The sequence below is a fragment of the Aotus nancymaae genome, unplaced genomic scaffold (genome assembly GCF_030222135.1).
Source record: "Aotus nancymaae isolate 86718 unplaced genomic scaffold, 86718_ANA_hifiasm-v0.15.2.pri h1tg000003l, whole genome shotgun sequence".
NCBI classification, from domain to species: Eukaryota; Metazoa; Chordata; class Mammalia; order Primates; family Aotidae; genus Aotus; species Aotus nancymaae.
In genome coordinates this window covers 23,796,251-23,868,339 of record NW_026988414.1, presented here as the reverse complement: position 1 = coordinate 23,868,339, position 72,089 = coordinate 23,796,251, and the positions used below count along the sequence as shown (strand labels likewise).

The following is a 72,089-nucleotide window of genomic DNA, read 5'->3' as shown; positions in this document are numbered from 1 at the left end:
CACTACACAATTTTCCTATTTGTAGATGGTCTAATCCTCCTGCTTTAATTTCTAGGTTGGTCAGTCAAAAGGGTACAATATTTAAAGTCATAGAGACAAGGTATAAGGTTTCAGGTACATTTACTGCATGTCTTGTTTGGGACAAGTTACTTAGACTGTCAGAGCCTTAGTTCACTTATAAAACGTAAAAAAATGCAAGCAATTCACATAGCTGTTGTAAGGATTGGATATGAGTAGACTCTCAATATATGTGACTGCATTTGAATCTGATATGTAGGTCATGTTCTGTGTGATGTTTTTGTGACAAAATTATACTTTGTATTAGGTCACCTTAGTGTATGAGTGACCCCAGAGAAAGGAAACACATGAGGGAGTGCACCCATGTCCCTACGTGGCTAATTGCGTGTGGCAACAAGAACTTTGGTAATTCTTAGGATGAAACATCTGGTGACTGTTGCAGGGATAATTACTGTCCGTTGTAATTGCAGGTATTCTGGTCATAATATTTCCTAGCATGCTTGAATTCGCATCAAGTGGCAATGGTTGGAATACCTTTTGTACATTTATATTTAGTGGTATACTTTTATGTAGCAAAGTGTCTTACAACGATATGTGTAGCTTCCTCCTACAAAAGAACCCTGGTAAATTCCCCTTCCTTTTAGGATTGTAAGCCTTAGATTCCCTTGAGAGGCTACACAGGGTTGAATGGTCCTGAATGTTGGAAACTGTGGTTCTGTCTGTATGGCTGCTGGTGTATGTGGGTTATTTAATTAACATGGTAGATTAGATTTTGTGGTAGAACAAAGTAAAGATTGTATTCAACATAAGAACTGGTGAATTATACAGAAGAATTTCACTTTACAGGGGGCCCTGTGTTCTGCTCTTTAAAGGGAATGATAGAAGATCAGGAACATGGAGCCTGGATCAGTTCAAAATGGGCTTTGTGTAGTGAAAGAGATTCTGGTGGTCACTGCTGGTCAAGGGGCATGCTGGGGTGGCCCAAGGGTAAAGATAAAGATGAAGAAATAAATATGGCATGGCACTGAGAGAAATGGGAAAATGGAAGAAAGAATAAGAAAGATGGAGAGTAGGAAATGATATCTAGAGAGAATTTTGTTTTTATTTGTTTGATTCTTCCAAATTCTTGAATTGATTCCTTTGTAAAAACATACAAACAAACTGAGAATACAGGTCCATATTAATTCTTAAGGACTTTAGAGTTCAAAGCTATTACTGAATACAACTCCATGTAGAAATTGGTTCATGTAAGGTCATATGTAATTTTCTGGTTACAAGAGAGTTAAGAATTTACTATATAGGGGTGTGTGTGTGTGTGTGTGTGTGTGTGTGTGTGTGTGTGTGTGTGTGTTTTGAGACCAGACTGACTTAATAATGCTGGTTAAATACATTATTGAAGCACCAAGCAAATTTGCTAGGTTTGGGGAGTAAGTAAAGAGAGTCTCAGAAGATAAGTCTCAATACTAAAATGGCATTTCCCTTTATGAACTATTAAAGTCAGAGTTGGCCATTTTTTTTGTTACTTTTTTTATTTTCAGAAAATAATTCACAACTATCTACTCTTTTTTTACATTTTTGGACACATTTGAATCTCTATGTCTTAAGAGAGATAACTCTCTGAAACCATTCAGAAACTTGAATAATAATCATAGCTACAATTTAGTGACCATCTTCAGGTGCCAATTAAAGGCTAGATACTTTATATCCATTATCTCTAATCTTTACAACTCCCTCACTCTATAATCTGTATCCCCTAACCCCTATTTTATGATTTTTTACTTTTTGTCTTTGTGGGGATGCATTCTGAGTGATCTCCTAGGTCCATTCTCCAGTTCACTAATTCTCTCTTCTGCTCTGTTAAATCTAATGTTTAGCCCATACATTGAGTATCTAATTTGAATGATGGTATTTTTTATTTCTATAAGTTCTATTTGGTTCTTTTAAAACTATCTAGCCAAATTTGGTAGTCTCTTATTATTTTATTATGCTTTTGATAGTCTCTTTTTTTCCAACAAAAATATACAGTACAAAATTAAATTATATGTTGCATGTAATTAAATACATAATATGTGTAATCTATATTACAGTCATATATTATATTATTATATTTTTTACTTCTAGAAGTTCGGCTTGGTTCTTTAAAAAATTGTCTCAATTTCAAATGTACACATTTTTGAGCCTGTTTTTAATTTAAATAATTAAACATTTAATTTGCTTATAATAAACATATATTCTGTCTACTGTTTCTAGTACTTAAAGTCTGATTCTGTCGTCTGCTATTACTGAAGACTCTCATTCATGGTGCCTGGAATTGCTTAAACATTTAGTGAATTTTTACTGTGATCTTATCATTTACTTTGGAACTTTATCTGTGTAAATTCTTAAGATTTGGAATGAATATAAGTTCTTGAAGAAAGGATTTGTATTTACATTTGCCAGGTGTCTGATGGCACTACTAGTCTTTAAAATAAATTTTAAAATAGGTGCTTAAAAATAAATTCTTACTTGTGGTTATTGAGACCACCAAGTAAGTATAAATTTAGGCCAAACAGCCATTTGTTGATTCTTGTCTTTCTCCCTAACTTCCCAAATTTGTTAAGATTGTAAATCTTATGGCAGATTCCCCCCACTTCACTCTGTACCAGTGTGTGAGACCTGCAGTTTTCCATGCAGTTCTTTCTGAGACAAGGGAGGTTAAGTTGACTTCCAGCTTATCTTTACAATGAGGGTATAAACTCAGAGGGCCCAGCTTTATGGATTCCTATTAGACTCCTCAGAACTGTAGGCTTCTGTCACTCACACACCACAAAGCAGCAAGATGATGGTCATATTCATCAGGCTTGGCGAATGTGAGAGCCTGCCCCAGGGCTTCACCAGCCTCTATGAGTTTTCACCTTTATTCAGTCCTTCATAAGAATATTCTATTATTTCTCAACAGCTTATATTAGAAGTACTAGCCAGCGCAATAAGGCAAGAAGAAGAAAAGAAAGAAAGGACACTCCAATTGTAAATGAAGAAGTAAAATAATCTTTGTTCTAAACAATAGAGAGAAAGGAGCCTGAAAAAAAATCACTGGGCCTGTGTGGTCACTCACACCTGTTATCACGACACTTTGAGAGGCCAAGGCAGGCAGATCACCTGAGTAGGCATTCAAGACCATTCTGGTCAACATGGTGAAACCCCATCTCTGTTAAAAATATAAAAATTAGCTCGGCGTGGTGGTGCATGCCTATAATCCCAGCTACTAGGGAGGCTGAGGCAGGAGAATCGCTTGAACCTGGGAAGCAGAGGTTGCAGTGAGCCAAGATCATGCCACTGCACTCCAGACTGGGCAACAGAGCAAGACTCTGCCTCAAAAAAAAAAAAAAAAATCACCAAAAGCCCAGGGAACTATAGGACTATAACAACAAAAATGAAGGAAATACGGATACATCCAGCAATGTAGATGAATCTCCAGAGAATCACACCGAGTGGAAAAGACAACCCCTAAAAGTTACATGCTGTTTGATTTTATTTGTTTAACATTCTTGAAATAACAAAATTATGGAAAGGGAGAGAAGATTGGTAGTTGGCAGAGCATAGGAGGGGGTGGGGGCAAGGAGGAAAAGGGGCATCATGAAGGATCCTTGTGTTGGAAATGTTCTGTATCTTGACTGTATTAATGTCAATATCCTAGTTGTGATACTGTACTATAGTTTTGCAAGATGTTACCACTGAGGGGACTCCTAAAAAGGTACATTGGATGTATCTATATTATTTTTCACAATTGCATATGAATCTACAATTATCTGGAAAAAAAAAAGTTGAATTAAAAAAAACAGATAGGATACTCAAGTATCCTATTGAGTATTTTGTTGCATGAACAAACAAAAAGGCTTGACTTCTGCTGCTTCGTAGCAAATAGACAGAATGATCTGGCAGTGCCAGCAGAAGCCACTTGTGCAGCCAGTTGGGTAATTATACCTCATGGATTCCATAGTAATTACAGTGGGACTCACACTATACTTCCCAAGCCGGAAATCATCACATTCCCTTAGTAATTACTCACAACCAAACACTTATGGCAGTGGATGGCTTGCAATTGATGGCTGACAAACTGTTAAGAAATAGAGAGATCAGCTTAATTTGCAGGCAGTGTTGGGCAGCAGTCTACAATCCCTTTTATGTTTATCATGACCATTAGCAAGATATCTGAGAAAATTATGAGGAATGTCCTAACAATAAGTTTGTGTAGTTTGTTTTCAAGAATAATGGCTCCAAAATAGTGCTTGATTTCCCTATTTATTACCAAAACAGCAATAACAACAAAAGCCAACTCAAGAATGATGTGCTGACAACTGCTTGGCATATGGTCATTTTCAATTTTCACTTATCTCCCAAAACGAATCCATGACAGGAGCACTTAGCATAAAGTTCCCAGGAGAAAGGCACTGCTCACTTGCATTGACTGCCCACTAAGTGTAGAAATATCATAGACTTTATTCCACTGGAGCCTCATAATACATAGATGTCAGTTTTCCAGAAGGAAAATCTAAGGTTTTAGGGAAGTAAAACAACTTCTCTGAGGTTGCAAGTGGGAGTTAAAGAGAGCTGGAAGTCGAACCTGAGTCACTCAGTCACAGAATTCTGTCTTCTTTTTGCCCCATAGCAGCAAGTGTTGCTCCAAGTTCTCCAGTACATTTATTTCAGAGCTAAGAATAACAGCAGGTCTATGAGCAATGTCAGCATTAAGTGGAAGGAGGGAGGACTCTGTATTGAGCAAAGAGCACTGGACTCGAAATCTAAATCCTGGACTCTTGTCTTTAGCTTTGAGGCTTTTGCATAAAGCCTTTCATTTCTATGAGCCTCAGTTCCTTCACTTGTGAAACAGTGGTTGTAGCAATTAAGTTAGGTGATAAGTGAAAAGTAATTGTCAAGGGCTTGACCCATGATCCAAGAGGTATGGATGTTGTTAGGGATCCTTTGAGCTTAGGATAGGGCAGAGTGGACACTTTGGCTCTAGTTAATCATTAGCTCCTAGTTTACAACAGGTACCTGAAGACCACTTGTTTCTCAAGGATCCATTTCAGGCATCTGCAGTGCAGGAGCCTCCCTATGTCCTTTTTAAAGCTTTCAGATTCGGGGATGAACATAGCGGTTCTTAAGACCTTCCAACCAATGTCCTCCTAAGGAAACCTTGCTAGATTAAATATCATCTTCTTCAGACGCCTTCTACAGCTGGGATCCATTAGCTGTTTGCTCCCCTCTCTTTCTCAAGACAAGTTTACCTGGTCTTTGTTGTGATTACTTATGTGTCTGTCTCCCTATTATAACATCAATTTACTGAAAGCAGTAATCTGCTTTGATACTGTGTTCTCAGGACCTAGTAAAGAGTAGGGCCTAGAAAACAGAAGACATACAATCATGCTTAAAAATAAATTAATAAACAGACAAGCACATGCATGACCTCTGGAGTCTGTGCTGATTTTTCAGTGCTCAGAACTCACTGTCCAGGCCGTGTTTGATGTCAGAGGGTGACGGCGAAGTACGACTGTCCCAACCATGGCCACTTTGCGTTGGGCAATCAGGAACTTTCTGGTAGAGCCGATTCTCCCTCATGACACCTGTTAGGTTTTGTATTTGGCATTAAGTACATATAAACATTTCACGTGAAAGACTCAAAACACTCTGATTTCTGGGCTTACCCCTATATTATTCTCATGTATCATTAACACTTCCTATTTATTTCTTTTCATAAAAACAGATTGCAGCCTGGTTCCCAGTTTAGACCCTAGAGACCAAAAGCAATGACAGAGGATGTCTCCACCCACTTACCCAAGGTTACTGCAGAAGACAAATGCCACACTGGTTGGGGTTGCTGGTGGGGACTGTGGAACAAGGAGTCCAGTATAACAGACGTTTCCCCTCCATTCTCCCCTTTCTTCTCTTCCTCCATGAGGAAACACTGTGGTTTTGAGTCCTAGCTCTGTCACTCTCTGGTTGTTGGCTTTGCACATAGAAGTTGGATCTCCTGAAGCTGTAAAATGGGAATAATAATTGTCATTCTTATGGGGTTGAGGAGAGAGTTTATTCAACAATTCAGCAAGTGTTTATTGACTATGTGCTATGTGCCAGACACTTCTCTAAGTGATGGAAATACATCAGTGAATAGATCAAAGGTGACAGGTGATCCTGGAGAAAAATTATGGCAGCTGGGGACACCCAGTGCTAAGTGGGGGTAAGTGGTGTTAAATGTAGTGGTTGGGGGGACCTTGCTGAGAAGATGACATTGGAGCAAAGACTTGAGTTTGGTAAGGAGGTGAGGCACTTGGATACCTGGGGGAAAGCTTCCAGCCAGAGGGCATAGCCAGCACGAAGCCTTGGGGCTGGAGCACGCCTGGTGTAACTGCATATGAATGTATAATTATACATTACAAAAGTTAACTAAAAATTTAAAAGTATGCCAATTAGGACACCCAAGTTCATGCAATGGAAGGGTCAGAGTCAAGGAGTGAGAGGAACAGCAGTAGGACCTGCGGTCAAGGAGGCGGGAGCAGGATATGTGAACCTGTAGGACACTATAAAGTCTTTGTATACATTCTGAGCAAAATTGAAAGCCACTTGAGCATTTTGAGCAGAGGAGGGAACTGATATGACTTAGATGAGAAGAAGGCTCCTGTAGTTGCTGCATTGCAGGAGGCTGTAGGAAGACAGGTGAGGAAGAAGCAAGGAGGTCACTTAGCCAGCGAGGTGGAAATGACCTACAGCAAGCGCCGTGGATCACTGGATAAGCGGCCTCCTTGCTTTTTCTTCACTTGGTATGGATGGCCCGGATGATAGACATGCTCAACCACCATTTCACCTTGGCCATATATACTTGATGTGCCATTTAGGGAAATAGTCTCCTTTGCAAACAGGGCAAAATAGTAAAATAAAGCCATGATTTCCATAGTTAGACAAGTCTGTACTCAGTCAACTCTTAGTTCTAAAACTTCACCCTTGACCTTGGGAAAATTCTTTTACTTCCCACTATGGTATAGTACCCTCACTGTTAACTGAATACTAATAATCTCCTCCATGTAGGGTTATGGGACACAGTTATTACAATAATACCTGTGAAGTATCTCATACATAGGAGGACTCCAAAATGCTAGTTCTAGTCACCATCCCTCATTTCTAGTCTGTATTTTTGTAACTCATGTTTATTTCTTTTCGGCATTTTCTGATTCGTGATTCTGAAATTAAAAAGTCTTTTGTGTTTACTAAACATTCATGTTTAATTAAATAGTCCTTTTAATTTTAAAAGGACTAATGTTGGAGGCATGTATTAACAGCTCTTGGCCAAATGCCTGAGGGAAGTTTGTTTGTTTAGTTTATAAGGCTGACCCAGCACCTGAGTGCTGGGCACATGTTACATGCTCAACAAGTGTTTGTTGAATGCGTATGTGTGCGGCTGTGATTAAGGATCCACTACCCATGTAACTAATGACATCTTGCCTTAGAGGAAATTAAGGGTTAATTTTACTAATATGTCTAATATTTTATATAACTAAAACTTTTCAATGGGCCAACCAGATTGATTCATGGACCATTTTATTTTATTTTTTATTTATTTATTTTTCGAGATGGAGTCTCACTCTGTTGCCCAGGCTGGAGTGCAGTGGTGTGATCTCGGCTCACTGCAACCTCTGCCTCCTGGGTTCAAGCGATTCTCCTGACTCAGCCTCCCAAGTAGTTGGGATTACAGGCACCTACCACCACACCCAACTAATTTTTAGTAGAGACGGGGTTTCATCATGTTGGCCAGGCTGGTCTTGAATACCTGACCTGAGGTGATCCACCTGCCTTGGCCTCCCAAAATGCTAGGATTACAGGCGTGAGCCACTACGTCCAACTAGCATTTTAAAAATGGATATTTTAAAAGGTGTTTCTACATGACACAATTTTACACTTTCAGCACAAGACCACTAGATTTGTAGTCCAAAGCTCTGGGCCACAATTTAGACTTCTCTCTTAGTGTCTGTAGTGTGGCCTTAGACATAAGCTCTGGAAAGTTAGAATTAAAAATATGAATGGTCTTATGTGCCAGTGAAACTGAGAATATGTCAGATGTGAATGGACTGTGAAGGTGCTCTATGAATTTCCAAACCATCTTGGGCAGTCCTGGGTGAAGGGGGATCACTAGAGCATAGACCATTCTCCTTTACTGTTCAGGGTGAAAAACACGTAACTTTGGGAAAAATATTTATTATAAATCATTCATTTCACTGAGTGGTTTAAAATTATGAAAGCAATATATGCTTGTCATAAGAAGACCAAATATGCAAACATGTATAACCCCAAAGCTCTCTTTTCCTACCCTATTCTCTCTCTCATTTCCCAGATATTGAAGTCAACAGATCAATGTGAATCCTTCCATCATTTTCTCCTATCTCATTTATGCATAATCAAATAAAAGAAACATACATAAGGTTCAATTTTTTCTGAATACAATCCTAGTATACATATTACTCTGTATAGTATGTACTTAAATATATACACATACATACAGATAAGAGGTTTATTAAGTTGGTAAACTAATGTGGGATCATATTTTATGTACTTATCTGAGTCTGGCTTTTCTCATTCAATATGACCTTAGAAAATTCTTTCTTAAGTCAGTTGGGATAGTTGGAATTTATTTTTTTTGAGGACCAGTTGCAAGGCAACATCTTAATTTTTCTTTTCTTTTTTGGTTTTAACCTTAAGGTATTTTCTGATTTTTTTTTTTTTTTTTTTTTTTTTTTTTTTTGAGATAAGGTCACTGTGTTGTCCAGACTAGAGTGCAGTAGTGCAATTACCCTGGGCTCAGGTGATCCTCTCACCTCAGTTTTCATATTTTTTAATTATGTCATGTTGCCTGGGCTCGTCTCTAACTCCTGGGCTCAAGCGATCTGCTAGCCTCGGCCTCCCAAAGTGCTAGGATTACAGGCATGAGCCACTGTGCCTGGTCACATCTTCATTTTTCTAAGCCATTTCTTCTTCTAAAAAAATAGGTTTCAAACAGAACCTGTTTCATAAGGCTGCCGTAAGATTAAATGAGAAAATTATCTAAAATAGAATTCCTGGCACATCCTAAATGTTCAATAAATATTAGATACTATAATTATTTTTCATAAAATGCTTCACTAATGTGGACAATCCTTTTTCAGATTTAAACGTGCAAAGACTTTGACATTTTTGCTCTCTTAAACTTTTCATACCAGTTACAGCTTCCTTCCCCTTTCCTTCAGATTAAACTCCATGGAAGTCTTTCTCTGGAGCTATTTTAATTACCCTCTTTTCCTGTCATCTTGGTTTCTCCCTGGGACATGACAAATCTTCAGTCTGAGCTGGGCATGGTGCCATGTGCCTGTGGTCCCAGCTACTCAGGAGACTGAGGTGGGAGAATCACTTGAGTCTGGGAGTTTGAGGCTGTAATGATCTCCAGTTGCACCTATGAAGCTACTGCACTCTGCCCAGAGCAACACAGTGAGACTCTGTCTCAAACACACACACACACACACACACAACTTCAGCTTGAACCTTTTGAACATTTTTATTTGTACTTGTTTAGTGAAGTTGCTGTGGGCAAGGCAGCTTCTTGGGCAGGGTGGAAGCCAAGGGGCAGTCAACCTTCCTAGGCGGAAGAAATATTATCTAAGAGTCTACGGACTAAAGAGGCATGCTACTCCAGGAGAAACGCCCAATTCAGGGTGGAGAAGGAGGGATGAGCACGCTCAAGTGTGATGCTTCTTTGAGTGCACCGTCAAAAGGGCCCTTGGAGCAGGCAATTACAACATTACCTGGGAGGCCGCTGATCCCCAACATATGGCAAGTGGAACCCCAGCCACCCCTAGGTCTACCTGGAAAAAGTCAAAAACTCACTTCTCCTCTCCCGTTGCAGTGAGAGTATGGCATGAGCAAGTAGATTGGAAAGATCTACCCAGCAAGTTAGAGTCCAGTGGCAGCAGGGTAATTGTGTGCTTGACAGAGAAACTGTGATAGAAACCCAATCATATGGTTTGCACTAACACACGATGGATGTGGGAAAGACTGATGGGTGATGGGCATGGGGGCGTGTGGCCTTCCCCAGGGCTCTGTGAGGCTGGATCTGAGGTAGCATACACTCCATGTCCTGGGCTGTACTTAGAGACAGAGGGCATGGGTAACTCTAGCTGGGAGCATCTGGAAAAGAGAGGAAATAGTGCCATTGTCTTAACGAAACATTCCACATGGCTGCTGCCTATCACCAGGCTGCACCTTGAAGACAGGTTAACACACAATACCCAGTGTGTCACTTGTTGTAATAGACAAATATGAAAAGGATCTTGGAAGCAGAATGCAGAATTTACACGAGGGCCCTAGACGAATGTCTGTGGATTGACTGTTGAATGAGGCCTCAGTGCTCTGGAAACAAACAGGAGAGAGCCTCTGCCTTTCCCTGAAGGAGTCAGGAAGTCTTCCAGAATAGTTGGAATTGAGTGAGTCAGACTGTGAAGAGGAAGGAAAGAGCATTTTACACAGAAGGAGCTGTGGCCATAGGTAGAGAGGTAAGAGTATGTGTACTTGACAAAAGCCAAAAGTTTGATGTGGTTGGAGGAGAAGACAAATGAGACTGGGAGGAAGCAGGAGACAGAGCAAGAGAAGCAGACATAAAAGGACTTCAGTGACATGCGAAGGAGTGTGAATCTTAAAGGAAATAGAGTCAAGAGAAGACAGTGAGAAGGCCAAGGACATGGTCAAATACAGCAAGACGTATTTCTGAGAAGTTTGTGTGTAAGTCAGATAGAAACATGTGAAGTTACCCCATGACACTGTGGTACAATGTTTTGACCTTTATAGCTACTTAGGTAACTTTGGCTCCTAAAACTTTAGCCTTCTATACCCAGTACCATCAAATACTACCAAAATATCAAGGTCATCATGATTATTAAATATTCTTACTTAAATATCAAATATTCTTATGATTATTAATAAGATGATCTGCTAATGAGGCCATCAGAAACTAAGAAAGGGCTATGCATCAAAAAGGCACAGAACTCGGAATCAGAAGAGTTGTATCACTATTCCTGGGGGGGTCCCTGAAGGGTCTAGCACAGGAGATATTGATTGGTTATTTACAGTCTATGGTAAATGAGTTCCTTGACGGTTAGATTTGACAAAGGAGAAGGAGAATGCTAAGGATGTGGGGGATTAGAGTTATCATCCTGCTCTAAATAACCCATAAGTAATATGGGACTTGGACCCCAGGTATTAAGAGACAGTCCTGAAAGTCTGCTGAATCCTAAGAGTTTCTGGAAAACGTGTGAAGAGTTCCCCTAGTTTCTGAACAGAGTGGTACCTGGAATACCATGACAGCATGAGTCAGTTGGAAGATGTCTAGCATCAGACTGGAGCTAGCCCATCACATGATATTGCAGGCTACTAATTAGAGCTCACTTCTGCACATCAGTTAATGTGGCTACTTAATGGAGAAGTTGCTGGACGTTTTCTTTTATATGCTAATCTCATAGAGCTTTCAACTTCACTTTATTCTTTGTTTGATTATTTATTTGTATCTAATTTTAGAAGTAGCACATGCTCACTATTGCGAAAGAACAAAAAAGTGGAAAGTAATAAAAGCAGAAAGAAATTTTAAAAAGTTGTTTATACTTTCACACACCAGAGACAACCATACTGACATTTCAGAGTATTTTTCTTTCTGCACTTTTTCTGTATTACTTTTATATAATTGAGCTTATAAAACTCTTACAAGAAACCAAAGGGCACCTAAGAAGAAAAAGCTCAATGTAGGAATAAAATAAATCAATAGTATGTCTTTTAAAAATTCTGAAAACATGAAAATCAGGGTAACAGTTGAGTCCGATCTAATAAAAATCAATACAAAAAATACAATAAGGTTTTTTTTTTTCTTGGCAGAAACCAAGATCTGTTTAACACTCATTATCTCAGTGCTGGAAATAATCCTGTGAAGTAGACTTTGGTGCTGTCATTTTCCAGGTGAGACTCAGTGACTTACGTGGATCTCATACCTGGCAGCCCTGGGATTCAAAGCCAGGTTTGGTGGGCTCTGAAGCCTCTTCTCTTCATACTCTATTTGGCTGCTTTTTTACTTCTAGAGTTAAAAAAAAAAAAGAATCCTCTTAGAGGAACTGTTAAAACTATCAAGTTCTACTAAGTTTTATTTTGAAGTTCTGTAACATATTCTACTAATAGATGTTTGCTTATCTATGGCTGCCTTTCTCCAGGGACATCCCCCTGATTCTGAGTGTAGTGATCAGAACTCAGATTTTCAGTCTTTTACGGTTAATTCACACAGTGCTTTCTAGATTTCATCACTGGGATGTGTCCACAAGGGACAAAAACTGAAAGTGAGAATTCTGAGAAAATGAGATTGCCTCAGACACCCCATGTGCTCACATGAGTGGTGGCAGAGATGTGAGGTTTACCTGGATGCCGGTGGTTGCTCAGCTGAGCGTCTGAGGCAGAGCTGGCATCAGGGATGTGATCGTGGAGGTTGCATTAAAGCTAAAATCCTGGCATTTTCTGTTTGATATTGGTAGCAGTGACAGTCATGACTCCCTTCCCAACAGCCTTCCATTGTGTGTGTGTGTGCTTTTTAAAGAAAAACGCTTATCGAGATACATTCACATTCTATACAATAAATCCATTTCAAGAAAAAAATCTGTTTTTTAGTCTAGTGATAGAACTGCATATTCATCATTACAATGGATTTTAGAATATTTTTATTACCCCCGGAGAAACCTCATACCTGTAGCTGCCAATTCCCAGCTTTCTATCCACTCTTTACCTCAGCTCTAAGTAACTATGAATCATCTTTCTGTCTATTTGCCTATTCTGGACATCGCATATAAATAAAATCATACAGTATGAGTCCTTCGCGACTGGCTGCTTTCATTTACCATGATGTTTTCAAGGTCCCCCAGTGTTGCAGCATGGATTATACTTCATTTCTTTCTGTTGCTGAATAACAACAGAAAGAAAATTTGTTTTGTGGGCTCAGTCTTGAGTCTGATTTCTAGCCTTCTTAAGGATTCTCAGATATCCTTTTACGTATCTTTTCGTAAACACATTTTCTGCTTAGATTAGCCAGAATAAATTGTGCTCGCAACTAAGAACCCTTACTGACACATATGGGTATATGAAAACTGATGTTGAAAAGTCACTTAAACCCAGCCAACTATAAACCAGATAGTCTCTGGAAGAGGCGTTCAAACTCTGAGTTTGTCCTCTGAGTTCATAACTTGTAGAAATAAACTATTAGCCAGATGCCAAGACCTCACGAAATGTCAGCTGACCTCAGGAACCACTCTGACAGGGGCATCCCTTAAGACTGAATATTGGTTAGGGATAAGAACACCACTTCCCCTTTAGCTGGCTCCTGCTGTGCCTCTCTCCTCTTTCCTTTGGGGAATCTTCTCCATAGGAGGCATCTAGCTCCTCCACCTTGAGCCAGGCATCTCTGCCAAGCCCCAGCCTTATATCTCCAACTCCTTGGTCTCTCTTGTTTTTACCCAAAATCCTACTTGGCCATGGGGGATTTCATAATCTTTCCCTTGAACCAGTGTCCTCTCTGACCTTCCTCATTTTCCTTGGTGGCAAGGAAACTTGAAAGCTGAATTTCACAGTCTTCTCTTGGCCAAGGATTGAAATCTCAGGGTCAGGTTTGTACCTTCTTTCTTCTCTAGTCACTTGCTCTTCGTGTCCAAAAATGACCAATTCCTGCTTTTCGTTTTCCTTTTTTCAGGTTTTTTGTATTGTTCCTTCCTTATTCCCACACAAACCAGTGTTCCATTGAGGCCTGCATTAGCTCTCTCAGATGCCTTGGAGAACTTTTTTTTTGTCCAGTGAGGCCTTTTATTTCTAAATATATATTACATCCCCAGAAAAAAAAATTTCAGGTTTTTTTTCTCCTGCGTGTTTTTGTCTTGCTTCTTTGTGGTCCATGATACCAGCTGAGATTGTCAGTACAATGAAACCAAACAGGTGAGATGGGAGCAGATTATTCTGGCATTTTTCTAGATCTGTGAGTTGCACATCAAATCTGGGGCTGATCACGTCACACTTGTGTAACCTGCCTGTGAGATTCACAGTTCACCCAGCTCCGTGATCATCAGTGATCTCGAATTTCCCAATTTGGAACACCATCTAATAAGAGCTGGCATTTGTCTCTCTTTTCAGCATTGTTGATGCTCTTGAGAGAATCGGCCAGGACATTCATGTGCACCATTGTGACAGTGGGGAAAGATGGTGGAAGGAGCAAGAACTTTCTAATGGGATTCTGCATTTCATGTCTTCTCTTCCAATCCAGTGAGTGGTCTCTGAACTTTGGATCGTGTGTCCCTACCAATAATAAATTTGCATACACCCTCCCAACATTTACATATATATGTAATATATCTCACTTATTAGGTAGCTAAATATACTAAAATATTATATTTGCCTTAAGGATATACACACAAAAATAATTTTTAAAAGAATGAGATCGAGAAAATATAAGTAGATGTTGTGAGATTTTTCTTTCCGACCACAATAAATTATCTTGTCCATGAGTTGCAAGACCATTGCTCTCATTGGTTCTCTATGCTGAACCAGAACAGTCTTCACGCTGCCGATATGACCATGTTGCTTTCCTGCTCAAGCCTTCCAAGATCCCCAAGTAGAATATCGTCCTAATACCTTCCTCAAATAGTGGGATTTGAGCTGCTTTTAAAAATCTTTATCTCAAGACAACTCTGCTCATGGTAGTTGGTTGGCTTCTCTAGCAAGCCCAGTCTAGTGTCGTCTTCAGGACTTAGTTCCTGAATCTGGAAAGCCATCTCCAGCTGTGCCTTCTTTCCAACTCTTGATCTAAGGTAAGGGCCTTGAGCTTCACTCTCAGAATATAAAATCCCACAGGCCATTGTGCCAAATATCTGGTGAGTTTTAATTTTAAAATTTCTTAAATATATTTATTGAGAATTTCAATATTCAGATGTCTTTTACATGCATCTTACATTTACATTCTCATCCTGTAAGTTGGTGATATGGTAGGTATCACTAACCCCCTTTCCAAAGGGAAAGCTGAATTTCACAGTAGTTGAAGGACCTACTCAAAGTCACATAGCTACAGAGAGGCCAAGCTAGATCTCATCTCCAGATTTGACTGGCTCCAGAGCTCATGCTTTTCTCACCATCCACTGCTCCTCTGAGAACGATGAGAAAAAAAATGACAAGTTAGTTTAGTCCATCCCTTGGAGCCTATCTCCCACCTTGCCGTCATCACCATTTGGAACTCCTTTGTCCTCAAATCCATGGTTCTCAAGTGGGGATAAGACATTCACACCTAACCACTTCACAAGGCTGCTAGCAGGATTAAAGAGCTAATGTTTGCAAAATACTCTGAGCTTCAAAAAAACAGAGGCTCCAAAGAACTACAAAAGGTTATTAAGACAATGAACTTTAAATCCCCTTAACAAGCTCCCTCCCCTTGGAGCTAATCTGGTGTGGATCTTCCTCTTCCATCCTAAATCCCTGGAAAGTTTCTCTTCTCTGTATCTTGAGCAACTCTCCAGGGACTTAGGGTGGAAGAGGAAGATCCATACCAGATTAGCTTTCTCATCTTCTTCCACTTCCAGGATTTTCACGCCTTTCAAATACTAACTATGGTAATTTAATATAGCTTATGGAATCCTTACAATGTTTAGAATCCTGGCTTAATGACGGCCTTTACAGAGCATCTAATCAAACTCTTAATTGCACAGGTGAAGGCAGAGGCTCAGGAGAAGCAGGGACGTGGCCAGAGAACAGTGGCAAGGTAGTCATGAGCCCCAAGTTACACAGCATCCCTGCACTTAGGAGCAAGGCTGGAGAGACTCACATAACCTGTCTCTTACTCCTTCCAAGGTCAGTTTCATCTGTGTGTGAGCTGGGACTGGGCCTAGGATGGAAGGGCCCCCAAATACATCCAGCCACTCCCAATCCAGGGCCAGATCCCCACACTAGGGAAGCAGCTTAGTGGATCGAAAGAGCGCAGAATGGGGTTCATGTCCTTGGACTCCACCCCCAGCTCCATCCCTTTGTTACTGTATGATCTTGGGCTGGATTTGACCCATGGGTTCTTGTTTGCCGACTTCTGTTCTAAAGCACAAATCTGAGCATGTTGCATTCATGCTTAATGCTACTTCCTGCAGGCATCAGACCCTTGTTAACATGAACCTTGACTACCTTATGCCTTATTTATTTATTTATTTATAGACAGAGTCTTGCTATGTTGCCCAGGCTGGAATGCAGTGGCATGATCATAGCTCACTGCAGCCTCCAACTCCTAAGTTCAAGCCACTCTTCCACCTCAGCCTCCTGAGTAGCCGGGACTACAGATGTATGCCACCAAGCCCAGCAAATGGTTTTTATTTTTCCTAAAGATGAGGTCCCATTTCGTTGCCCAGGCTGGTCTCAAACTCCTAGACTCAAGCAGTTCTCCTGTCTTGGCTTCTCAAAACACTGGGATTGCAGGCATGAGGCACTGTGCCTGGCCCTGCTTTATTTTTTGACTTGGGCATTTCTGCCAATCCCTAGGAATTCTCTGCACATTCTTTTTCCTCTGTCCCTATCTCTTGCCTTGTCATGTGCAGTTCATTTTATCCCTAGTACACTGTTCTTCCCCATCTCACTGGCTTGGAATATTCTCTTACTCTATTAGAACCATTAGAACACACCTTCAGCCACCTACTTGCTCACTCATGGCCATTCTCTTATTCAACTTAAAGTCTGAAAGTTTCCTTTTCCCTTCACCCTTCACCTTCACCTTTACCTTTAACATCTATAAGGGAATGTCACAAATATGTGTTGTGTGCCCACCCACCAGTGTCAGGGACCAGGTCAGGACTCAGGGAAGCGGAGGATATGGCTGCCTTCCTTGAGCAGGCACATAATTAGAGACTGGCAAGAATGTGATGATGGAGGAGAAGAAAGGATACTGGGAGGACAGAGGAGGGCTGGACAGAGGATGGATGTCAAGGAAAGCTTCCTGAAAGAGGCTGATGCTAAGCTGGAGTTAGAAAGGCACTTAGGAATTAACCAGGAGTGGGGTAGGAATGAGAGATGGAGTAATTCAGGCAAAGCAGGCAACATATGTGAATGAAAGGATTCTCAGAAGGGCCTCATGTTCACATGTCTCTGTCACTGCACTGTCTCCTCTGTTAGGCTGTGAGAGTCTCCAGAATAACAATGCTTCCTTGTTCGTTCATGAGGAGATACCATAGCTTAGGCCAGGGATGGACAAACCATGGTCTGTGGAACAAATCCAGCCTGATGACTACTTTTGTATGGTCTGTGAGGTAGAAGTGGTTTTATATTTTTAAATGGTCAGGGAAAAATCAACAGAAGAATAATACTTTAAGAAACAAAAATGTCATGCAATTAAACTGCAGTGTGCATAAATATCATTTTCTTGGAACCCAGCCATGCCATTCATTTATGTATTATTAATGGCTCTGCTTTGGAGCTACAGCAGCAGACTCGAGTCCTTGTGATAGAGAAAATCAGGCCCGTGAAACTCAAAATATTTATTATCTGGCTTTCAACAGAAAAGGTTTGTCGACCTCTCACTTAGGCTGTAGAAGCAGGCTACCTAGGATCAAATGCCAAACCCTCTTCCTCCTACCTTCGTGACATTGGGCAAAATAGTTAACCTCTCTGTGTCACTGTTTCCTCATCCGAGGATTAATTTAGGGCTGTTATGAAAACTGGGTTAACATGTTATTAAATAGGAAATGTTTAGAAGAGTGCCTTGCATGTAGCAAGCACTCAATAGATATTTATTATTATTGTTGTTGCGGCTGAAGATCCCAGTGGCAGACCTGGTGCATTCTATTACTCACAGAGTGTTTGTTGAATCACTGAGCAAGTAGGTGGCTGAAGATGTGTTCTAAAGACCCTCACCTGTTTCTGGGCAGCCTTTCAAAAAAGTAGCGACGGGAACCCTGGCCGCAGAGTGCCTATCCCACTTGCCTTTTCCTCTGGCCAGCATCTCCAGAGCATCTGCTAGCAATCTGGGTCTTGTGGCATTTTTCTCATTGTGCTGTTAATTTTGAAATGAATTTTCAGGCTGTGGATGATGAAGGAAAAAGGAAAGGGTTGGGGAGGGACTCTATCAAGTGTGGACAGAAGGGAGCCACAATTACAGAGTTTAGGCATAAGAGATCACGTTTCCTGAGAGCAGGGGGTCCCCCACATAAACAATTTATCTAAGAAAAAGAAAAGGAACAATCATTTCCCGGAGCCCCCTCTTGAGTCCCACTGGGAAAGGGTCCTCTTTAGCATTTGCAACTTGTGCCAGCCTCCCTGGGAAGCCATGCAGACACGGAACAGAAGGGCAGCTTTACTCATTTGTAAGTGAAATATTTTTGTGGCTACAAGTCTCCTTTGTGGTTTGGAATTAGGTTGTTATCCCTGGTGAGGCATTTGTCCTTTAAAAACCAGCCCAGAACACTCTCAGCATCTCCAGTGGCACTCTGAATTCATTCTTCAGGGAGCGGTTTTATCTATAAATTGACTGGGACTCCAAAGCTTCTGAGCCAAGCCCAGTCCTGGCTCATTACAGATCCTGTTTCTCACTGGTTTACGTTCCCACATTTACCCTAACATTAGTTTCGAGTTCTTCAAAGGGTAGCCTGTGGATTCCCATCTGCCTTATCCATGTATTGCCAAAAGCTAGCAGAGATGACAAGAGCGGGTACCACCAACTATGGGTCCAGTTGGAGGGAGGGGGAGAGCACGTCGCAGCAAAAGAATTCTTTTCAATCAGCTGAGCCCCCAGAGGCTGAGCCCTAGCAAAGGAGAAACATCGCAGCCTGTGGGCCAACTGGTGATCATATGTGTTTACTTCCACCTCCGTTCCTCGTTTTCAGATGGGAAAGGGTGCAGCGTGTGACTTACTCACTTACCTCCCTGTACATCAAGAACTGGAATCTCGCTTCAATAGTAATTACCATGATTATAATTCCCTGTGGAACTTGTAGGGTGAGCTCCAAAAACAATTCCTCAAGCTTGTCAAACCACTGCGTCGATTTGCTTATGAAAGGCAGTTCTGTAATTACAATATTAAGTGCCAAGCCTTGCTTTGCAAACTCTTGAGTCATAAGATATTAAGCTTAATTGAACTCCATTGAAGGAGGCATGCAGCATCACGCACTCAGCTTTCTGAGTTGAGACCAGCCCAAGCTGAAAACTTCACTCCAGGAAAGTGGACAAATTACCTGATTTATTAGCCATTCCGTGATCGCGGTGTTATATAAGTCAGTGCACCTGCCATAGGAAGCTGTTTTCTTTCCGACGTTTTAAAGCTGTAGGGGTTAATAAGTGAGATCCCACCCTGTCTTATAAAACTTTCAGTCCTTTTTGGCTATAGCCCAGCACTGAGGTCTGGCCATGGCCCTGAACCCATTTACTCATTCATTCATTCATTCTATATTGAGATTTTTAGTGTGCGAGGTACTGTGCTGAGCATGGTAGAGGCTGAGATAAATAAATATAACATATTCTGTGTCTTCAAGAAACTCACCGTTGGTTTGGGGGGTTGGGCTCACAAACAGGTGATTAACCTACAATGTGAAAGTACCGTAATAAAAAAATGTTCAGGAGGAGCCGACAAAGGAGTGTCTCAGCCTACCTTGGAGAAGTCAGATAAGGTTCCGGGGCGGTGGCTGGGGGGTACAACCTGACTGATTCTAGAACGATGAGTAGTTGTGAAAGGCTGTGGGGTGTTCCGAGCAGAGGGACCAGCATGTGCAAAGGTGTGACTGAGTGAAAGGACTCTACATATTTCAGGAAGCTATGAATACTTCACTGTGATTTTAAAATGATATATGCCTATACATGTACATGTACACAAGCACGTGGACAGAGGTTGTGAAGAGGCTCAGGGAAACAGGAGCCAGTAATGAGATAAACTTTGTTGGTCATATTAGGGTCATCCCCAAACCCTTCTCCCAGAAAGAGGGTCAGAATCCAAGTACTGTATTTTGGGGAATCTACATGAAAATATGGAGGCAATCAAGCAGACTTCACACACGCAGACCCTGACACACACCATACACGTGGTCACAACCTCCTCTCCGCACAAAATACCCAGGTGCTCCTGCTGGGTGTGGCAGCAACCAAATGGATACATACCTTTTTACACACACAGAAAATGACCCAGGTGCCCTCAGGGACACACCCGCATCTTATAACACAAGTTCAATCTGGGGCTCGTTAGCAGCAAAGGAAGTTTTCCCCTAAAATGAGTGGGGTGATCAATCATTGCTAGCTGATGGATTGCCTCACTGATGAATATGCCATGCTTACAATCACAGGCTTTCATTAATAATTGAATCATCCTTCACTTTGGCTAAGATATTAAAAAGAAAGAGAGGCACACACTTGAATCCATTTATTTCAGGACTTTTGATTCTTTTGTTTTTAAGAAAGGGAAACCAAAGATCTTAGGAGGAGAAGAAAAGAAACATTTATTACATCCTCTTGGCGTTCTTTGTTTTTAATATTATTTTAAAGCTAATTTTCTGAGCAACACTCATGGTGGCTAAATTACTATTTTCACTTTAAAGGTGAAGACATGGAGCCTCAGGGAGGTTAAACAACTAATCAAAGTCACCCAGAGTGTAGATCAAGGGCTGAATCATGCAATAAAAAACTGCTTTTTCTTCTGATAATAGTAATAAGAATGGAGGAGGACAATTACAGTATTTTTTGTCAAGTAAATTTTACATATTTTTTTCAAATTAATTTATATTTTCATCACATAAATCAATCACAGGCCTGGTTGAGATGCAGACCAGAGCAACAGAAGAATAGTAGGTGTGTGTTATTGTTTTCCTTCCACAAGGACCCAGAAGAGACATGTCATGCCAGCTGGCTGGATCCACAGTGCTGATATATGGCTACCTTCAGAAATGAGACCTGTTGTGCATCCTCTGCTGAGTATGCTCTGGGGCTAATGAGGCCAAGTTCATGGGCCTGATCTTCTCCTAATTCATTTCGCTTCACTATATTCTTCCCTTGCCAGCTTGCAACAGAGAGGTTAGAGAGAAGATGTACTGTTATACACAGATGCATCTGTCTACAAGAGTAATCATTCCAAGTTTGAGGTCAATGACCAGCATATCAGAACCCAGCACAGGCCTAATGGTCTGAGACAGAGAGACAGACCATCTGGCCAGTCCTCAAGGCTACAGATTTCCAAGGTAAAACCTGGAATTCCTTGGCCCCTTTGGGGTTAGAAACAATTGAAGATCTTTGTGGTTTGATTGTGTTAGAAGGGTAAGAGTTTTTCTTTAAGTTCTTTGAATGAGTAATTGCCCAGACAGTCTTTTTTTTTTTTCCTTTCCACCTGAGACTCTCCTTTTATTACTGAATGAATAGCGCCAATAATTACTGGCACTTTGCTCATTACTTCCTAATGTGATAAGCAATACTAATCTCTATCCTTATTTAGAAATACTTCTATTTGTGTGCAGTGTTTAAAAAGAAGCTATGAGATTTCATTTTATTTCTCTCCATTTCAATTCTAAGTGAGTTAGAATACAAGGAGAATATGTTCTTGCTGCTCCTGCCTCCACAGTCTGAACCATGACTAATATAACTCCATCTCAGGAATAACCCAGTGCTGCTGAACTTTTCCTTGGGAGGTTCTGAGAGATGCTTGGAGATTTGGCAACAAGGTTATACTAGGTCATATTATTCAGACCTTTCTGATAGCAGATTTCCTGGGAGACTGGTATCTTTGGTTGGCCTGTCATTTCCAGGCTTTGATAGTGTGGAAAGAGCAGTGAGAGGTTAGTCAAGTAACAATACTTCAGACTTAGTGGCTAGCTAAGTGACTTTGAATAATTCATGTCCACTCTCTGGACTCCAGTTTTCTTTTCTGTAAAATGAATGGCTTGTGCTATTCTATATGTGGATATGGCTGCCTTCCTTGAGCAGGCACATAATTAGAGACCGGCAATATATCAAACATTTATTGAGCACCTACTATGTTTAGGACATTGGACTAAATGCTGCAAATGAAAAGGTGAATCACAACTAGTAGTATCTTCTGAGTTTTCAGAAACTAGAGGGAAAAGCAGATACTGATGGTATCAACATGTGGATGCTGTGTTAGAAATCTATACCATCTATTTTGCTATGAAATGTTCTCCATGTATTCATGCACATGGATAAACTGGCTTTTGAATCAATGGAGTAAAAGGGCATTAAGCCATAGGGGTTCTCAGGACTGGAGTTGGTATAAAAGCAAAAGGAGATTGATTAATTTGGGGAAACTCATTCAGTTCCCCATGTTGTTGTTTTTACCTTCATGCAACAGTGTTCTCCGTAACAACAACAGCAAGCCATGCAGATAGAAGCTCCATCAACAAGCCTGTTATTAATTATTATCATAATGATCTGAACCAGCCTGCTGAGCTTTTTGATGTTTGCTCAGCTCCATGGATTAAGATGAAAATCTGGGTGTGATCTCTATCATTGTCACATTAGGATCCATGGCCCATTAATCTCAGGCTACAAATGACCATAGGTAACCTCAAATGTACATATTTTACCCAGGGGCTCTACGCACCACCTCCATGCTCCCTGCTTCGGTTCCCACAAAACTTGAGGCTAGAGAAAGCTTTTCTGGGTGAAATCTAGCCAGAATGGTGTACTTTCCCTAGATTCCAGAGTCATACAAAATGTTTTCCAAGTGCTTCCCTTCAGGTTGAATCTCCAGGGGCCATGGGAACTTGCCAAACAGGATACTTTCCAAGACTAATATCTTGACAACAAAATCTGTAAAAGATGAAAGAAGAGGCTGGGGGAGGGCATGCAAACATCAAAACTTTAGGCTTGAACCCAAGATCTAAACAGAGAGCAAAAGGATGTCAGGGGACTGCTTTAAGCAGCTGTGGGGTTAGCAAGGGAAACCTGGGTTCTAATCTCAAACCTGCTTTTGCTTCATGTGTGACCTGGGGATAGAGTACCTAGGACTGTGGGTTTTGTTCAGAGCTCTGTAACCTTGCTCATATAACTGAATTTCCCTGTGCCCCTCTGTAAAATGAGAATATGAATATGAATATGAATATATATATATAGAGAGAGAGAGAGAGAGAGAGAATATACATCACACTTATAACCATCTCTGCCCACTTTTCTGGCTTTCAGGAGCCATCACAAAATACCTCCTGGAAGGCCAAGACTCTATCACCCAGCTTCCCTTGCCCCAGGAATACAATCATGCTGATGGGCTAGCCTGGGGAGATATGGTCTAGCCTGAGGTTTGGGCTCCTCTGGGTGGGTGATCTCGTGAGGAAGTCAGGTAGTTCACACTCTAGAGGTCTTTCCAAATGATGATTATTTGACTTTTGCTATCTTGATCAAATTATTTATATACCTCTACCAAATCTCCCATTAAAAGCTTCCCTGACTGCTCTCATTCTCCTTTAGGCCAGATATCAGACAGGTCGCAATGAACATCAGTGATTTTGCAAAGAGTCTTGGGATAACCGCCCTTACATCTACCTCATGATGACACCTTCTTATGTCGGGTCTTTGTTTTTGAGTCAGTCTAGTCACAATAGCAGCAAATGAGAAAATGATAGGAAAACAAAGTCTCCACGAACCCAAAGTTAAAGACCATTCTACCTTTTAATGTATATGAAAGAGTTTTGTAAACTGTCAAGTGTCTGTGCACATAGATGTCACAGGGGTAGATGGCCACTGTGAGGTAAGCACTCTTGGTCTCATATGTGGGGGGCCTGAATAAACGCATTTAATATACTTCTTGGTGAAACCTTGGAAGTCTAATGAATAGCTTGATTTTAAGCTGTTTTAGAACTGATTGAAGGAAGACAACTCAGTTCAGATAAGCAAAAAGGATGTCCCTGGGACTTTATCTTTTTGTATCTATCTTACCTTTCCCCAGGCCCAGTGGAGTACCTCGCACAAAGTGGGCATCCCATGAATTAAGAATCTTATTGCATTTTATCAGTTTATTGGGTACTTCCTAATAATCTCTCATGTTCTCTTTTCTTCCTCTTCTCCCACTACCCATACTCAGATAGCCCTTTTGTGATTATTGATGACAGAGCAGCAACATAGCTCACCTTTGAATGAGCATTGACTATGCGAACAGTGATATGCTAGGTGACTCCTTTAAGTCAACCGGAAATTTATTCTGGCAAGCCTGATCCCTTAAATAATGTCTCCCTTTAAATCTCCTAATATACACAGGTTGCGTGTGTGAACACATGCTCAGGTCCCCACATTTTATGGAAATGACAGTGAATCATTTTGCAACAAAGGAAGGGCTTTGGGTACTTCTTGGAAGTATGTCCAAGTGACAGGTTCTGGGCAAACCAGTTGAATGGGTGCACCCCTGAGCAACCAGTGGCCTACTCTGGAAAGAAATGACTTCTGAAACCAGAAGGCACCATGACTATAGAAGTTCCTAAGCTTTCCTACCTATAAGGCTGAGATGCTGTATTCTTTACAACAAAAAATCTAGCCATATGTAAGGGCTGCTAACTAGAAGATGGCCTATTGTTCAGCAGACTAAGAACTACTCACGCCTTTCCACTTAGATTCTCTTGGCCAAACAGCCGTTTACAGAGCTTCCAGTTTCCAGTCCAGTGTGTGTGTGTGTGTGTGTGTGTGTGTGTGTGTGTGTGTGTCTTCTCTTCAAGGTAGTCCTAGAATTACCCTAAGCTGCCTTAGGATCAAGCTTAGGGGCAAGAAAAATGGGGCTAGGTAAGTTCTTGGGGTTTCTGTTTCCATACAGAAGCTCTGATTTTGTTCTCTTTTATATCTTGGGATTCTTTGAATGATTTATTTTAAGGAAAGAGTACCTCTGCCTAATAAAAGTATTTAAAAAGAATTTCTCCTCCACCCCTTATTGTTAAAGGCAAATTGGGTCTAAGAGATGAAAAGTGAAACTGATCTCTTTAACAAAGACTTCCATGTTGCCAAAGCCAACCCTTTTTCTACTTGACCTCTTAGCAGCATTTGATCCAGTTTATTACTCCCTCCGTCTTGAGTTGTTTTCTTCTCTTGGCTTCCATGACAACTCACTCTCCTAGAGTTTGTCTTCCAGTACTGGCTGATACTTCTCGGTCTTTTTCCTGGCCCCCAGCACTCCAACTCCAAATGCTGGCCTTTCCAGGGCTCTCCTCTGAGACTTTGTCTCTTCTTCAACTATATGCTTTCCCTAGGAATCACATCTACTCTCATAGCTTTAAACTCTGTCCTAATACAAATGATTCCTACTTGCATAACCACACTTCTGATCTCCTCTTGCTGGACTCAAGACTCGTATATGAACTTTATGTCTTCTCCACTTGAGTGTTTCAAACTAGGCATTTTGAAGATTGGAATCTTGATCTCCCTCCTCCCCCAACTTCATTATATTTTGTCCAGCTGTCCCTGTGTAGTAACTGGTGACCTTCCCTGCTGCCTGGTATATGAACTGGAGTAATAGTCCTATGTGTTGAATGTGTTGCCAACAGGAGTGCCCCTGAAACATGGGCAAAAAGTTAGAATCTCTTTCTCTCACCCCTACATTTAATCCAACAGCATCAGGACTCTAGTTCATAAGCATACATCAAGTCCTGGTCTACAGACACTATCTAAACTTGTGCTGTTCTTTACCTGCATCAATGAATAGCCTCTTAACAGGTCTCATTGCTTCTACTCCTACCTCCACTTCCCTCGTAATCCATTCTCCCTGTGCTTTTAAACATGTAAATCATATCATATTATTCTCCTGCTCAAAACCTTCCGAAGACCACCTGTTGCATATATAATAAAATCACCATTCTTCCCCAGGCCTGTAGAACCCCTGCCTTCCTCACTGACCTCATGTGGAACGACTCCTACATTCACTCCCCCAGCTCCAGGCACACAGGCTTACTTCTGATTCCTGGAACATCCCAAGCTCAGCTTTACATCAGGATCTTTAAGAGAAGCTGACTGCCTGGAATGTTTTTCTCCTAGGTCTCAAACTCAAGTCTAAATATTACTGCTGGCCTCCAAAGAAACTTTCCTTGACTTCCTTTTCAAATGTTGCCTTCCCAGGCACTTTGTAGCATATTTCCTTCTTTTAATTCAAATACTTACTATCTAACACTTCTTTTTCCTTTCTTTTCTTATCATTTAATGCCCTATCTCCCTCCCATCAAAGTCCATGGGAACAGGAATCTTGCCTGTCTTGTGCAATGCTTTTCCCCAGCCCCTAGAACAGTTCTCAGAACACAATTAACGTTCAATGAGTATTTATTGAACAAATGAATGAAAGTGACTCTTTCAAAGACACTCAATCCTGGCAGATCCAGGCTGCCAAACTCCCATGTCAATGAAAGACTCATGACCTGACTTTTAGAGTCTCTGTTCAGGACACAGTGTTTTATGGATCTATGTAATAACTTCCTTCCCAATGAGCAAAGAAAAGAAATAAAGTTGTTTGAGATATAACCTGTAGAGTTACAGGAATATTTTACTGCCTAGAAAATAATCTACTTATTCAATAAACATTTATTGAGGGCCTATTACATGGAGGTTAGGCGCCAGGAATATAAACATGAACAAGACACAATCTCACCCTCTTCTGTAGACAAGGATAGAGACATTTAAACACATGATGACGGTATTAACATTTTAGTGGACATAATAATAGCCAGTGCTTACTGAGCACTTAGCAATGGGGCACTCTTCTGAGGACTTAAAGTACTTGACACATTTATTTCTGTGTGGTATACACTACTCTTCCCCTCATTCTGCAATTCAGGAAACGGTTATAGATTAAGTAATTTGCACAAGGTCAAAGAGAGCATGTGCAGAGCTGGGCTTTGCATCCTGATGGAGTATTGGGGAGCATGTGCCCTCAGCATGATGCTCTGCTGCCTCTCTCCTACAAGTGTGCAGAAAGTGATGTGGGGACACAAGAAGCAATAATTCTGTCTAGATGGTGAGGAAGATTCAGTGAGGAATTTACTATGGAAATGAACTTTGAGCTTGGTACTTGCAGGTTGAGATGGTGTTCCTCCTAGGGAGATGTTGTGGGGGTACCCAAGGTAGAGAAACAGCTGGGCAGAGCCACTGAGTTGCAAAAGGGCATCATTGTCTTGGAAATCTTGTGAGATTTTATGGGGCTGGCACATCATGAGTAGTGAAGAAGAGATGCGAGGTAAAAATAGAGATAAATGCAGGGGCCGTGATGAGAAGTTTCTTCTATTGCAGATTAAGAATGAGGTTTACACCCTTGGCAATGGGGAGCAACTAGCCGATGAATGACACTTTCTAAGTTTGCTTTAGAAAGGTCATGTAAAAGGTGGATAGGAGAAGAGGAGAGAAGTCAAAAGGAGAATATTTAAAAACTGCTTGCGGTGGTCTAGGCAGGAGATGCTTAGGACCCGTGGGGCCTCATGGCTCCTGTCTCCTAGGGGTGAGGGTGCTGTCCCTGGTGGTCTAATGCTGTGTGTGGAAGGAGAGGGAGAGCAGTAGTCACCTAGGGTGTTTGCTGAAGGAGCATACAGGCCATTTCTCCAGCCACCAAGGAAATCGGCGTAGTTGCCCTGGCCTCTGTATAGCGGCCCCACCCTCTGACTCCAGCCAGCTGTCGGCAGAACTCTGACATAGCCTCCTCACCACTGCTGTGGCTTCAGGCTTTGATAGGAAAAGGCTGCTGTCTTCTTGGTAAGGGCTGTGCCTCAGCCCAGCACAGAGGTGATGTCAGTGCCTTTCTGTCCTGCCTGTCTCAGAGTTCTTTCAAAACAGGCTTTAAAAACATGCTGAGGTCACAAGAGAATGTGTTAACTTGGTGGATTATTATCCTTTTGTCACTCTTGTGATTGGCTAGAGGAGGTGAGTTCTTCAGTACTTAAACAAGGAAGCATGGGAATTTCCATGATCTCTCTCTAGAATTGATGAATGACAATAATCAAAGAAAAGATCAGTAGCAAGTCCTTGCCCTCAGAAAGAACAAGACCTCTAAGTCTTTCCCATAGTACTCAAAATAAGTGTTTTGGTTTTTGAATTTTAAATAAATAGATCACAATAAAGTTTGCATAGGAAAGAAATCCTAAATAAAAAGAATCCCACTGACCCTCTCTGCAAAAGAGTTGTCTTCTATAATGAAGACCCAGTGGGAGCCAGCTGTGGTCAAAATGTCCTCAGTTATTGTCCTGGTAGCAAATGGAAATTGTCGTTCCTTCAACTTCTCTTACCTCTCCTCATCGGAACATTTTCACAGGTGCATACTGGCATCCCAAATTGCTCTCCATGCCAAAATCTTTCAGGACAAAATCTAGGAGTGGATAAGATGAGTAGCTAAAGGTGATATCTTCTCAATATTCCCTGCTAGTTTTAAAAAAATTATGTTTTTTTTTCCACTAAGCATCTGCCTGGAAGACCTGATATTAGCTTTGTTTCAGCTCTTGATCCCAATGGTTAAAAATGTGACTGCTATCAATATAGTTACTACAACAATACTTCTCTGTCATCAACTTGGTTTTATACTGTGATTTTTATCCAACATAAAACATTTGTAGAGAGCTGCAGATGTTTTTAGACATAGAGATCTTTTACCAGCTTAAGGATTCCATTGTCCTTACCACATCAGTGAAGATGTGAGCTATGATGCGGGAGGATTTTAGTATGCTGAAGAACTGTTGCAGCACGCTAGATGACTTAAAAGGATTGCAGCTAGTTGTTTAAGGTGGAAGTATTTAAAAGGGTATTCCAAACACAAGTTACAGGAAATACTTCGAGGCAAAAAATTTCCATTGTACACTAACTTTAGAATAGGGTACATGTTTTTGTTTTGAAGATTTATAATACAATAAAGAAACTGTGTTTCATCCAATTCTGTTTAAATACAGCATTTGTTATACTTGTACTGACCACAGAACCATAGTGTGCATGTGTGTATGTGTGTGCAACAACATAGAAACTGCAGTAATGATTCCCTAATGTTTGACTAAAAACAAATGCAACACACGTGACTACAGCCAATGTACTGTCCTGTGAATGGATTTTTCATTCAGGTTCTGTTGCTGTTAGCTCTCACAGATCTTTCTGAATTTGGGATAGTCAGTTTTAAGTTCATTCTCATGACCTTCTCCAGCCTTGCTGTGTGCCATACCATGGCATTTTTCTTCCTTACCTGTGTTCTAGGTTTCCCCCCACCTCCAAATCACTCTTCACTTGCGGGTTAGTTGGACTCCATCATCTTCAGGCTCCTCACACTGCTCTTCCAGGTCACAGCTAAACAACTGAAATGCCATTCCAGATGTTTCTCAGATGCCTTTGTCCCCACACTCTTTGAACCAGTTTATAACGTACAAAGTTATTTCATTCTTGGAATGCCACCCTCCTCCATCTTCTAAATACTGAACTGCCAAGGTTATTCCTGATACATCAGCCACCCCTTCTCTGCCTCGATATATCCCTTTTTCTTTCCTCTCTCATTCCAAATAAAAAAAGATACTACGTGTTAAGCATCTATTATATATTTTACATATTTTATCTCATTCGATCTTCACATTGGAAATCAGATACAGTAGTCCCCTCTTACTGTTGAGAAACCAAGGATCAGAGAGCTTGAGACACTTGTTCGAGGTCACACAGCTAGTAAGTGGCAGGATAAGAATTCACATTTTAATTTCTTTTTCTACTCCTATATCTCAAATAGGGCATGGGTACCACTGGGTGAGAGAGTAGGCAAAATTGCTGGCCAGGTATGGAGAATCTACGACTATCTACACCACTTAACGTCGTGGAAAGAAAGTAAATAATACATTTTCAAGGTAAAACAGATCAGTCCATCATATGAGCTAGAATACATACTCAAAAGAAATTTTAAAATGGACCTTAAGTCTACAACAGAATGTTGTGACTCCCAGGGATGTCACCTTACTCTTGTTGACTGACACATGCTAGGCACTCAATATAGCCACTAGCAGCAGCAACAGCACCACTGTCATTCTTTTTACTGTGTCCCAGAATCTGTGCTCAGATGCTGCAGGTAAGATGGTGGTAGATAAAACAGACATGGTTTCCACCCTAATGTAGTTCACACTCTAGTGGATAAGAAAGGAAATCATCATGCAATGTATAATTGCAAACTGCAGTGAGTGTGGGGAGTTATGAGAGTATACAGCAGGAGGAACTGATTTAGTGGTGGAGAGGAAGAGGCAGGAGTGATGACGAAGGCTCCCGGGGGCAATGATAATGAACTGAGATCTGAAGAATAAGTGGAGTTAAGTGAGTGAATTAGGATGTGAAAAGTGCTCCCCTGGGAAGGACCAACAATATGAAGGCTTCTGAGGAGAAAGGAACATAGAGTGTTGCAAAGACAAAAACACCAATGTGCCTGGAACCTGGAAATCAAGGTGGAGAGTGGCTGAGGATGAGTCTGAATAGGTGAACTGGACCTAAGCCGGGTATGGTATTGTAGACAGCAGTAGGAGATTTTGTTTTGTTGTAAGATAAATGGCAAACTGTTGAAGGTTTTAAGTAAAGGAGTGACATGCTATGACTTAGGCTATTGTGGGGAGAATGCATTGAGATGAATGGCAAAAATGGAAGGGCGGTGATGAGTTAAGAGTTCTTTCAGTAGTTCAGGGCTAGGATGATAGCAGTAGAGGTGAAGAGAGGTGTACCAATTTGACGATATTCAGATACAAGAATGGTTTACATGTAGAGGGTGAAAGAGAGAAAGGTATCAAGGACAATGCCTGGATAGCTAGCTTGGGGAGTTGTGTGGACAATAGTAACATGCTTGAGACCACCTAGTTAGTAATCAGCAGGGTCAGGCCTGTGACCCAAAACTTGGGTGATGACCTGTAACACATCGCAGCTTTTCCAGTAGCAGGGCTTGATTTCCTTCTGCTCCAGTTGAGATATTGCGTCCTTGAATATGGGCCTCATGAAAAAGTTCTTCCAAAATTGGAAACATCTAACAACCTTGGACTTGGAGTTAAGGTATCTTGGATTAAAATTATTGTAGCGTGAACACGTCACTCAACATTGCTGAGCAAGCATCCTCATTCAACACACATAATCCAAATACTTGTTTCAAAAGGAAGTGCTGTTGGAGATAGAAGAGATGGGTTTAGTCTACAACAGAGGCATCGTCATGTGAATCTGGGAGCATTTCTGGTCCTCGCCTCAAGTCACACTCCTGTTTTTTCCTCTATAGGTTGCTTCTGTGATACGGGAGCTGAGAGGAGCTTTTGATTGAATGCATTTTTGCTCTGCAATTTCAGATGAAGTCAGCTGCAATTTCCTGCTTGTTAGAGGCCCAGGAAATGTGTGTGATGACAAAACTTACCCCCTAATCTGTCCCTCATCATCACCAAGTGGGCTGCTAGAATGCTCTTTGTGTTTGAGATCTGGAAATAAAAATATGGCTAGTCAAGGGTCTAAGGCAAAGGACCTCAAAGTTTCTGGTGCATAAGAATCACTGGGGTGACTTTTTAAAACACAAATCTCTGGGCCCTACCACCCTAGAAGTTCTAATTCAGGAAGCCAGGATGCAACCAAGAAATCTCTATTTTAGTAAGCTTCCAAGGTGAATCTCAGGCTGATGGTCTAACTGCTACACTGAAAGAAGCACTTGGCTTGGGGATTGTCAATTTGGCTGTGATTCCTGGAGAGTAGAAACCTTGTCTGCTTTACTATACAAAGGCCTACTTGGTTGCTCCACTAATATTCAAGTTAAAGTGAAAGATCACTCCGTTTTTCCAAATTGAATTACTGTGTTGTGGCCCTATTTTCCCTCTCATCCATCCCAAGTTAAATTGTTGATGACTCTGCTATTATTTTAGGGACAATGGGTTTTAGAGACGTTCTTGAGTTTTGGATTGATATTAGAGAGGGGTGAGAGGTTCTGGAAAATTTGTGTGTGCATTTGCATGTCTGCGGGTGCATGTATGTGTGATAATGTAAGTTTATGGAAATCCAAAAGTACTATCAAGTAGGCAAAAAGGGCTGAGGACTCCCATTTGTGAGAACCTGTTGCTGATGGGACGCCATTCCAATTCTACCATTCCCTCAGGATTTGCATGAAGATGTATAACTAACATTAAGCTAGGCCCATGCTGAACCAGGCACATATCTTACTGCTGAGGCAGTCTCCCAGACCCAGGTAGCCAAAACTCTTAAGAGTCTCCTTATAGCCCTGGCCCTGAAGGCAGGTTTTTGAGGGCTATCCAGCTACCTTTTGACCACACAGATTTTCATTCTCCTTGCTATGCTTTCTCATCTGCAGCACCTCATCTGTGCTTTTTTTTTTTTTTGAGACAGTTTCTTTCTGTTGCCCACACTGGAGTGCAGTGGTGCGGTCTTGGCTCACTGCCACCTCTGCCTCCCAGGTTCAAGCGATTCTCCTGCCTCAGCCTCCCAAGTAGCTGGGATTACAGGCACCTGCCACCACGACCAGGTAATTTTTTGTGTTTTTAGTAGAGATGGGATTTCACCACATCGGCCAGGCTGGTCTTGAACTGCTGCCCTTAAGTGATCCGCCTGTCTTGGCCTCCCAAAATGTTGGGATTACAGATGTGAGCCACCGCACCTGGCCTCATCCATACATTTTCTTCCACGCCTCCTTCTGGCCAGTATTAAAATATTCTTCTGCTGAGCGGGGTGGCTGAGGCTGTTATTCCAGCACTTTGGGAGGCTAAGGTGGGTGGATCACAAGGTCAAGAGATCGAGACCATCCTAGCCAACATGGTGAAACCCAGTCCCTACTAAAAAATATAAAAATTAGCTGGGCATGGTGGCACATGCCTATAGTCCCAGCTACTTAGGAGGCTGAGGCAGGAGAATTGCTTGAACCCAGGAGGCGGAGATTGCAGTGAGCCGAGATCACGCCACTGCTCCAGCCTGGCGACAGAGCAAGACTAAGTATTAAAAAAAATTCTTCTGATCCTGAGAGTCAAATATTCTAAGGGCTGGAGCAGAACACACCCATCAAGCTTGTTCTTATGACCTCTGCAGGGATGGTCCCTTACCACCTTTCTTATATCACTCATGTCCTGACACATTTTTAGAAAGTGAAATTCAAAACAAATCATACACTTGGTAGACATGTGATTTCCACATATCATGTACAAGAGGATGTTCATATAGGAAACTCAGGGCGAAGAGCAGGCCTTGGAAGTGAGATGGAAAACAGCTCTAAGGGACTAGTCATTTCTGTCATCTTAACCAAACTACCCACTAGTGTTGACCCTCCTCGCTTAGCCCTTCTATTCCCACAGCCACTGGCCCACATCTCTCTTCCAGAATGGTTCATGCTTTCTGAAGGAATCTGATTTTGACTGTGGCCTTTGATTGATCATGAGGTCAATGTCAGCTTACAGAAGTCCACCGGGCGGATAAAAAGAACTTGGAAAAATGCAGAACCAGGTTTGAATCCTGACTCCTTCCTCTTCTGCATGAGTGACGTTGGATGAAATCTTCCACTCTGAAAAATACCTGTGTTGTGCTCTATGCCTTGCAGATGCACATGATCGTCAGGGCAAGGAGAGCTGTGACTTAGAGGGAGTCAGAAGGCTGTTTTATATTAGAGCAGGCCCTATGAGCAGGAGGTAGGCTTCCTGGCTTAAAGAAATTGTTTGTAAGGTTTATTTTAGCACCAGAATTTCTCTTCCTCCTTTAAAAAATTGAGTTTTAAATAAAAACATGTTTGTTTGTTTTTATTTTTATTCTTTAACTTTCAATATACCCATTGTATGTCTGAAGGCTCTTTCTAAGGGCATTTATTGTGTAGGAAACTCATATATGTGGAAAGCCATTCCATGAGGTTTACCGAACACGTGAGAAAGCGAGTCCTAGCCTGAACTGAAGGTTCTCTAACGCTGACAATGTCTTTCTAATATGACGTTCCCTTTGCATTTGAATAGAGATTTAGTTCCCCAAACTGAAAGCCACTCAGCAGCAATCTCCTCCCATTTTTCTAATTTAAGTTTGGTCTTCAGATGAATATAAAGCAGTTTCAGGGATGCTGTGGAAGAAGCAAGAACAAGTTTGTTGGCCAATTTTCCTTGGGTGTACAGGCAACTCCCACCCGCCCCCCCACCATACTCCTCTGTCTGAATCTAGCCTGTGTTCAGAACACCCTTTCCTTTGTAACTCTTTAGAAAAAGCATGGCTACTCCCCTAAAGGTCAAGGCTATTGCTCAGAGGTTGCATTTACTAGAGAGGTTGGATTGAGGAATATTATGGGCTCCACCCAACCCCACATGGGTAAACAGTGCATTCTCATACAGAACAAGAGGGAAGGAATCTTATCAGACAGGATTTTACTGGCCAGGAATAAACCAATGATTTAACCTAGACAGTATGACCCGAGGAAAGAAATTACTATTCTGTCAACCCATTCCAGCATCAGCTAAAGTATCAAAACATCCAGATTCCTAAGGGCTCTCAAGGTTGGCTTAGAACATGAGTCATTTATTAAGAACTACTATATGCCTTATGCTAGGTTAGGGACAACGAAAAATGAGAAAACATGTCCTAAGTGCCTTAGAACGGCGCCAGGATCTGACTCATAGTAACTGTTAAAAAATGTGATTATTATTACTATTAGTCAAATTGTTTATTGTTCTTGTTGTTGCTGTTAGGTATCAGAGTTCCCCGGGTAGGTTTGCTATCTTGTGCCAGTCGCGTTCGACTTCACTGACATCCCTTCTTAGACCTCCCTCCTAGGAAGTTCTCCTACTTCTTGGACTCCAACTTCTCTGTTTTCTCTTCCGATACCACCCCTTGGCTTTTTCTCTTCTCTGAACCCGTGATGGGGTGGAGATTTCTGAGGGCTTGTGGATTAGCTCTGGTCTACTCTGCCCACCCTTTTTCCCTGGGCGCTCTTCTGCCCTCACTGTAGCATGATGATAATTTCCAAGCCTGTCCCTTGAGCCCAGCTCTCCTTCCCACTGTGTTTCCAGATGATAATAATTTGACTGTATGAATATCTCTTATAACATTCAACTGCTTCCAAACACATCATCTTCTTGCCTCATCAGCTCCAACCTGCCGGAGTCCCTTTTTGTCAGTGGCAACCTCTATTTGGCTCATTCAGGCTTACAATTTGGGATTATCCTTTCCTAGCAGTTTGCTTTCTTCCCTATGTTGATTCTAACAACTAGTCCTTCAAATTTCTATTATAGAAACAAATGTATATATGTAATATGTATATATATAATATATGTAATATGTATACATATATACATACTATGTATATAATATATACTAACCTAAGTATTATAATATGTAATATACAAAGCCTATGTGTCTATACATACACACATACTAGTTTTTGTGATATATATCTATTATGTCTATCTATCTATCACATATTATTCTGTTCTTTTCTTTCTGGTTTCACTGTGATCTATTCTGGATTATAGCAGAAAGCTAATTTCTCTCCCTCTAGTCTGTGAGCCCCTTTAGGGAACATACCAAGATGATAGAAGCTCTGTAATATTTTCTGTGTATACATGACCAATGAATGTATACATGAATGAATGAACTAGTATGCTGATCTTTTTGCCACCAGTTTTTCTCTCTCTAGCTAGTCATGCCCACTGCAAGCATACCTACCTCCTGAAAATTCCATCTTCATCCTGTTACTCCCTGCTCAAAAATATAACTGGCACCCCATTACTCTTGAGGACAGCTTTCAGGCCACAACCACCCCACTATTTTGATGTTTTGCTCAATGCCACCTCCTACTCTTTTCTGCATAAAGCCTAATGCCAGGGAGGTTGGACTCTCTCAGGCACTGGATCACCAGATTTCTGTATACTGATTCTTTCTAGATTCTTGTTTATGACATTCTAACCTTTCTCTCTGACCATCACATATGACCCATCATTCAATGCCCACCTCTTGAGACCTTAGCAACAATACAGCTCACATGGACACAGCCCGTGTTCTGAACTTCTCACACCCACATATCTGCTTGGCTCATCAAATGCTCTCCTGTGTTATTATCTGACAGCAAATTTATAACATCTTAAGAGTAGGAGCCATGTCTTATGTTTCTTTTGGATCTGCACCATTGTTAAGGACAAAATTGATGGTCCTTGAAGTCTTATCAAAGTGAACTAAATGCAACATTAATTTTACAGGAGACTATTCTTTAAAGTGTAAAGCTGAGCTTGGCCTCTCTTGTTTCCCTCTAATCACTAACTTTACTACTTCACATACAGAGTGGTCAAAGTCAAAGTTTTGGGTTTCCAGTATATCTTGTCTAATATGTAGATCCTAATCATGGTGACAAAAATGGTAGCAGCTAAAATATTTGAGTGCTAACTATACTATACAGGCCCTGTACCGAGGATTTTAATATTTGATTTAATCATGTTGAAACTCCTGTAAATTCTAGTATCCCACTCTGCAGATAAGGAGACACACCAAGGCTTCAAATATTCATCAAGCCCTGACTGAATTTCATGCCCAGTGCTATATATGCTAATGTGATATCAGAATTAGTAATCAGCCCTTCCTCTATCAAATAAAGGGAGTGACCCATCCTAGCCAATGTCCAAACAATGCCTTAAAAATAATGTCAGCACCTAACTTCTACAGCCTTCCTCCTAATAACCCATCTCCCCCGTTTAATCATGAGAAAATATCAGCGCATTCCAATGGAAGAGCATTCTAGAATATACCTGACCAGTACACCTCTGAACTGTCAAGGTCATCAAAAAATAAAGAAAGCCTGAGAAATTGTCACAGCCAAGGAGATACGACGATTAAATGTAATGTGGTATCCTAGATGAGATCTGGAACAGAAAAAGGCTATTAGGTAAAATATAAAGAAATCAGAATAAAGCATGGACTTTAGTTTATAATAACATTATTAATACTGGTTTATTAATCTTAACAAATGCCCCATATTACTATATTAACTGGGAAACTGATTATGGGGTTTTTGGGAACTCTCTGTAAGATCTTCTGAATGTTTTCTATAAATTAGAAACTGTTCTAAAATATAAAATCTACTGAAAAATAAGGGTTGCGTGTGACTGGCAGGTCAGTGGGGCTGATAAGGTAGGGAATCTGAGCAAAAGAGGCCATCGTGGTGGGTGACAAAGCGAGGAAGATGGCGAGTTTGGTTTAAGAGATATTGCCTTGGAGGGTCCTAGGAAGTCCAGATGTCTGATAAGCAGCTGAAGAACATGACTTGGAGTCTTGGGGTGGGGGCGGAAGACCTGACTTGGAGACACTTGGGAGTCATTATGCATATAGGTGGTAGTTGAAGCATTTGATGTCCTAAACACCATTTTGGGGATGAGCAGCCAGCAACTCTGTTATTACTGTGTGGAGGATGAGGCGGAGGAGGCTGGGGGAGAGCCAGTTTGATTATAACTGCAGAGCAGCTGGAGCCTTTCATCATCGGGGGGCCCAAACCATCCTTGTGGGTACAGATGCTGTGTTTTCCCTCATTCTGGAAGGCATTTCCTGAGACAAACTCTGGATATGATAATTATGCTGGTTAGTAAGTTGATCTAGCCTCAACTGCATAGACAGGGATCCCACAAGAAAATGCCTCCATGTTATTCAATACATTGGCTTTTCTTTAAAAAGAAACATTTTAATTCTTTCTTCCATAGTAGATTTAGGGTAATTATGTTAGATGAAACTATTTTGATAACCATCTTTCTTGAGGACGCAGCACCTCTGTAGCTTTAAAACCTAAGTTAATTAGATATCTGATGTTAACAAAAGCTTCCATTAAAAAAAAAATCCACAAAAGCTGCATCCCCCAGACTCCTGCTGTAGCAGAGGAGTCAATGCTAAGTACAGCTTTTATCATCAAACTGGCATTTTTGTATAGTTAATCATAGATGTCTGCTGCCTCTGAGATGGAGCAGGCACCCCCACTCTACCCCCAAGGATGAAAGACCCGTCAACATGGTAAAATCCGTGTTTTTTACATGACAGTTTCAGAGAGTTGGGGTTTACATACAGTAAGATATTAACTTTGCTTGGCATACAAAGACTATCAAGTTTGTGGGGAAAGGACATGTCTTGGAAATATGAAGGGGGTAGATAGTCTTAGTAAACTTTAAGCTAAATATCCAAATGAGCATGAAAGCATTTATTGAGTTACCTGGAAATGACCATGCTTCTAGAAGTGTTCCTAGCAACGGATTCTCAGGAATGTGATGCCTCCTGATAATAAACAAATAAAACTTAGAAGAGACTACTCTATCATGTATAAATCCTCCCACCCCAAACAAACAAGCACATACATGCGCACACACACACAAGTGCATATACACACACATACCTTTGACCTCCAAGCTGGGTAACACATCAGCTCTCTTCAGTTCAGAGAAACAAAAAGTTTATAGCTGGAAAGACTGCTGGGCAGCCTTGGCTCTCAGAAAAAGGCAGAGTGGAGTGTGGGAGCCATGACCGCAGGAAACCTACATCTGAGCTCATATTCCACCTCTCTTGAGCTCTATAATCTCAGGTATGCTGCCTAGTTCTGCGGAGTCTCAGGTTCCTTTTATAAGAAATGAGGATAAAGATGCTCACCTCAATTCATAATATAAAATTGATTTTTTTTCCAAATGTCAGTTGCTGGAGATAGAACGGTGAATAAGAAAAACACAATTGCCCCACTCAGAGACAGATGCATTTAAGGATTGTTGCTGTGCATATTCAGGGATATTGGGCACACATGTAGCACGGCACATGGTTGCTGAGAAAAAAATATTAGTGTGCTTCTCTTCCACCCTAAGATGAGCAGTTAACTTGAGCAAAAGGATATTCTAACTATAGGAAATTTAGCAGCACCAGGCCTAGGACTGAGGGTATTATTTTACGAAACTTCAGAAGACTTTAATAGCAAACACATTGAAAAAGCCAATGGGCTTTGGAATCATAGAGAGCTAGCCCAGCATCTTTGCCTTGTCTCTCACTAACTATATGACAGTGTGTAATTTGCTTAATCTCTTTGAGGCTAAATTTGTAAACTGGAGATAATGTTAGAGATACCTACCTGAAATTGATGTTACAGGTAATAAAGGAAATATTATATATAAAAAGCATTTATTAAAGGGCAAAATGATAGCCACATGTTAGATATTATTATTTTCATTATAATTGAGTAATCACCAGCCACGACAGCAGCCCCTGTGTGGTGTTTCTGGGGTTGTAGTTCTGGACTGAGGGATTATGCCATCAATGTTAGTACATTTCACACTGATCACTGGAAAGATTTATAAATAAGTCCCTCACCTAATTAGGAGCAGATCCAAGGATTTTGCCTTTCTTTTGAATAATGACAGCAGAGACGATGGCACAGAGAGAAGGCCTGGGAATGGGCTTTCTTAAGTTCCCAAGAACAACATCAGCAGCTTCTGATCCACGGCAGATCCCACTTTGTCTCCTTCTCAGTTGAGTGGATCTCCCTCCATTTCAGAGATTGAGGAAGAGAGCATATAAGCAGCAGAACAGAATACGATTCTCAGGAAAACTCCTCACCAGCAATCAACCAGAATCCCCATGTAAGGCCAGTTACTTTGGGGTCTTAGAGCCCAAGATGGGTTCCAGGCTCACTTGAGGAAGCATCACAAAGCCTGGAGAAACTTCATCATCTCTACAAACCAGCGTTTTAATTCTGATAGTCTTGGAGTCCTGAGTCACTCTGAAGGGTTGGGGGTTGGCGTCAACATTTCTTACAAGAGGCCGTGGCATATTCTTGCAAATAAATTCTCAAAGAGCATCTCAGATGTTCCAGAGTTTTTAAGGGGGTTGCAGGAATTCCCCTGTGCTACAATAATGTAATAGAACCCGCCAGGGCTTAGTTAGGCCGAACTACCATAGTTTCATGAGTTCATCGTACGGTTTCATGTCTCTCCATCTGCAGACATGTTTTCCCTCTGCTTGGAGGAATTATTCCTTCCCCTGCTTTCCTGCACTTCCCTATTCATCCTTTAAAACCTCATCTCAAGACTTCCTCTGTGAAGACATTCCTAATTTTTACCTTCTGTCTATTCCGTCAACAGACTTGGCTTCAAATTTCAAGACGCGGCCCATTTAGTGAGTTCTCAAGAAATGATTATTTGTTTTCTCAAATTCTTGGAGTTGACCTGGTTTCTTCTCCAGCCTCTGACAATTAAACCAAATGCAATGCAGGCGGCTAGAAATCAACTATGCAGTTGTGAAACCTGCAATTTGAAGCAAGATTCTTGATTGCTCAAATGAGAGTTATGTAAGCTTTGTTTGCATGGTGCAATAGGCAGGAGGACCTCACTGTGAGCAGAGTTTTGGAGGCTATTTCTAGTGTGACAGCACCTCTGCTTCATTTCCACCAACACCATCATACCTCCCAGCTCCAGTAGAATCCTGGTTCAAAGCAAGCACTCAACACAGATCTGCTGTTCCGGGGGGACAATAAAACAGGCTCATTGAGAAGAGGATCCCAGGAGGCTTTCTCAATCTTCTCCACAATACTTGGTGACCCATTTGCAGAAACCCATCTTGGCTGCTTGAGAGGCCATTTCCCCATCTTAAGATAGTAATCAGGACAGAGGAGGGAGCCTCATTATTGATAATGAGGCTGACTAGCAGTAGGCGTTTGGTGAAAAACGCCATCACAGCTCAAAGTGGTTATTATTGTTTTATCACTACTAGTAATCAACTTTTTTCTTTTGCTTTTTTATGGAATGAAAATCATTGCTTAATATTCTTGGAAAGCCAATTTCACTCCATATTTTTCCTGTTTCCTTTTGTCCATTCGGATGTCCTTAAACATTTCTGCCAGGAGAAAAGGGCTCAACCAAGGAAAATTCAAACTAGGATCCCCATGCAGGCACTTAGGCTAAAGTGGAATAAGGCAAATCCTTAATCCTGAGATGTGGAACAGTTGGCAGGCTATGTTTTTAGCTCCATCTCAACCCATCTCAATGCCTCCTTTCCGAAGAGACATTTCTTTGCCCCCTAACAGAGATGGCCTTTCCTCCTTCACATCTCGCTTTCCTAAATAACATTATCATAGCTCTTTATGTGTCCTAATACTCTTAGTAAATTAAGAACTCCTTGATTTTGGAGATCATAGCAATTTTGTCTGATGGAAAGAAAAAACATACTCTGGAGACAAATGTTTGGGCTCAAATTTTTCTGTCATTGGTTAGGTGTGTGACATTATATAAGTTACTCAACCTTTCTGAATTGGTTTCATCATCTATAATACATGGATAATACAACCTACTTTGCAAGTTAATTGTGATGATAGAGTAAGATTCCATGAATGAAGGGCTTGGCCCTGCAGGCTAGTGCCGTGGGATCACACAGCCTCCCCACTCACTAGCTGCTCAGCCTGGTCAAGTTATTTAACCTTCTAAGCTTCAGTTTTCTCTTCTGTAATATAGGAGCACCAAAACGTTCCTCCTCATAGGGTTTTGAGAGGATTGAAGGAGCTAATAGATATGAAGAGCTCAGCACAGAGCTTGACAGGGAGTGCTCGGTAAATGTCTGTTATCAGTGCTTCAATCATTTTTGCTTCCCTCTCTCCACTTAAGTCTTCTGAAGCATCCTGCCTGATGCCTGGCAGAGAGGCAATGGATATTGTTGAACTAAAACCATGTTGTGTTGCACGGAATGTCATATGACAGCTTGGATGTTCATTTCCCCTGCTCTAATGATTTATAGTTTCAAGGATTTTTATTATTTCAAGGATTTCCTTGAAATAAAGCTCCATATTTAAAATGAGAAACTCAGCTAAAATGTCAAGAATTAGCTACTTTAGAGGAGAAGGGAAATAAGCTTATGATTAAACACATAAGGTGGGGAGAGAGAGAGAGAGAATGGGAATTAGAGATTAGAGGCAGGGGTGATTAAATGGGATAAGACAGAGTCAAAGAACATTCTGGCAGAGGTAGAACCTCGATAAAATTTGCATAGGATCCTCCTACACTCATCTAGGATCCCTAGATGATGCTGCATGTTGGAGACAGGGTCATTGTCCCTAGATTGGCGGTGGTAGTTGCAGAACAGAAGGGAGTGGATACATTCCACATTCCTCACCTCACTAGGAAGCCCTGGCATTCAGGAATTTGTGATCAAGATGGACCCAGGCCCATAACAACTGCTCAGAAGAAACCTGGTGAGGTCCCCGCTGGCTCCATTAGCTGGTGGCCCCAGTGGCCCAGAGCATGCTTCTCCAAAAACCACGTGTCCTTCTCAGTCAGAATTGATGCCTGTCAAAGACTTTGGGGGCCCTGGCTAGGCCCCTCCACCTTTGATCTGGTAGTAGAGTCCAATCAAAGGCAGTTGCTGGGCTGTGGGCCGTGGTGGGCTTGGCCAGCTCCCTCTACATCCAGTGAGCCAAGGACAACCTGCAGCCAGCAGAATGACTTAGAGCCTGGGATATCTGCTGCAATTAGAGCATGTAATTGGAAAATCTCAGACAATCTTATTTGGGAGAATTCTCTTCACCAAAACCCAAGCAATTCGTAGAAAACACTCAGAAATCCATGCCTGCAGCAAAGTTTTCCTTTGTCTCAGAGCCGTCTCTGGAGGGAACACCATCTTTCTTTAATTCTTTTGTTCCTAGACAAAATAGCAATCTGCTCCTACCCTGGAAAGGGCTCGGAGGGCAAGGACATCATGAGTTCACACAGGAGGTCTGATCTTATTGGAACATTATACCAAAAAGTTAGGTAACTGCTTTGAATCCCTCACTATGCTAAATACCATTTCCTTAAGGAAGCCACAGGAGATACCATCTGTTCATTCACACATGATAGCTCCAGATTTTGGACATCGTGGTTTTGAGTAAAATGCAGTTTACGTTTTCAAGATTCGCTAGTACTGTAGGCCATGTTTCACTTTATTTTTTTATTTGTAAATCTTCTAAGAAAATATAGGAGCTTTGCACTCCTTGCTTCTGAAGGGCGTTCATGAAATAGTGTGTGGTTTTCTTATGGTGAGCAAAATTTCCTAACTTCCCTTTCACCCACCATCTCATCCTGGAGTTGGGCTTGGTTCTGCAAACTTCTACTGAACAGAATGTTTTCCTTCTATGGCTTTGCCTCCAAAGGGTCTTGACTATTCTCTCCTCTGCCACAAAAGTCCACTGGGTTCTTTCTTATTTTGTTCACATTCACTTACAAGTCCCACAATGGAAACAAGCACTTCCTAATGCTCATTCTTCCTTTTTATTTCTAGTATAACATTTCTTTTCCTAATTGAGATGTAATACATATGCAATAAAGTACACAAATTTCAGATGAATGGCTCAGTGATTTTTGCATACACACACACACACACACCCACCCCACACACACACTTGTGCAAGAATCATTCTGATTAAGACATGGAACATTCTAGCATCCAGCCTCCTGCATGCCTCCAGCCCAGCAGGGCCTTCTATCAAAGGTAATAGTTATTCTCAATTTGGTTTTACTTGCTTTTGAGCTTCATGTAAATGGAATCATACAGCATGTACAGTTTTATGTCTTGTTTTTCAAGTTTTTCTGCTGGGAATTCACCCTCTTCTTTGAAATATAATGGGCACTGAACATGTATTCAGTAAAATGAATGTACAAAGGCTCTATGTATGAAGCCGAGTTTTGAAAGAACATCTATTTAAAAGAAAAGACTTCCAGGGCCAGAAACAGATGTTCTCTAATAAGAAAAGTGAAGCCATCAGCAAACCATTGCTCATAGGTAACTTTTTTAAAAAGAAAACTATGAAAGGCATTCCTCAGTCCTATGCCCACCTCCCTGCCACCCCCAATGAGGGAATTGCATCATTTCTGCTAAGCGGTTGACATTGGCCTCTCTTTTTTTGGATTATTATTTTCAAAGAAGTGCCTGGTACCACATAAGTACACAGCTGTGAAGTCAGATGCTGGCTCTGAGTTTGTCTGTGTTGCTATTGCTATGAGGGTGGCAGAGGGGATTCAGGTAAACCTGATCAAGACACTTCCTACTTGTGGGTGCTTGGAGAGTTATTCAGCATTTCAGCCTCAGTTTGCTAATCCACAAAAAAAGTTGAGTGGATTAAAGGAAATAATAGCTGTACGTATACACTAAACTATAAAGCATGAAATAAAGATTAGTTTATAAACTGTGATGGTTAATTTTACTGTGTCAACTCGGCTAGACCATAGTGCCCAGACATTTGGTCAAAATTATTCTGGGTGTTTTTGTGAAGGCGTTTTTAAAATAAGATGAACATTTATTTTCATTATTCCAAGGCAGACTTGGAATAAATCAGATTGCCTGCCATGATGTAGGTGGGCCTCATCCAATCAGTTGAACGTCTTCATAGAACAAAGGCTGACCTCCATTGAGCAAGAATTCTGACAGCAGACGACCCTCAGACTTGAACTGCAAATCTTCCTTGGATCTTCATGCTGCCAGCCTACCCTGAAAATTTTGAACTTATTTCTCTCTCTCTCTCTTTCTATATATATATACACATACATACACACACACACACGTGCACACATTTATATGCACCTATCCTTGGTTCTGTGATTTGTTTTCTCTGGAGAATCTAATAGACTAGTTTTTCATTTAGTTGATTCTAGTGTTTTCTTATTTATTTTGTCTCCTCTTTTATTTCAGATGCTATCTAGCTTATTGCTTTTTTTTCTGAATTACTAAGAAATATATTGGGATTATATTTTTCTTTTGTTCTATTGTTATTAAAATTATTTCAAGTAATAATTTTTCTTTCCATTGTTATCTTGGCCATCACCTATGGAGGGGTAGCTGTTTGCAGACACACATGTGTTGCACTCAACATTAAGTTGTTAATATTTGGTGATGTTACTTCTTAGCCTATGGGTTTTCATGGATGCCATCCTTGTTGGTCATATATCTAGACCTACTGATTTGCCATTGGGCACATCCCATCCCCAGGACACCAGTGTCATGTTTAAATTTCCCTAGAATTTTCAGTTGTACTGAAACTGAGTGAACCCAGCTTTGTCTGATACCCAGAATCCTTCCTTTCCACTGTACTGAACTGATAGTGTGAAAATGGAGACATTTCCTGACATCTCTTTGGTTCTCTCCTAAGACTAAATTTCACTCTAGACTTTTTTTTCCCCCATAGTCTCTTTCTGTTTTACCTTTCTTGATCCTCTCAATCTCAGGACCTCCCCAGCAAAGGATGAACCCAGTCTCATCTTACTATTCTATAGTGCCTGTGGAAAGGGAACTGTTGGGATTTGAGGGAGAAGTTTTATCCTCTTCCCTTATGGTGAAAGCCTCACCCCATAAGACGGCCAGTTGTGCATCACAAAGTAGGTCAGGATGCCATCAAACAAAAGGAAGTGAGGCCATAGTGGCCATAGAAAATCTTGTTGATGATCTTGGATGACTTCACTGACACATAATTAAGTATGGATTTAAAAAAGTTCTCATGTGATTGGATATCTTGTCTATAGCTCTATTATTTTCATTTCATTTTGTTAAGTCATGGCTTGAGAATAGGATCAGAATTCCAGTTTATATTATTGAGTTCATCTCAGACTGCTATAATCTTTTTCCTGCTCATTGTTTTGTCTTCTTCCTTTTCCTTCCTCCTCATGCTTTTCTACTTTTGAAGCAGTTATGGTGGGATCAAGGACCATTTCCCAGATTTTAAATGTAGTTTTTCCTGACATCTATCAAATCTATACAAACACTTTTTTTTCTTTTCTCTCTCTCTCTTCTTGGTGACTGGAGGGAGAAGTTTTCAGGGCTTTGATTCCTACATTGGTCTGATATCTATAGATTTTAGAGACATGCGGATCTAAGCCATTTGGTCAAGTATCAATGGCATAAATGGCATTATTTGTGGTGTGCCCTTGGGTGGTGGCTTATCCTCTCCATACTTCACTTTTATCATTGTAAAGAAGGAGCAATGAATATGCATCTTTCGACAGGGTTGTGGTAAGAATTGTAAATCGTTCTTTAATGGTTCATTACATTATTAGCTTCAAAACTGGCACATATGTAACATATATGCTTTAGTGAATATCACATATTTTCTTTAAAAGAACAGAAAAATGTTTATGCAGTACTTGGTATGGTCTGAATACATTAGGTGTTCTATAAGTGGTAGCTACCATTGTGGTTATTACAAGTTTGAATCATAAGCCTATGTATGAGAAGAAATGTTGAAACGAGCATTTAAAAAAAAAAGATCCTGTGATCATTTACATTAGATCACAGGATACCCAAAGATGCATAAATAGCAACTTCCCAGCCCGGTGAGCTTAGAGTTTGGCTGTGGCAGCACATAAACACAGCTGGCAAACCAGAGCATATCCAGTCTGTACTCCAGTGCTTCCCAAACTCTTATGCCACAGTACACGGAGAAAATAAGAATATTTGTCCAGTGTAATAGAGCAGGTGGGAGGGGAGCTTGGGGGTGTCTGTCTATACGGGGCTTGATTTTTTTAATCACTATTTTTTTCTTTATATGATATAATTACAACAAAACACAGTGTTTTAAAATTTTTATTAAATGTTAAATTTATATAAAACTTCCCAATAAATGGTTTTAAATTTTTCCATGAGAAATTAGGCTTGCTTTTATTAACATAAATTTATTTATTTTTTAAATTTAATTTATATTTATTTTACTTTAGGTGCATACTATACCTGGCATTTCTCCCCATGTTATCCCTCCCCACCCTCCCGTCCCTCCCCACGCCCCACTGTCTCTCCCCTACTCCCCCCAACTGTCCCCAGTGTGTGATGCTCCTCTCCCTGAGTCCACGTGTTCTCATTGTTCAACACCCACCTATGAGTGAGAACATACAGTTTGGCTTTCTGTTCTTGTGTCAGTTTGCTGAGAATGATGGTAACATAAATTTTAAAAATATGGTTCTTTCTGCTTAAAATGACTGTAAACAATCTCTGACCATGATATTTTAATGATGTTATCTTCACATTCTTAATCCTAGACCAGAAACCTTTCAAACAGAGATGATTAAAATTTTTAATAATTTTTAGAACAATTCAAAATTTTCTACAGTTGAAATTATATTTAAGAAATCTGATAGCACTTCCTTTTTATTGGTAAATATTGGCTTGTTTGTAAAAATAAAAATGGATTTAAAATCCAGCTGAACTTTTTTTATGTAAAGGTTTCAGAATAATGACGATGGTCTAATTTGTATAATATACATTCTTAGAGAAGACACTCTTTAACCAGCTAGTAAACCACTAAAAATCTCATCATCCACAAGTCAAAAGAGATAGCCAATATCTGTGGAATGGGAACTTGGGGCTGCTACTTGGAGCTCTGTCCACCACAGTGGATCCAGGGTTGGGCCTCCTCAGGTCTTCCCTACCTGATTGACCATACCTGGTACTATTCCCGGCTCCTTGAACATCTAGAACTGCATCTCCTCCAGCAGCTAGCTCCATGTGTCCTTGCCCATGGGACAGCCATCTCACACATCCATGGCTGAGGACTGAACATAACCCACAGCCCCACGGGTTTGCACACAGCAGATGGCTCATTAAAAGTTACCATGGCAAGGACTGTTGTAGTGCCTTTGATTATATATGTCTTTATCTGCACAATGGATTACAGTTTCATAGAAGTTGGGACATACCTAAATAAGTGTGCCATCCATAAATATGTGTGCTTATGGCACACATATTCATATATATGTGAAGTAGTAGGATATATGTTTTCAAGCTATTGATATGGAGGCCAGAACTTTGAAGATTGGTGGTGAGGGAGGCTACTTAAGAGAATATCAATTTGAAACTGCTTATTTTACAAATGATCTCATTTGGGATGTGATCCAGAAACAAAAAGGGGTTTCCTTCTGGTCAAATAGAGAATATGGGTGGATCCATGTAAACCCCTACCTCCTTCCAATGCAAATAAGTCAGATCCCATGACCTCCAATGGCAGGCAGAGCTCCCTCCCTTGAGAACCAGAGCCGCCAGAGAACACATGCTTCTGGGGGCCCAGGCTTCTCACCCTCTTGCCCTGTGTCATGTTCTCATCAATCATCATTTCTGGTCCTTCATTTTATTTCTTTGGAACTTGGAATTAATTCTTTGGAATTTAGAATTTAGGACTAACAATATTGGCATTTTAGAGGAGGAGCTAGACTTTCCTTTGGAATAAAACAAGTATACTATTTGGTATAACAAAAATAAAGGGCTGAGCTATTCTGGGGTGACAGGCCCTACTCTGAAGTCTTAGCTTTAGATTCGGGTTATATTTTCTGTGGGTGAGTAGGTAAAGCCCCCACATGTACTTGAAGGATGTATCCTTTTAGTGCCTTCCAAGGCCCTTGATGGATTGAATATAGATTTCCTTGGAGAGAGTATAGCTTAGTAGTTAGGAAGTGGAGAGTGGGTTCAAGTTGTCTGGCTTTAAATCCCCACTTTACCATATCCTAAATGACCCTGGGAAAATAACTTAATCTCTAGGTCTCAGCCTTATCATCTGTAAAATGTAAACAACTTGCATTAGTTTTTTACTCTGTATCACAGTATCGCAACTTTGGCACCATTGACATTTGGGGACAGATAATTCCTTGCTGCACAGCAGTTGACCTGTGCATTGTAGAATGTTAGCCCTAACTCACCTACTAAGGCTCCTAACTCACCTACTAAGGCTCCTCTTCCCTTTATCATTCCTACAGAAGAAAAGATAAATGAATGTAGACAAATTTGCTTGCAAGTCCTCTCCTGAAACAATCAAAAAGACGCAAAACCATTAGAATAGGGAGATGACTAGAATACGTGGCATCATTATTTCTCTCTTACTAATCAGGAGATGTTAGGAATCAAATGTTCATGTTCTCTCAAAAGTCCTTTGTGGAAGCTTTAATCCCTAATTGATGATATTTGGAGATGCAGCCTCTACACACTAGAAGCAGTAGTCCTGCATCCCCTAGTTGTGAGAATGTAAACCGTTTTTAGACATTGCTGAATGTTTTCTGGGAGGCAAAATTGCTCCTGGTTGAGAACTGCTATTCTGCATAGTAAATTAGAAACTTATAAAGCACATGCATAGCACATAGCATTGTGGTGATTACCTGGGTTCAGATCCATGTCCTTCATTTGTAGGCTGGATGACCTCAGAAAAGCCACTTAAACTCTCTGAGCATAATTTCTTCATTCAAAACGGATATCATCAGCCCTACTGGGTCTACCTACCTTATTGAACAACTGGAAAAACCAAAGGAAATCTCTAATATAAAAATGCCATAGAAGCCATTGAGAGCTATCTATAGCTGTCAGGATACCCTGTTACTGCCTGGTGAATAGTTTGGTAGTGAGGCTGCATGGCTACACCACCCCTCTAATGTTCAAAGTGATTTGCAACATCTAAGTGCTCAATACATTTTAGCTTCTGTTGTTATTGTCTCCATTCTACAGTGAAGAACCTGAGACTCAGGGAGGTAAAGGAACTTGCCCAATATTGCACAGCATGATGTCTGGAGACAGAATTTAATTCAGACCATGTAATTCCAAAGTTGGTGCTTTGTTCAATACATTCTCGTTTCCCAGTGAACACGAATGCCGTTATTAGAAATGAAAGCAGCCCCTTCTGTTAGCAAAGGGAGTTGCTATTTATAAAAGAGATGTCCATCTTTTGGTGAGGGTTGGAAAAAGCACTACAGAACAACTGAGGATAAGATAATTTAGATATTTTTCTCCTGATTTTAATTCAGAAAAGAGGTGTCTCCTTAGGGACTTGAAGATAGCTGAAAATGAAAGGGCAGAGCCAACCCCACCTGCATGCTATGAATCATTTATTCACTTAAAGGGTTGAGTTGTACCTTCCACATCTGAGCTGTTTTAGTTTTAACTTTGCAAGCCTTGGTTATTCCAGCTTCCTAGGGAAAACCCCTCTGGCACTTGCAGCCTCACTCGAGTCCTGGCTGTCATTTTGAACATCCAGCAGTCAAAAGATAAATACAGAGGATACTGCTCCTCTTAGCTGGCTACCCTGAAGGCAAGTTCCTGATCCCTAAAATCCTATGGCCTGAGCTCCGAAGCAACCATTATCTCACCCGCTGCTTCCAAACATACTCAGTTCAGTTGCCCTCTGGAGAGAATTTCTCCCTCTGGTTCTTGCCTGGCTTTGGAAATTGCATTGAGCCAAGGGTGCCTTCTTGAACTCCTAATCTGTGGCTACATGATCATTGAAAGAGCAGCCTGCCCAAGGTGTAGCATTAAATCCAACCATGTACCTCTTCTCTCCTAAGTGCCCTCAGGACACAGAATTCCAGGATTCCAGGTAGCTGAGGGGGAACATAGCACATGAAGCTCAGCAGCAGTCAGAAGATAAGCAGTTTCAAACTGATGCTCTCTAAGTCCCCTCCTCGGTCACCAATCTCAGTTCCAGCAGAGATGCAGCCACACGGAAAAAGAGAAATGTTTAGTTAGCTTCGGTACAGTGGCCTCCAGGAGGATGCTTGGCAAAGTCCCAAGTCCAAAGCATCAGCCTTAGAGTAGGAGAAAGCTAGATTTGGGATGTGCCAGCTGTCTGACCGTCTACTAATCCTTAGGAAAAATTAGGTTTTTCATTTTCTTTTTTTCCATTTCATGAAACATATGCAAAAAGAAGAGGAATTTAACCTCTAACTCTCTGTACAATTTGGTAATACTATTGTACTCAGTTGAGGTGAGAGTGCACAGGCATGGTGCATCACCCAGCACATGGTGGGGCACAGTGTTTGGCTTTTTTTTCTTTTCTCCTTTTTTTTTTTTTTTGTTTTTGAGACAGGGTCTCACTGTCTCACTCAGGCTGGAATATAGTGGCACGAGCAAGCTTACTGCAGCTTTTATCTCCCAGTAGATCAAAGATGGTGCACACCATCACACCAGCTAATTGTTTTGATTTTTAGCAGAAACAGGGTCTCACTATATTGCCCAGGCTGGTCTTGAACTCCTGAGCTCAAGCAATCCTCCCGCCTCAGCCTCCCAAAGTACTGGGATTACAGGTATGAGCCACTGTGCCTGGGCAGCCGCTGGTGTTACTCTTTGTTGAGCACCAACTACATGCTGTTGTCCTGGGCCCAGGCCCAGATGGTCATTACTGTGCACACTGTAATGCAGCAAGTATGGAATTTGCAACCAACATCCAGATCTTCCTACAGTTCCTCTTCTTACCAGCATGCAATCCTAGGCAAGTCATTTTCCTTCGCTGTGTCCCCATCTCCTCACCCTGAAACAAGGAGAGAAGATTTGTAAGACTCATTGAGATTATACACCTCATGCAGTCCTGGCACAGGATACGAGTTAATGGATTCATTATTTCCTTCTTCCTTTCCACACGTCTGCATAAGTTATGTGTGCTAAGTACTCCAGACAGCTCAGAGATGGGAACTTTTGAAACCTTCTGATCTAGTGCAAATGTTCTGGGGATGGCGAGGACCTGGAGAAATTCTGACGCAGAGTAAATCAGGTTGGAGAGAGATTTTTAAAAGACATTGCAATTGCTTAGGTGAGGAAGACAGAAGGTTTCGGAGGAATGGAAGATGACTCCTAGGTTTCTGGCTTGAACAATTGGGAAGAAGTTTTGTCAAATGCTAGGGAAATATTCTTCTCTTTTTCTCCTGTCTTAGTCAGTTTGGGGTGCCATAAAAATACTATCAAAATTTATTTTCTCAAAATTCTGGAGCTTGAAAGTCCATTAAGGTATCAACATTATTGGTTTCTGGGTGAGGGCTCTCCTGGCTTACAGACAGCCACCTGCTCCCTGTGTGCTCACATAGCCTTTCCTCAGCGCTTACACTTGGAAGACAGTGAGCAAACTCTCTGGTGTCTCTTATTAAAAGAGCCTTAATCCCATTGGGCCAGGACCCCACCCTTATGACCTCGTCTCATCCTAATCATTTTCAAAAGGCTGCATCTCCAAATATCATCAATTAGGGATTAAAGCTTCCACAAAGGACTTTTGAGAGAACGTGAACATTTGATTCCTAACATCTCCTGATTAGTAAGAGAGAAATAATGATGCCATGTATTCTAGCCATCTCCCTATTCTAATGGCTTTGCGTCTTTTTGATTGTTTCAGGAGAGGACTTGCAAGCAAATTTGTCTACATTCATTTATCTTTTCTTCTGTAGGAATGATAAAGGGAAGAGGAGCCTTAGTAGGTGAGTTAGGAGCCTTAGTAGGTGAGTTAGGGCTAAGCTGTGAGTTTATAGTGAAGACTTCTTCTGACACAAGCATAAAAAACTAGATTCCTAAGGACCCAATCAATGTGAGGCTTTAAACTAGAAACTGGGATGTCAGCTGAATCAGAGGCACCCCTGCCCTCAAGGATCTCACTACTTTGAAAATATAGGGAGGATTTTCTTAAGAGGTTAGCTGTTTGGGCTCTGGTCTCGGGTCATGAACATGTTGCCTCTGAATATGAAGGTCCTTAACTGTGACTCCATCGCTCTCCTGTCTGGGACTTGCCTGCCTCTACTTCCTCAGGCAGGGGATGGTCTGCTTACCTGACTCCAAGTGGCTTGTTAGGATGAATCATGTTTCAATTCTCTAAGAGGGTTTATGTGTTGGAAAGAGTATTCTCTTTGATCTCGTGGCTTAGAGTGTATAGGCTTTGTCCAGTTAATCATGTAGCTGGCGTCAGGCTTTGCCAGTTTTTATTTCTTTGAGGCTTTATGACATTTAAAGGGTTGGACAGTGGCCCTGTAGCCAACATGGTTTTGACTTCAACAGCAACTGAAGCCTGAATCTTTTCTCCAGCTCTTTGATAATAATTGATTGGTCTAGAAGTCCAAGCAAAGGTGGGACTTTCTAAAGTGGCTTCAGATCTAAGGGGTGATTGAAGGGATGAGTCTTTAATAAGGATGCACTCTCTCCTCTCCTCCTGAGTCATTCCCACATGGTTAAAAGAGCTATCCCAATAAACCTGAGTATGCCTTAGTGCTTTCCATTTACAAAGTACATTCATTCCACTATCATCAATTTAACCTCTCAAGTCAGCCTTGAGAGGTAGAAAGAGTGAGGCAAATGGGCTTAATTTTGCCAGAGAGAAATTCTAACACTCATTAAATGATTTACTCAATGTCATGGGGTAGAAGTTGTGAGAGAAGCTAACATTTATTGAGTGTCTGCTATGTGACAGATTCTTTGTATACCCTAACTTACATAATCTACAACTAACCTGGGGTGGGGGGTAGATATTATTGGGCCCAGTTGAAAGATGAAGATACTGAGTCATGAGACATTTAAAGAGCTATTTCAAAGCCTCCCAGCCCTTAGGTATTAAGCCAACACTGACTTTCTAATCTTCTGAGAGTCAGTGTGTTATGCTGTTTAAACTCCTCATGCTTGACTGTAAGAAGATAATAGTATACTATTTATGCTTTGTCGAATCTAGGGTAAGAAGTACCACAAAAGCATTGTTCACAATAGCAAAGACTTGGAACCAACCCAAATGCCCATCAATGATAGACTTGATAAAGAAAATGTGGCACATATACACCATGGAACACTATGCAGCCACAAAAAAAAGGATGAGTTCCTGTCCTTTGCAGGGACAGGGATGAAGCTGGGTACCATCATTCTCAGCAAACTAACACAGGAACAAAAAACCAAACACCACATGTTCTCACTCATAAGTAGGAGTAGAACAAGGAGAACACATGGACATAGGAAGGGGAACATCACACAGTGGGGTCTGTCAGGGGGTTGGGGGATAGGGGAGGGATAGCATTAGGAGAAATACCTAATGTAGGTGACAGGTTGATGGGTGTAGCAAACCACCATGGCATGTGAATACCTATGTAACAAACCTGCACATTCTGCACATATACTTCAGAACTTAAAGTATAATAATAATAATAAAAGAAGTGTCACAAAAGGAAAAGAGGCCCATGTCCCTGCTTTATAGAGAGATTTGGAAATTTGGTTTCCTTTACATATGAAATGAAAGAAGACACAGAGATATGGACCAGCTGCTACATGTGCTTCTCTCTGAAGTCTGAGCCGAGATTCCCTAAGCTTGACTGCACCGCTCAAGACCACAGGCCAGGGCAGCAGCCCCTTTGCAAAAAAAAGCCACCTTTAACCTGTTCATTTATTTTCTTCTTCCTGCACACTCTGTGGTCTGGCAAGGAGCAGGGGGGCCTCAACAGTGAAGCCCTCACAACAGCAATCCTTCTCAGTTCCCACTTTGAGTGAACCCAGCTCAACTTCTCAGGCTGAAAGAAATTTTAATAACTGACAGAGAATTTGCTAAGTCCAAGGACAGGCAGTCTCAAGGTCACTGGACAGGAAGAGAAACCTCTAAAAAGCGAAAGAATGAAGCAAAGTCTTTCCCCTCGGCAGGCGCTGGCCTCCCTTCCTGACACTTCCTCTTGGGACCTGTGAATGTTTGCCCAGGGTTATTGGTAATGTCATCGAGTCTCAGCTGATTGACAGTGAAAGGGAGAGGAGCTAGAGCTACTGCAGGCCAGGAGCGCACATGCTAGATCTCATCTCATCTCCATCTAACTCCTATGTGAAGTGGGCTGTTGGAGCCCCTTTTGTGCAGTTGAGGAAACTGAGGCTCTAAAACACGCAGTACTTTGTCTATGGTACCTGGCTAAACTTGCACTGGAACCTGAATCTGGTTAGCTACCGAACCTGTGCTTCTACCACCCCACACTGCCCATAGACACACACAAAGTGCTTTCTAAGGCTCTGAATACTTATCCTATTCCATTATCAGGCTCAACCCTTCATCCCTCACTAGACCCATCAAGAGGGCTTGTAAATCGTAGGTGCCCAATAATCACTCATTTTTACTAAATTCAATATTTAAATGCACACATACCAGGTAGTTGGTTCTGCCCAAAGACCAAAACCCACTGGCTGTGGGTAGTACTTTGTTTTACCCCAGGATAGGTAGTGAGTAGTCTGATTCCGCCCAGGATAGGTAGTGGGTAGTCTGATTCCCCCCAGGATAGGTAGTGGGTAGATTTTCTACCTATTCTCTTGGGTAGTGGGACTATCATTTAAGCAGTGAACTTTTCCATTCTAACAAAGGTCTAATCAGAGGTGGAAAGGGAAGCTAAGTTATCTGGGGAAGGTTATATAAGTCAGTGATTCTTTGGACTCCATAAATTTGCAAATCCATGTTTCAGGCTCTGTTTTCAATCTTCAGGCATTGTAGGCATCTCCTGGGGCTGTGAGAAGAATGCTCTAATTTCAGGACAGAATGGAGCCTAGAGCCAACTTGGCAAGGGCCAGAGGAATATAAATTCACAGTGACAACTTAAGGAACATGGTTTTAATAGAAACATACTTTTATTTCTTCTCCGATCACATGCCAACTGTCTGTTTGCATGGGGAGCCCCAGGCTCAAATGAGAGTTGTCAGAATTGGTAATTGAGGGGCTCTGCTACCCCCTAAAAGCTCCCTGGTCCTCCAGATGACAACTGTGAGAGATAGCTTGGGTGCTTGGGGACTTTGTGAAGTAACATTACAGAGAAACCAGAACAAATTTAGGTATGATTAACTACGTGCCAAGGGGGAAATTGTGGCACAATTCATTAAGAAAATGTTAAGAAATCCCTAGACTGTTGGGCACATAGGAAGTGGCAAGGCTTCAAAGGTGAGTAAGGTATCTTTTCAAGAAGCTTGTTCAATGGAGAAGACAGAGCTGTGAAGACTACACTTGAAGTTGGTTAAAAATACATTAGATAGAAGGAACAAGTTCTAGTATTTGATAGTAAGTACAATAGGGAAATTAGAGTTAACAATAATTTGTTGTATATTTCAAAAGAGCTAAGAGAGAAGAACTGTAATGGTCCCAACACAAAGAAAAGATAGATGTTTGAGGTGACGGGTATCCCAGTTACCCTGATTTGACTGTTATACATTGGATACATGTATCAATATATCACATGGATTCCCAGAATATATATACCTATGATATATTAATTTTTAAAGCCCAATAATTATAATTCTTAGATATCATAAGAGAGTAAATGCAAATAATAAACTCATTATAATAATAACATATTATGTGATATGGTTTCCAGCTGTTCTCAGGCAATTAGTTGAACTCCTCATTTTAACATGCATATATACTCTTTAAGGTTTGGGGAGAAGTCATTGCAGAAATATCATTGAATTTTTGTTAGAATAAGATAAAGAAAAAGAAATAAAAGTTAAAATTAGAGTGGTGTATTAGAATGTCAGGTACTTTTGTGTGTGTGAAAAGCAGTACAGCCTAAGGGTTAAGAACAAAGGCTCTGGGGCCAGGCTACTGGATTCGGATTCTAGTTTTCCTACTTACTGTGTGACTTTAACCAATTGCTTAGCTTCTCTGTGCCTCAGTCCCCTCATCTGTGAAAAGGAAAAAATGATAGTGTCTGGCTCATAGGTTACTGTGAAGATGAAATGAGATGATAAAAGTAAAGCACTCCTAAATGCTACGTGGAACCTAGATTGGATCTTGGAACCAAAAGAGAACATTGATGAAAAACTCATAAATTCCAAATAAAATACTGAGTTTAATTAATTTTTTAAAAATAATGACCCTGCATTAGAAGTATTGCCTGTGTCACAAAATACATCATTGGGTATGAGATGGGAGGTGGAGAGAAGTCAACTCCATAGAGAATGCCTAGAAAGGCTGACGAGGAGTTTGCTGGGTGAACACAGGAAAAAGATTATTACAGGAAGATGGGGGCCTAAAAAAAAAAAGAATGGAGTGTTTAGGGAATTAACATAATTTGGCTGGGACCAAGGTTGTGTTTGCAGACATGAAGGAGAAGCAGGAGATGTCCTTGGAGAATTAGATGGAGTTTAGATTATGCATGGCTTTGTACTCTAAACCAAGCTCAAACTGTCTCCTGTGGCAACCACATTGGAGTGACATGGTCAGAGGTGCACAGCAGAACAGTGGCCTTGGCTGCAGCATGGTGGATGAAAGAGACTGGGATCCAGAAGACAGAAAAACCAGAAATAGAGCTGGTATGGCCATTCAGGCGGGAAGTGATCAGCACCTGACCAGGAAAGGACAGTGGGGCTGAAGAAACAGGAAGGATGAGGCAGAGAGCTAAGAGTCATCCTTGGGAGACTACTGTGATAGCACCCTGCAAGGAAGTACCGATTGCCTACCAGAGACCTTTCCAGGGTACCAGGGCCTCAGGATGAATTACTCCCCTGACTTTGAGATGTTTTAGTAAAGAGAGATGCAGAATTCAGGAAGAAATGTATCTTCATGTACATATAGGGGTTTACTGTTTACAGGGCTCCTTCATGTATGTCATCATTATAGCAGTCCTGAGAGGTACACATTGTCATTATTCAAAATTGTGCTTTTGTTTTACTGATTATGGATATAGAAGCAATCATTGTAGAATGCTTGAAATACTTTTTAAAAAGGAGTAGAAAATTAGAATGTCCCTAGTACCCTGATTGATCATTACTGTTAATATGTTGATAAATCAGTTGCTTATAGCAGATGGTAAGTGAAAAAATACGAAATTGTATTTCAAACCCAATCTTGTAACAGATTATATTTTTTAGCATCTCCTATAGTTACAAAATTGGGATTGAAATATAAATGCTTTATATTCTTGTTTCTGTTTAAGCATTAGATTATAAGCATTTTCTATGTTAATAAATCAAATTTGTAAGCCCAATTTTCACGGCTGCATAATATTCCAATGTAAAGGTGTGCTATACTTTATTAATACTGTTAATAATAACACAAGATGTGATATGGTTTCCAGCTGATAGATATTGATGGACATTAAGTTACTTCATTTTTGCACTCATAAATAATACCTTCCTGAATATACTTTAACATACATTTCCATGTATTTCTAATTACATTCTTAGAATAAATTCCTGGAAGCAAAATTTCTGGGTCAAAAGATATGCACATTTTAAAACTTGATGTTTCCTGAAATTATTTATTCCAAGTGACCATGCCTACTCGCAGTGAATGAGCCAACCTGTTTTACCCACCTTCATCAGTACTGATCATTATCTTTTAAAAAATATTTGCCAATCTGATAAGCATAACGCTATGTCTCATTATTGGGTTAGTTTGCATGTCCTCATCACTAGAGTGGTTTAATTCTCATTATCATTTTATAGATGTGGGTTGGTGATTTGCCCATACCACAAATTTAGTAGGTGGCTGAGAGGGGACTGCAAGCCAGCCCAAGTGGACTCCTCAGGCAGTGCTCTTCCCACTATGTAATATGTAAAGAGTTGCCATGATTTCTCTGTGTTTACAGCATTGTTCTCTGGGTTCCCTTTCATTGGGGTCACACCCTCAGGAACTCACTACCCTGGGTGTCAAGGAAAGAGTGTGCCCTTCCTCCTGAGAGACAGGAGAGAGAGTAGCTCCTTCAGCCTCTCAGATAGAGACAGTTTATGCTGTGCTCTGGGCAGAGGCCATGGGTATGGCATGCGCTTGGGTGGCCGGTCCTTCCTCACAGAACCCCAAATGGAAAAATGACACAAGGAAATAAATCCTGTGTTCTTTCTAGAAGGAAAGCCTGGCCTGTCACTCTTCTGCTGAAAACCTTACTGTGGCCTTGCTGACATCAGCATATGGTCCAGGCTCTGTCATTGGCACTTAAAGCCCTGAGAACCTGGCCTGGCTTATATCACCTTAGTGTGCCTGCGATGGTCTCTCATGCCAGCCTCACTGGCTTATACTGCATTATTTTCCTAATAGCTGCCTATTTCTTGTCTTTCAGGTCTCAGCTTCAAAGACACCTTCAAGAATTTGTCTGCTTTTCCCATGCTCTGAGCTTGCCCATCTAAAATCCTCACTCTGGGTAAGATTGGCTCTGTGTGTGGCTGCCTCTCTTCTCAAGGGAAGGGGACTTTTTTTCCTTTTCCCTGATCCCAGACAGGGAGGTTGAACGCTTGAAAGGTTCCTAGACTGACTGGATGTTGGAAGTCCCACAGAGAACCTACAGGATTCTGTCTGATGTTGACCACAGAGTCCTTCATTCACACAAGGAGTACTAAATAATTGGCAAACTACAATGAGCCAGGCACCATTAGGCACAAGCAATGGAATAGGCACTCCGCATTTCAGGACTTCAGTGCACATATCTCCAGCAGCTGCAAATGGTGGTGGTTCTCAGCTGGGTTCCTCTCTGGAAATGTCCTCAGTGGAAGATAATGCCTAGCTCAATGTTTTACCTCTCTACATGGGCAGCCTTCCTCAAAGACAGGTTGTTGGGAAGGTGTTGGTAGAAGCTTGACTCTCTTGTCTCAAATTGGGGCAACTCTGAAGGGCCATCCCCATCTCTAGGCCTCTCCACAGGACCAGCTGGGTCTTTTGTGGCCAGCGCATTGCAGTTTGAATTCCTTATCTGTCCAGTCCTGTTTCTCCCACCATCCCATTGGAGTTGATCCCAAAGATCCTCCATAGTAAACTTGTGTGCAAATTTCCATGTCAGAGTCTGAAGAACCCAGCCTGTCATGATGGTAATAAGAGATATGATACTTGTTATCATAGAGCTTTGGGGCTGGCTTTGTCCATCATAACTACCTTTGTCTGTCCCCTAGGACAAGCAAAAACTGTCCAGGCCCAGTAGGGCTGTGCTCCTGGTGACACTTGGCAGTGTCCTGAGCAAAGACCTTTGTAGCTACACCACTCTATGCAGCCATCATTAAGGCAAGAGCAGGACAGCTTTGCAGCTGGCAATCATTCACATTAGTTCCATAAACCTGTTATTGAATGTCCTCTGTGTCTCTGTGCTGGTGCCAGAGATAGAGATACCTAAAATATGACTCTGGATTTCCAAGACCATCCCCTGGAGGGGAAGATGAACAAGTAACCAGACAATTGAAAACATATGGGATGATTCATGATCTGCAAAGTGCTGTGGAAGCTCAGAGGAGATGGTGGTGGCTTACTCAGGGAAGGATTCTCAGAGAGGCAGAGGAAGGAGAACATGGTGAGGGTGGTGTTGATGGGAAAGAGAAGAGAAGAGGAGAAGAGGAGAGGGGAGGGAAGGGGAGAGGAGAGGAGAGGAGAAAGTATTTCAGGTTAAAGAAATGTGCACATGAAAGAATGAACAGGGGTGAGTGAACAAGCAGATTTGTATCCATTATTTTATTTGAGCTCTGCAACACCCTAATGAGGTTGCCTGCAAAGATCCTTATCCCCATTTTTTGAACAGAGAAATGGAGGCCCTGGGAAGATAAACAATTTGTGTGCGGGAAGGGGGTTATCTGTGACCTGAACATGTATCTTCTGACACCAAATCAATGGCTCTGTCGCAGCATTCAGCCAACATTGACTGAGTTTTTCTCCAATGCCCAGTATTGTGCCCAATGAGAATTACAAAGAGTATAATCTCAATGCTCCGCTTTTGAAGAGCTTGCATTCAAGATTAATTTTAAAAACTTGATAATGTCAAGGGACAAATGCTGAAATAAAGGTCCATGCAAATGATCCAGAATCATGGCAGAGGTATGTCCCAAAGATATGTCCTTAGCCCTGTTTAATATTTGGTACCAACCATTTGGACAAAGACATATTAAGTCCGCTTATTACATGTGTGGTTGACACATAGCTGGGAGGGATAGAAAATATGATTGATGTCAAAATGAAACTTCTAAATGATCTCAGTTGTCTGGAACCATGAACCAAACACTGCAAGATGAAGTGCAGCAAGTGTTCACGTTGGACTAGCAATTTCTTCCAAATAATCAATTGCTCGAGAATAGGATAAGGGAGCCTGGCTTGGCCTCTGGCCATGAGAGAGATTCGAGACATCAGCAGGCCTCAGGCCAAACTTGCACTAAGTATTTAAATTAAAAGTGTTGGGCTGGACACAGTGGCTCACGCCTGTAATCCCAGAACTTTGGGAGGCGGGCAGATCATGAGGTCAGGAATTCGAGACCAGCTGGTCAATATGGTGAAACCCTGTCTCTACTAAAAATACAATAAGTAGCTGGGCGTGGTGGTGCGTGCCTATAGTCCTGGCTACTTAGGAGGCTGAAGCAGAAGAACTGCTTGAACCTGGGAGGCGGAGGTTGCAGTGAGCCAAGGTTGTGCCACTGCACTCCAGCCTGGGCAACAGAGTGAGACTCGGTCTCAAAAAAAACAAAAAGAAGTGTCATAAACTAGCATACCCTGAGTCTGTGTGGCAGTTATTTTCAGTCATAGCATATATTTAATGTGACATTTTATAAATTACCTTGGAGATGGTTTAATGGGACATTTTGTGTATCATGTTGGAGATGGAGTGGTGGTGGAGGGACAGCATCTTCAGATGAAGGAGGAAGATGCTTATATGTCTCTTTATCCAGGAAGGGCTCTCAGTGCACCTACCACATGCCAGGTCTGTGCCGGGTCTTGGACAACATGGAATATCAGCCTAGGAAGCCCTGGGATCTTGCAGAAGGACTCGTGCATAAACTCTATCACTTTTCAGTTGTGTGCCTCTGGGAAAGTCACGGAGGCTTGCTAGGCATCATTTTCCTTATTTATAAAATGGATGCTATAATTTCAATCTCATAGGACCTTGTGAGTAATAATAAAGGAGATCATGAATATAGAATGATGATGAGCACAGAGCTTGGCCTGAAGCTTGTGTTTAAAGAAAGGTGTTTACTGTTAATATCCAGACGAATCCAGAGACATCTATAAATAGGCAGCAGGGTCTCAGGACCCGTGGCCTTTTATTTAGGGCCAGGCCTTCAGTCTTCATGTGGGTTCAGGAAAGGCTATTTTTTCTGTCTATAAAGTGTGTGTGTGTGTGTATGTGTTGTGTGTGTGTGTGTGAAAAATTTTAAGCTCAAGAAAAGACATAGCTTTAGTGTACTTGGGGCATTAATCAGATTCGAGAGACACTCATCCACTTAACCAGCATGACACCCTAAAGTGGGCAGGAATTCTCAGGTACCAGAAAGTTACCCACAGTACCTGACTTAGGGCAAAAAAGCCAAAGCTATCTTGGCAGCGAAAAAGATGAGACTGATTTCCACAGTTCTGGCTGGGGTTCCCTTGATCCACTTTGCGTCAGGATAGGTTGGTCTCTGGGCCTCTCAGTTTCTTCATTTGCAAAATGAGAGGGCTGGACCAGATTAGTGGTTCTGAAATACACTCTCTTGGAGAGGTGCTGGCGTATGCTGGCGTCAAATCCATGACATCCCGCTCAGATAACTTCCTGACTGTTCTATGTTGGGCTACGAAGGAGAAAAATTGCTCCTTGCTGTGAATAGCCACGTAGAAAAAAACAACACTGGCATGTCCTTTCCTGCCACCCTCACCAGCCAGACTCCTGGACTACCTTAGTGAACTTTCTTTTCAGCTTTGGGCCAAGAAAGGGAAGAACGCTGCTAGAGATATGGTGGAGTAACTCATCCACTTCTCTGAAGTGCTCAGAAGATTATGAATTCAAGGAAGTAGTGAGAGTGTATGCTTTTCATTTTTATCTATACATTTCTTTGAAATTTGATTTTTGATGCCAGTATTAAAAATGAAATGACCGAACTATTTGGAGACTCACGCTCACTCTATTTTCCAATATTGCACAGGTACTCTCCCAGCTGACAACTTCTGTCAAGAAAAATACTGTCTACCGCATAACTTATAAAATAACATTTTATATTCTATTTTTAATTTTAAAACGTAAAAAGCCTATCTTTTAAAGAGAGTGTCAGATTGTCAAGTTTCTTTGCTTGGAAAAGATGTTTTTTTCTTTCTGAGATTATGCCTTTTCTTTTTGAGGGGTAGGCTGTTAAAGTTCTCATTCTTTTATGAGGTGATTATGACAATTGATGGAACCTGATTTTATTATTTTAAAAATTATATTACTTGGAATAAGGTAATAAAAAGTTAGGCTTAGGATTGTTTTCCTCTTCAAAACAAACAAATAAATTTCCCTCTTGGCCAACATGGTGAAACACTGTCTCTACTAAAAATACAAAAATTAGCCAGGCATAGTGGCGCATGCCTATAGTCCCAGCTACTTGGGAGTGTGAGGCAGGAGAATTACTTGAACCCAGAGGTAGAGGTTGTAGTGAGCCGAGATTGCACCACTGCACTTCAGCCTGGCAATGAGCAAGATTCTCTCTCAAAGTAAAATAAAATAAAATTAAATTAAAAATTTTTTTAAAAAACCTTCCCTGGCCCATGAAATTAAAAAAAAAAAAAAAAAAGAAAAGAAAAATTTAGGTAGAATTTACTAATTATACCCCTAATGTAAAGAGGCAGATTCACCAATGTAGCTTGGGAGGGCAGTCTTAATTCTTCAGAGACCTATGTTGAACCCTGTGTCTAGTAACAGGCTAAGTAGACTATGGGGGATATAAAAAGACAATCCCAGGCATCACACTTGGAGGATGATACCAGGGCTGGAACAATTTGATGTCTAGACAAGCCATTGGTGCTAGCTGTCTGGTAATTATAGATTTATATCAAACATCTTAACTTGACATTCAGGTCTCTGTGATCTTATTTCCACTGCCATTAGAACCTTATTTGTCTTCTTTTACAGAATCCCTTGGGTCCTTAAACTCTGTGCCCAGGACATCCCCGGCAGCCTGGAAAAAGTATGGAGCCCTTCTGAAAGTAAGGACTTGAAATCATTAAATAAAATGCATAGTATTGCAAAGGAAAACAATTACGTTAAGATATGGTTATCAAAATAACTGAAAGTGTGATAGGGTTGTTAACATGCTGCTTTAGTAACACATTAGAGAACAAGCACTAGCATCAGGTCTGATACCACTGGAATTTTGAAGTTATAAATGAGTGTAAATGCTCTTCTAGGATATCTTCAACAAAAGTGATGTGTTATGAAAATATCTGTGATTTCTACTGATACAGGGTCAAGACGCTATTAAGACTACTGTGGTTTGTTGTCTGTGTTCATACTTGAAGAAAATGCTAAATTTAAGTGGGAATTCAGTGAGGACTTTGTTTTTTAAATTAAAATAATTTGCCATCTCTGAATTCTATCCATTGATTTTTTTTTTTAATCCATTGATTTTTTTCAAGGATCCATGCACCCCAGTTTAAGTATCCCTGCTGATCAAACTTATGCTAGTTTTTCTAAATATTCTTCATGTTTTCTTGCCCGAGTTCATTGTTTTTTTTTCCCCATCTGGAAAAGTCTCAGTGCCCTCTTCTTATAGATGCAAATTCTACCCGTCTAGCTATCACCTCTTCCAAGCTTTCTTTGAGTTTTCAATGGCATAGTCATCTCTCTATTGTCCAAGGTTCCACAGCCCTGCATCTGTCATTTCTGGTAAGCCTTGTAAGGTATCAATTGTATAGGGGTGATACATGAATTAATTTTCATGCTATCCTTGTATTATCTACCCCATTGTTCTATAAATGGATTGGAGACCACATGTACTTGATTCCTCTCTGTTTCTCTTGATGTGTTTTCAAACAATACAAGTGTTGGCCCTGACCACCACACCCAGTGTATTCAGAATTAACCAGGTTTCATTTCCCTCAAAATAGGGCTCATAAAATGTCACTAGAGTTCCCTAAATAGCTCATACAAATATAATCACTGCTCCCTAAATCTGCTTCCTTAACCTGAGACATCCTGCCTCCTTCACTTAATCTGCTCTGTTCCTTTCAACTAGAATGTTCTCCTCCCATCCTATGTATGCCTATAAAAATCTTAGATGGCCTTAAAGATCAATTTCAAATGTCACTGTCAAAAGAAGCCTTCTCTGCTCTCTCCCCAGCTAAGTATGATCTGTAAGTCCACATAACACATTGCCATCACTCAGCATCACATTCTGCCTTATTTTGCACTTGTCTATTTCTTTCTTCTCTTACCATTAGACAAACAGCTACAAAAGAAAAGGAACTAATGATTTTCTCTCTTCCTTTTGGTTCTAGCATAGCTAATAAATATGGAATGGAACACTTCTCCCTAGTTCATCTGACTCGAACAACCCACACAAAAATTTTTGGTCTTAAATTTGAGCAGGAAACCTCAAAAAAAATCAAATGTCACCTCCTACTTCCTGTCTTCCTACTTTCGTCTCAGGACAAGTCTGAAATGGCCCTGTTGAAATTGGTTTTCTTTGGCCGAAGCCATAACAAGACTTTAGATGTGGGTGGGAAGAAAAAAATAAAATCAAGTTTTCAAATCTGAAAAATAATAATAAGTCTTGGCATGGGTTTTTCCGAGGCCTGTGATGAAGACATGTTTGTCCTCACTTTTTATTTGCTCAGCAAGGTTTTTCTTTCTGTAGGACAACCCACGTGGAGATGCAGAACCTGGGAGCCAGAAGGGGCAGTGGCCCTGGCAACCTATTAAATACAGATGGATATATACATAGCTTAGCTCAGCATCCAGAGTTCTTCGTGGTCTTCACCCAACCTGCTTCTACAAACTCCTCCTCCTCTTCAGCTCACCAACTCTGGCTCAGCACAGCCCAGCTGACATTTATCATGCCCTGCACTGCACCAAGAAACTGGAAAGGCACTGGAGTTACCAGGATGGACAAGACTCAGAACGTTCCATTGACAGGGACAATATTTGGTGTTTCTCAAGAAGGAGCAATGTTACCCAAACAGGAAAGAGAGAAGACAGACACAGGTAAGACTTTAAACCATACTACAGAAAACGGTAGTGCCAAAACAGAACTGGGCTTGATTTGCAGGTCTTGTAGGTACCAAGCATATTTATATTCATTTTTTAGTGATTATAATAACCTTTTATAAAATTGCAGCTTTTTGTCTTATGGTAATCTTTGTTGAACTATTTAATCTCTCCAAGCTGTGATTTATTCATCTTTAAAATGGATGCTAGCATATATAGTAGCTATTTCAAAAAGTGTTTTTGCATCAGTATTGTATAGAAAGTGTTTTGCAAATTATCAGATATTATTTTCTTCTCATCAGTTTCAATATACACTGTATAAGCAGTGTTAGACAGGCTATAGGGAAACGGAGTGACGCAAGACAGCTAGGACCTTTTCCAAGTTATATACACAAATCGCTTGGTGACCCCACATAGATCATTTTATTTTTTCTATCCCTTGTGCTGGATTTGAAGACAGGGAAGATTGTATCTGCCTTATATCTACCTCTTCCAAAGACAGAGAAGATGATTTAAAGTCCAAGAGGCAGGGAGTACCTATAGGAAAATTGAAGGCACAATTTTTTTTATTATCTCTTTCTTTCTCTTTTTCTCCTCTCTCTTCTAAAATTAAACTTTGCCAAAGACATTTTTAAAAACATTTTTTATTTTCTAAGTCTGGCAACATTTTCAGCTTGGAAAACAAGAATACTTCTAAAATGACCTGGTTTTTATTTCAAACTTGGAGATGCATCACAAATAAATAGGTTGAGGTCAAAAGATACATTTCTACCTTAGATAATAAGGAAGTGCAGCAGTGGGCAGGTGGCTGGTGTGGAAAGAACATCAGAACTCGGGTGAGGATGCCTGGGTTGAAATTCCTGTCTTTTCATTACCTATTTGACAGTGAGCATGTTAATTCACTTGTCTGGTGTTTAGTTTTCTTGTATGCAAAGAAGTCATAATAGCACCATCATCTATTTTATAGAATTTCATGTCCACATTATCTGGACTGCTTATATATCCAGTATATTTGTTCTTGTTGTAGCTGATGAGGAGTTTGGATAATGCCGTGTAAAAGGCTACTCAAGTTCTATAAATCTTTACTGATGTCCAATGGAAAAACATCTCTACCTTTTCTTCTCTATCTCCATTCATTCCCATGGTGATCCCATGGTGTTTCATGATCTCAGATACTACTTACAGGTTCATAATTCTCATCTCTGTGGATACCCTATGTCTCCACTTGAATGTCCAATAAGCATCTCAAACTCATCATGTGCAACATGTGTTTCTTATCTCCTCTTTCCAGCCTGCTTCACCTACAATTATCCTCCTATCTGTGCATAGCAACTTCTTTCAGTTGCTTAGACTCAAAAACCTTAGAGTCTTTCTTGACCTCCTTCCCTTTCTAACCCCTATTCAATATATCAGCAAATTCTGGAGGCCTTCCCTATGATCATAACATGTTCCAGAATCCCGCCATTACCTACCATTTCCAAATATCATTACGCCAATCCAAGACACCATTTACTCTTGCCTGGATTCTTAGAGCAGCTTCCTGACTAGTCTCTGCTTTTGTACTTACTTACTCATGTAGAAACTTCTGAAGATGGTGGCCAGGGTCATTCTATTTTTTTAAAAAAATGAGTTTGATCCTGTCACTCCTCTGTTTAAAACCTTCCTAAGATTTTTGACTTGAACTGAGTCAAGTCCAAGTTCTTACCCTAGCCCTCCAGACCGGTGTGGTCTCTCTGACCTCTGGCTCCTCCTCTCCAGCCTCACTGGTCCCTTTGCTGCCCCTGAGTACTCTGTCCTGTTCTTATCAGGACTTTTCTTCTGGTGACTTCCTCTGCTCCCACCTAGCTCCATGTCCTGCTCTCTCACCTCCTTCATTCAATCTTTGCCTGAATGTCAACCTCCCAGACCACCCCACTTAAAATTGTATCCCCAATTCCTGCCGTCCCCATTCCCCCTTCCTTGCTTTATTTTTATCCACAGCACCTTTCATCTTCTGACAATCTATGTGTTTCACTTACAGCTAGAATATAAACCCCATGAAAACAGGCCACTTTGTTTTATGCACTGGCTTATTCCTCTGTAACTGTGCTTGATCCTGGTAGGCATTTATTAAATATTTGTTGAATAAGTGGAATAAATGAATAGGACATTCTATTAAGTGTTAGGAACATCAGCTCATGTACTCCTCACAATAACTATTGGTTACATTATCTCCATTTTGCAAATGAATAAACTGAAGCTCTGAGAGGTTATGTAATTTGCTTGTGTTTATTCAAGAGCATATTCATTGTGAGAGTTAAATCAGGTCTGGCAATTTGCAAATTCATGTTCTTTCTATTATGCTACAAAACAATACATTTTTAAAGGAGCCTAAAATTATTTATGCTTAGTTTTTTTGTTGTTGTTGTTTAAAATTTCTGGCCATATCTCCTTGCTCTCTACTGGGTTGATTAGGTAGGAGAAGATTCTGTGTCCAGGACACATCCTAGAGAGTCCTCCTCTACATGATCTGAGTCTCGGCTCTATTCCCAGATAGAATCCTGTTTCTATCCCCTCTCATCTGGGGCATGAGAGTGTGGAAAGCCAGGCTGGGTAGGGCTGGTGTGTGTGTGTTTCATGCAAATATCTCTGCTGTTGATGAGCCCAGGTTGGGTTCATGTCCCAGCTCCCTGAAGCCTCCTTCACAGTCAGGCAGGCTTCTGTCTGTCTCTAGTCTTTTAAACCATTTTTTTCTTTCCTTCACACAGCTTTCTGTTTCCTTCTCTTAGCTTGACGTTGTGTCTGGCCACATAGGCCATGTGGGCTATTTTTACTGACAGCAGTCACCAGCCCATATGGTTCCCATTACCACAAACTGTTACCTTCATTGACACCAGTTTGCAAATGAGTGGATGGCGGACAAGGAGGATGTCGATTCTGAACGGCCAGTCACAGGGCTCCCAGGGTTAGCCTTGGCAGGTATGTTGGTCTTGATGAATGTCCTTTAAAACAAAATTGGGTTGGACAAAATGGTGATTAATTACTTAGGTACTTTGTTCTTCCTTTTCCCCTACATGTTCATTTTAGCAGCTTTTAAAGAGGGTCAAGTTTCAAAGGCAGGTTGCTTTTCATAGAGAGGCAGATCTGAATTTTGTTTCCATTTTCAAAACTTGCTGCATGGTGGTACCTCCATGGGTGATGATGCTTATTAGCCCCTTGGGGAATGACAAACAATAGCACACAGCTTTCAGTGCAGAGTCTATGAGTTTATGTTGAGATACAGCGAATCCTGAGAATTCCCTTTCTCTGGAAAGATGGTTAGAGACCCTCAGGGTGCCAGTACTATTGAAAACACCTCTTTCTGCATAGAAAACACTATAATTCACAAAAAATTTTCAAATGCACCATCTTACTTGAGTCTCATGACCTTGCTATGAGATTGAGGTTTTTCATTTTTATTTTATAGGTGAGAAAATAGAAGCTATGAGAGGCTGACTGGCTTTCCCAAGTCTACGTGGCTAGTAACAACCCAAGATGGGATTCAGCCTCAGCTTCCTGGACTTCAGGCCAGAGCTCAAGCCTCAACACTACGGCTGCCTCAGTGACATGAAACGAAACCGGGCAGGGCTTGTTCAAGGACATAAGCTAGCAGTTCACAATGGGGCCTGATGGGACATGTTGCATCGAAACTAGAAGTTGGCATTGAGACCCAGGCTCGCCGTGGCTCTACAAAGCTGCCGCCACGTCAGCTGGATGACACTGAAATGGACGAGAATAAAAGGCTTTTTCCTACAGTATGTAATGTCCCCTTACCAGGGCCCAGGAGCTATTGTGATGCACTGAGCATAAAGCTATTGTGATGCACTGAGCAGTGGGTAGGTGAAAAGGAGAATTCTGGGCTGTGAATGAGACTGCAGGCAAGGGTGAGTCACTCTGAGGCCCTCCTAGCTCAGCCTGGCCACCTGGGATCAGAACCTTCCCACCAGGCCCACACAGGTCTTCCCTCCACTTCCTCCAGCTTTGCTTGTGCCCTTTCAGTTCCTCAGCCACACAGAGCTCTTTCCTACTTTAAGGTCTTTGGCCACATTTTTCTCTTTTTTCCTGGAACATTCCTCCCTGTTCTTTCTAAGTAAGTCAGACTCTTCCACATAAATGTTCCCATCTCAGAAAGTCTTGTTGTGGCCACTGTGGTGGGTTAAATAGTGACCACTCCAATAAGACACGTCTAAATTCTAACCCCTGGAACCTGAGAAGGTGACCTTGTTTGGAAAAATGGGTCTTTGCAGGTTTAATTAAGTTCAGGGTCTCCAGGTGAGATTATTCTGGATTTAGGTGGGTCCTAAATCCTATGACAGGTGTCCTTATAAGAAGAGGACAGAACTCAGAGACATTTCGGGAGAAGAAGGTAATGTGGAGATAGTGGCAAAGATGGAGGGGGCAGCCCAAGTCAAGGGATGCTGACAGCCACCAGAGTCTGGAAGAGGCAAGGAAGGATTCTCCCCTAGAGATGTCAGAAGGACAGCAGCCCTGCTGATCTGATTTTGGACTTCTGACCTCTAGAGCTGTAAGGCGCTATATTTCCGTCATTTTAAAGCCATCAAGTTTGTGGTGACTTTTTGCAGTAGATCTAGAAAGCTAATACAGTCACCTAATCCAAAAGTAACACCTCCACCCTCCCGATGCATGCATTGTTGGAATTCACTGCTAATTTTATATTTGCCTCTTTCATGCCAATGATCGATTTCTAACTAACTCTCCCATCACTGGGGATGGTCTGTGTTTTGTCCATCTTCCCTCTTCAGGTCCCTTTAGGCTCCCATTGGCTGAGAATTTTAGACCTTCCTCATTTTTGATGACCTCGATAGTTTTGCAGAATACTGGTCAGGTATTTTGTAGAATGTCTCTCCACCAGAATTCAATGTTTTCCTCATGATTAGACAGGGACTAAGGTTTTTTTTAAAGAGGAAGATCTCACAGATGTAAAGTGCCATACTAATCACATCATATCCAGGGTACTCACCATCAATAATATATATTGTTGATACTAACCTTGATCATTTGGCCAAGGCAGTGCTGGTCAGGTTTCTCCACTGCACGGTTAGTTACTCTTTTTCTTCTTTCTTTCTATACTGTACTGTGGAAGGAAGTCTCTATGAGAAGTTGATTCATTTTTAAGTTACAGTTAAGCTTTGATTTAATAAGCAATGCTTTAAATAACATCCACATTGACTGACTGTCACAACTCTCTCAATGGAAAACGAGAGGTTAAGCTATCTTCTCAAGGTCACACAGCTAATAAGTAGAAATTGGAGACAAATTGTTAGATCTGACTCCAAAGTCCGACCTTCTCACCATGCTCTTTTCATACTGACTCCTTAGAGTACGAATCAGCTAAATTCTTAACATAAACTTCTAAATGTCCTGGGTTTTGCTCTGCTGAGAGTGAAATAGAAAAGTGGGTTGGGGGAGGAATCATCTACCATCTGCACTGTCTTTGGAAATGTTTAATATACAATCTATTCTACATACCAACATAAATAGTAAAGTCCATATGTAGTCAAATTTCCTTAGTTTATCTTTGTGCCCCCAACACTATGAATAAGAGCCATACATCATGTCAGCTCTGCCGGCACACCTGGAGGCCTCATAATCTAGCTTTGACAATCTAACCCATTCACAGCAAAAAGTCGTGGAAGGGCCCAAAGTGCTTTAGGATCATTATCAAGGGCTGTAGGAAAAAGTTAATATAACATCCTCCGATATCACAGTTTAAAGGACTTGAAGGCTCAGAGTGGTAGTAATTTACCGAAGGCTACCCGGGGAGATATTGGTAGAGCGGGAACTGGAAACCAGGTCGTCGATTTAGCTCAAGGCTCTTTCTGTTTAAGACGGGTGGCCTCCAAGAAGAAGCACCTCATGGCTGATCATTGTTCACACTTGGCAGGCTCCACTGATAAAAACTGAGTCTGAGAAACGGGCATCCTATTACTGGTAATTGTCTTCATATTATCATGACACCATCTGACCAGCCAAGTGGGGACATGTAGCTAATTCCTTATGAGCTTCATCTGTCCCTCACGAGTACATCTTTAACCTCTAGGCTAACCAGGGCTGATGATAAAGGCACCAAAACACAGGAAATACCTTAACAACAGACTGAAACCAAAGAAAAAGGGAGAGACTCCAGGATCCCATGTCTGCTTGCTATCTTCCTGTCCTACAGGGAAGACATCCTTCCACTGAGTCATTTCGAGAGCTTGGGTGAGGACCACATAAGAAGAAACTGCAGTCTCACTTGTCTGCATAACCAAGGACAGAAATCAGGTGACATGTGCTGGACATATTTTCTTTTATAGGATTCAATGAGATTACAAAATCAAGGACTACTGCAGTAAGTCAATGGCATCGAAAAATGCTCAGAGTAGATTCCTTTTAGGTATTTGCATAACAGCTTCAGCGGTGGCAAACGTCTCTGTCAAAATTTCTCTTCTGTCTTATCTCCAGCAAGTGTAATGACATGATTGTTAACATTTTACAAAGGAATAAAGCTCAGAG

The 72,089-nt window shown here is 41.2% G+C and overlaps 1 long non-coding RNA gene across 1 annotated transcript; it reads left to right on the top strand.

The window, feature by feature from the left end:
- The first annotated feature begins 14,299 nt into the window (after nucleotides 1-14,299).
- Nucleotides 14,300-63,557, top strand: LOC105708050 (uncharacterized). The gene is made up of 3 exons (XR_001105235.2): nucleotides 14,300-14,349; nucleotides 58,716-58,796; nucleotides 63,483-63,557. It is a non-coding gene; the product is annotated as an uncharacterized LOC105708050 (long non-coding RNA).
- The last annotated feature ends 8,532 nt before the right edge of the window (nucleotides 63,558-72,089 follow it).